Source organism: Accipiter gentilis, chromosome 18 (genome assembly GCF_929443795.1).
Source record: "Accipiter gentilis chromosome 18, bAccGen1.1, whole genome shotgun sequence".
Lineage (NCBI taxonomy): Eukaryota > Metazoa > Chordata > Aves > Accipitriformes > Accipitridae > Astur > Astur gentilis.
The window spans coordinates 12,003,739-12,064,497 of record NC_064897.1 but is presented as its reverse complement, the minus strand read 5'-3'; the positions used below and the strand labels follow the sequence as shown (position 1 = coordinate 12,064,497).

General features: G+C 38.8%; 2 protein-coding genes across 3 annotated transcripts; one reads left to right on the top strand and one right to left on the bottom strand.

Moving 5' to 3' along the window:
* Positions 1-14,015: 14,015 nt before the first annotated feature.
* LOC126047690 (solute carrier organic anion transporter family member 1A2-like) lies at positions 14,016-29,717 on the bottom strand. Its single transcript, XM_049821663.1, has 14 exons — positions 29,625-29,717; positions 28,342-28,483; positions 26,254-26,386; positions 25,248-25,354; positions 24,052-24,198; positions 23,644-23,742; positions 22,935-23,168; positions 20,613-20,777; positions 18,713-18,908; positions 17,781-17,946; positions 16,521-16,705; positions 15,903-15,967; positions 15,227-15,344; positions 14,016-14,338 (listed from the first exon to the last, which is right to left on the bottom strand). The coding sequence occupies exons 1-14, from the start codon at positions 29,682-29,684 to the stop codon at positions 14,179-14,181; spliced, it is 1,977 nt and encodes a 658-aa protein (XP_049677620.1). The 5' UTR covers positions 29,685-29,717; the 3' UTR covers positions 14,016-14,178.
* Positions 29,718-48,145: 18,428 nt separating this feature from the next.
* On the top strand, positions 48,146-51,821 carry IAPP (islet amyloid polypeptide). Of its 2 annotated transcripts, none has more exons than XM_049822116.1 (4): positions 48,146-48,243; positions 48,653-48,749; positions 48,903-49,037; positions 51,556-51,821. In XM_049822116.1, exons 2-4 carry the CDS (start codon positions 48,670-48,672, stop codon positions 51,728-51,730), a joined length of 390 nt encoding a protein of 129 aa, XP_049678073.1. In that variant the 5' UTR covers positions 48,146-48,243; positions 48,653-48,669; the 3' UTR covers positions 51,731-51,821. The 2 variants fall into 2 exon arrangements, with proteins under 2 accessions (XP_049678073.1, XP_049678072.1); XM_049822115.1 differs by lacking the exon at positions 48,146-48,243 and adding an exon at positions 48,282-48,366.
* Positions 51,822-60,759: the final 8,938 nt, after the last annotated feature.

The following is a 60,759-nucleotide window of genomic DNA, read 5'->3' as shown; positions in this document are numbered from 1 at the left end:
ACATCTAACAGGGCACAGAGCGAGCGCTAGCTCACCTAATTCCTGTCTTCTCTAGAGCGGAACTCTCCAGCGCAAGGAAAGATCCTGACCCAGAAGTCATTCCAGGCGTTATCAACAGAGTCTCAAGAAACTGGTTTTGGTCATCTGGTTGCATGTAACAGCACGGTGCTCGCTTTTGCAGAAACTTGAATTACAAAATCACATCTAATTAAAAGACCTTTCTAGTGACTTCAAAAGATAGAAAAAAGAGGTTTATGACTCAATAACTTCAGGAACCCAGGAAGGAAAAAGCATTGTCCCACCATCCCCTTTCTGTCCAGCAAAAGGTAAACTCCTGAAATGCAAACTTTGACAAAGTTTGTATGAAAAGGCTTGATTAGCTTTTTCTGTGTAAAAATCCATTAAGAGATTTGCTAAAGATTGAATTAACTCAATGACATACATGAAAGTGTATTATTTAGTCATGACAGCTAAAAGACAAAATAAACTTGCTAAGTCCATAAATATGCAAGTTCTCACTTTCCCCTGAAGCTTGGTAGTTAACTGCAGACAATCATTTTATCTGCCATATTCACATTTGCTATTGGATTTTGTTTGATAGAATTTTACAAACTTTACTGTGATTATTATATATTTATTGATTTATTATGGGTCTTTATTTAAAGTTTCAATTCTTCTATTTTGCCAGCAGGACTCTATGCTATCACCAGATACTCAGTGATCAAATCAAAACACAGCTCATTTCTACCATTTAGTAAGAATAGATGCAACACCAAAAAATGTTATTTTCTATAATGTTTTTAATTGCAACATTCCTGCATTAGTCTTTAAATGCTAACCTCTTGTTTAATTAATTTAGTTTTAACACAAGGGAATAATTTACTTATTGCAACTTTCTTTCTCTTAAAAGAATTCAGAATACAGGAAATGCAATCAGACCTATTCTTCAGATAAACTGGTCCATTCTCATACTTTTACTTAGGTGAAGAAGAGTTTTCTTTGCCTAGTTCTTAATGTCTTAATTGTTTTTTTTAAAAAAGAAATCTTTAAAATGCTTAGATCCATTCACCAGAATATCACTAGAATAAATCAGTATTTCTTTCATCTGATAATTTCAAATTTACATATATTACAACCGGCATTTGGACTGCTTTTAACTATGATGATATTGCAAAGTTTGAGGAAAACCATATATGAGCATTAGCAATGGGTCATCCCCTACTTATCATTGCTGTCAGCCTGCAACCAGGTGGAAGAACGAAATCTGTTGGAAGGGTAACTGCAAGCCCGTTGTCTGTCAGGAGAGCAGGCAGGCAGAGTTCTCGAAATGAGACACCCAGAAAAATTCCACCAGCACTTTGATAAATGTATTTTAAAGTTGAATACAAAGAAGTTTATCTATAGAAGGCATGACACTTCTAATTGTCACGCATAGATGGTAGGATGCACTTAGAAGGCAGCACTGCTTGGATTCAGTGCAGACACTTCCAGATGAGCCACTCAATCGGTTTCTCTTTACATTCAGAGGAGGAAAAAGAAGCATTTCCAAAGGTGTGTGTTGTCTAGTCTATTTTAGATACTTACTGTTAGATATGAGATGAATGAACTCCAGATATGGCTGTGAAAGAAGGCTAGACAGCAAGATCAGCTTTTGACAAAGGAAAGTTGGGAGAGATGAATCCCACCAGAAAAGACTTCAGCGCTCCCATAAAAATAGTCTTCTGTAACTTTTGCAAACTGAGGTCCGGTGTCTGTGGCAGCATTTGCCATCATGCCTGTACGTGCAACTCCGTTGTGATATGGCAGCTGCGAACGGATGAGGAAAGGGCCCTTGTGATGGAAGGGCAGTCCTGGAGAACCAAGCCACAGCTGCCGGCTCCTGGCCAGCCCACTAGCACATGCTGGCAGAGAGCAGCGTCAGCAGCACACAGCAGTGCCTCTCCATCAGCCACGGCACGGGCTATTGTGTCGGCCACCAGCCAGACAACCGGCTGTACGTCGGCCTTGCCCACTGGGAACCTGTTGTGCAAGGTCTGTGGTAGCACGAAACTCAAAAACGGGAGAAGCGGGTCACCAGCAAGGAAACGTTTGCTGTTGCTGATGAAGCGTCGCCGTTTTCTGTGTGACCCAATGCTGTCTGTCTGCGGCAGGCTGAGCGACAGCCTTCATGTCTGGTAGTGGTAGACGCTCAGAGGTGGGTGCCAGAGCCCCCTGCAAACGGCCCCAGGAACGGCTCTAGGGGAGGGAGCTGCCTCCTGAGCCGGGCCGGGCACTGCGCCACATAGCACCACCAGCCACCTCCTCACAGCAGGACACGGTGTCCCTGACGTGATGCGCCTGGCTGGCTGCACATCAACACCCTCGGTGTGTTATGAACCGCATCAAATGGGTGCAAGATATTCTGTGGCTGAGGACAAGTAAGGACGTTCAGAGGGAGCGGCTGTACGTTGCCGTGCTCAACCGGCTCCTTTCTCCAGGAGGTTATTTTGTGCGGCAGTAACTTAAGATACTGCAGAAGTTTTAGGCTTGACCTCCTGCCATGCAGAGGTAAAGCAGATGCCAGCTCCCGCTCAGGAGCCTGCCTGTTCAGAGCTGCGTCTTGTTCATCAGTGGAGGAAGCATTGTGCAAGGGGAACCCGCTTGTCACGGCTTTAGTTGCGCTCGATTGCACCGATTGAGCTTTAATGCCAAACAGAACCCCAGCCCAAAGCGGCACAATCCCAAGTGCCAAGCCAGCAGCTGAAAGATCACATGGCGATGCCGTGTCAGGGCTGACGCGGCTGCAAGACCAAGGCTCAGGGAGCTCAGTCTGCGAGTCACATTGTGGGTTTCCTCAGGAGTAAGTAGTAGCAGAGGGAGAAGGGACGGGAATTCTGATAGAAGGTACCCTACTACTGCTGAAATGTTGAAGGACAAGATGTGAAAGAAGCAGGGGGCGGGGGGGGGGGGGGGGGGGGGAGTTAATCCTCTGCCTCAAAAAGAAAAAAGCTTTTAGAAGCATGATTTGTACCTAAGGTGTTCAGTCTTTTTCTTGACACCAATTTTTCACCTCCGGAAAGGTGCACAGAGGATTTGGGGTTGTTATGCTAAGCTATCATGTGTTCTTATTTTAGTAATTCCAGCTTCCCAAAAGACAATTAATAAAAGAGTCCCAAGGAGAATTAATAAAAGACAAAGATACAAGTGGTAAAATCATTTTGGAGTGCTCTTCTATGAGAATTTTCTCCTGTAAAACTTAATTGGGCAACTGTTCACAGGCTTCCTGCAAAATTGGTGCAATCTAACTCTGCAGTAAGGGAATTTTCTCCTCAACGATGGGGCCCCACTGAGTACTCATACGTAAAACCTCAAATAATGATAGTAGCAGAGGAGGAGTGTTACTGATCTCTTCAAACTGTAAGACAGATATTACGTGTGTGCTCATATGGGAAACAATACTATTAACGTTGGAGGAATAGACATAAAAATTATTTCAAGTCATATCATTTCTTGGTAAGATAGGCTGCATGTGCCTTTGAATTTAGATATAATTTGTGCTTGAATTAATTAGTCTTCTGAAAAAAGAAAAGGGTATCTCAAAAAAATCAAGATTTTGTCAGTGTGAATGCATGACTTCCAGCCTGAATCTCCAGCACATGTTGGAACAATGTTTTAACTGGAATAAAAGAACTGTTTAGATAACACTCTACACTTACAAATAAAACATCACAGGATTTGGACAGCCCAAACAAATGTGCTGGGGATGCTTTCAAAGCTGCAAAGGAGAAGTCTAACTACCACTGACAACCTTCAGAAGATGAGTGCCCACCTTCAACGTATGCCATTGGAAATCACCTTTTACAAGTATCTTGCATGCAAGTTGTATTAAACATGAACCTAATAAACCGATGGGGAAATTTAGCTTCTAAACATCACAGCCCTTTTTTGCCACAGAAAGTTTGTATTAAAAGAAAGTAAGCAACTCTACAGTGGAATACAATGCAGAAGTAATCTTCAAATACATTACTACTGATGTATTCCTCAGGTGAAGATCTCTGCTGACCTCTCCAAGCTCCAGCCCAGAGCAGGAGCTACCTGCTGCCTGTGCCAGCTCTGTCAGAATGCACCATGCACCTGAGCCAGAGGGTGAGGAGGAGCGAGCCTCCGCACACCAGGGAGCAGGATCAAAAACTGTGGTTGTGCCTTCATGCGCAGAGTGCCAGTGGAGAGAAACCCTCCACTTGTAAATAGTTAACTCTGGGCGCTTCCAGTAATATGCCTACACGAGGAGTGCGTTTGCAATCTCATCTCCCTGTGGAGTATAACCTGAAAGCACAGGAGAGATTCTCTGCTGGCAAAACCAGTGCAAATCCCCTGGATTCCAGTAAATTTGACCAAAGTCATAGGGAGAACTCTTGCTAGCATTATGATGGACCTGCACCGCTTTTGCCTATCAGAGTGGTTGGTCTTTAAGTGCTAGCTAACTCCTGCATTCAAAAGTACAATAATAACTTAGAGTATTGCTAAGTAATTCTCAAATAGTTTCCACTCTGTCCTTGGTGGGAAACGTAGGAGGAACATCTCAATATCGATTTCTGTGTACATTAGCATGTTATAAACTTACCTTCACTTTTTTAAAATATGAAGAAACCTTAAAGTACTTTTTTATATGCAAGACTGTTGTTACTTATGCAGCTTAAGGTGGTTTTTTTACTACTAAATAATGTTTTAAAAGTCACTAAAGAAAACTTACAAACTTTGCACTTTCACTTAAAAAGTGCTAGATGTGGGAAACTTCAAGGAAAACATTTCCTAATTTCTCCCCAGATCAGTATTTCTCCTTGCAGTTCCAGGGAAGGTTGCTTTTCCAACAGCTACATTTTGAAATAATATTTTATGTAGAGTTTTATTTTTTAATGAAATGAGGCACTAAGGATTTTTCAAGCATTAGTTGCAGTAATTGGGTTTGAGGGAGCTGGGTTTTTACATGTGGAGTAACTAAGGCAAACATACTGTGAACTATCCCTAAAACTATTGTGCAGCATAATCTCAGGCAAACAGCCAATGGGAATTTCTTTCTTCTGCTTAGCAATGTAAAGATATCTTCCTCTACAATCTGTAAGAAAACTCATAGGTAGCATCGGTGATATAGCTGTAAACATTAAACAGGCAGTATACTCACTATTTGGTGTTCCACTCCAGGCAGCAGCATGGTGACCCATGTTTCCTTTTTTTCATTGTTGGCTTTGGAGGTTCTGAAAAGCAAAAATGGGAGTCCCTGAAACAAGTTTCTGACATTCAGTTACACAGGGCCAATGCCAACACAGTTTACGAAAAATGGTTCTTTGCTTCCTGTTTTGTAAATGGCACAAATTATAGAAAAATCTCAAAGGTAAGAAATCCACACAGTATCAAAATATAGGAAGACCTTTTTCAAGGCAATAAAGCAATATGCCAGTCAAGAACCGGTTTTCAGAACAAAAGGATGTTCATTAGATGAGCATCACACAAACTTCATGCATTCTTGGGACAAATCATAAGGTGCTCAGTACATGGGGAAGGTACAGGCCTATTTTAGGGAGCTTGACACAAGTAAATATCTGAAGAATGTAAAAACATCAAAGAGAAAAAAACCCCAAATATTAAATTGGATGAGAAATTCTATATTAAAAGAAAAAATGAACACCACAGGATGTCTGTGACATACTGGGAAAAGTTCCAAGACAGTAAAATTAATAGAGTATAAAACAATCTCCAGAGAAGTAACAGAAGCCATGCTGTCTATATTTTAAAATTAGACTTGACAAACGTTCGTAAATATGTGCCAAGAAATAATCTTTTATTGGTGGTAGAGAATGTAATTTATTTACTGTACTCAATTTATAAACTCGGAAGTGCTAAACCAACGCGATTAGGACTAGAATTAGAGGCCTAAATCGTTCCCATCTGTTCCTTACTGTCACTGCCTACGTTCTCTAGCATGAGCACGTTATAAACAGGCAGTAGTTTAAATCCCCTTTGATAGCCCGGGGGTTCTCATTCGCAGCTTGCGGTGCAACTGTTATACCTGAGCCAGGTACACCAGACGCTCTTCCCCCTGCCGCGGCGGCGATGCCGGGGATGTCAGCCCCAGCACCCTCTGCTTACGGCCCTCTCTTTATGGTTACCACAAGCAACACTCTCTTATCACAGAGGGTTACCTGCCAGCCCCAAACTCTTGGGAAGTAGTTTTTCCTCTCAAGCAAAGCCCAGGTCGCACTGGAGCTACGGAGGATCCCACTGGTGCTGCAGATGCAAGGGGACCGAGGCCAGCTCCTCTCGCTGCAGGACACACCGGCACCTGGCAAAGTGTCTAGTGAGGGACAGAGGTACGTACTTGATTACAAAATCAAAAGCAAGAAAAAGGTTGCCAGGCACATTATTATAATTTACATGATAGTCTAGGCTGATGCACCATTTCTTTCCATAGCGTTGTCTGGATTAAGGGATTCTTTTAGCACACATTGCACTTGCTAGATGTTATGTGCAGGTATTAATCCTTGGGTGTGTCTGGCCACCTAGGGTCTGATTCCCACAGCAGTTCCCACCTGCCTGCCATCCTATAGTACATAAACACTGAGTAAGGATCACTGTGCATCCTGGAGTTACCTGGATCCCTTTCCATGCAAACGGAGGCTAAACAGACCTTCTTGGTACCTCTTCTCCCTCCTGCTTCATTCTTTAAACTAAAGGCACATGCAGACTGCTCTTGGTGCGCTCTCTTCCTGTCACTTTATTTAAAGAAGGTAGCCTTTAGTGAGTTTGTGATAATAAACACGCAAATGAGCATTGATAGCTCAGCTGTCATTTTGGGGCATTCAGACCTTTTGAATTTCGCAGACTACTTCCCTGTTAGTCATCTCCGCATCTGGAAGACTGACTGAACTGCAGTCCAGTATAGACTCCTCTTGGTATTAATTACATACACTGTGATAAGACGCATATCAGAAAAGGGGAGAGGGGGAAAGGTACCAATCATACCAGCTACACTGAATGATTGCAATAGCTCACACTTAGCATTAAAGCCACCTAAATGTATGGCAGAAGGGTTTTCTGTGTGATAGGGATTTCTTCAGGAGTTATCGGCCTATAGTAGCGAAGCAAAACAGCTCTCCCACAGCTACCACACTCTTCATCTCTCCATACTTTTACTGAAGTCATAATTCTTTTTTAGCAGTAGCACTCTCTGCTGCCATGGAGGGGTGTAGTAGCAAGTTCACAATGTCCATACAGAAATAAGATTTGAAGAAATCTAAGCTCTTCTCTACATACTACTACATACTCTACACTACCTTTGATAATTAATACAGGAAAAAACTGAACCAGACCTAAAGCTCTCTGATTGTGAGGGAAGTTCCTAACTATATCCAACATCTGTTGCCCAGGCCTTGTCTGACCTGAAAACATAGCAATATAAATTAATAGAGAAAGCTGGAAACAATGAATAGTTTTGCGCTTGGTATATTTGAATTTAGAAATAACTTCTTTAACACCCAGGACAGGATTTCTGAAGCCAGACTCCTACATAAAAAGAATTAAAATGGAAGGAGAAGCCCCTTACTAGACCCTCTCTGTTAAATTGTAATGCCTGAAAAATAAATGAGTGCACAAACAGTACAAGTTGTCTGTCTATGTGTCTGTGTGCATGCATACATATACCTTTGATAAGAATATTCCTGCAAGCTCCTGGTCATAAGTGGAAGTAAGTCACAAAGTAGCAGCAGCACTGTTGCAAATGCTGGTATCCTATTATTCAGATTCACCAGGAGGAGTGTTGTAAGTTAAAATGCAGTATAAGGTAGAAAACTACAGTGGGGGGAGGGGGGGGGGAACCCAAAAACAAAAACAAAACAAAGAAAATAAAGCAGGGCTCCTGCCCTCTTAGAAATGTTTTGAAATTCTGGAAATTTCTGCAGAAACTTAAGCTTGTTTTATATATGTTTCTGTCTTTATACCAGAAAGTTTTCTTGAAATTGGTTTACTACCTGCAGAAGAAAGAAGAATCATCATGTGCCAGACAGCATGCAGTTGCCTTCCAGAGAGCTGCCTTGAAACAATAGTAACAGCAAAGGTACAGCATGAACTGGACCACTTCGTGTTCATTAACCTCAAATGAGAAGTCTGATTTTTTCAAAGCCTGTTCTGGAACCATTTAAATGATAACATTATAAAGCTAGGCAGCCTTTATACAAACACAGGGGGTCAAGACCTTTTAAAAAGCAAAACCTTTGTACTGAACTTCTTCTTTTACACCACCGTTTCCCACCTGTAACGGGCTTCCTGCCCTCCAAGTGAGGACCTTCCTCAAATACTGCCCAGGCTATAAGGATCCTCCAGCAAGCTGCCACCTATGGTCACATGCATGTCTGCCCTGAACAAACGGTGTTTGTATTCCCTAAGCACCTCTGCTGGAAACTAACAGGCAAATATCACACTTCTGGCATGGAGCTACCAAAGGGTCTCTTCTTGAAGGGAGATTAGGCATTGCGAAACCTAAGATTTCGCCTGCTAAAGGGATCTACTACTTTTTGTCCTGTGATTTAATTCTCCTGTGACTTAAGAGATCTGTGCTCTTGACTCCCCGAACAAAGCAAGAGAGGGGCAATTACCTGGTAATTTTCTACATTCTCAGAGAAAGTCCTAAACAATGAAAGTTCAAAATCCCAACCAGCATAACTGGGAACACTTTATGCCTTATTAAGAAAGGAAAAGACTAACAGCAATTCTGTAAAAAAAGCAGCTGTAGCCAAGAACTTGTTGCTGGATATATCCAGTTTTTATTGCATTACCACGCTTACATAAACTAAAAAGCAATTTGGCTTTTTGCATACAAAATCCCATCCCAGGTATGATTAGAGAGTTCCTCTCTCCACATCCACAGGCTGAATTAGCTCCTGGTACTATGAGGCTTGCTTGGATGAGAAGAGTCTGCAGGGAGGAGTTACCTGCTAAAACTCAACTTGAGATAGAAAGGATATAGAAACAGCCTACTGTTCACTCTAGTTGAAATGACTGAAAAAGAAAGTGAACTTGAACTGGCAATAATACTTGTCCAAAACTGTAATGCTCAGGTATTCAGAAACTATATATGCTAACATAGTATGTTTGTATCACAAACACAAAACCAGTATTCATATCATAAATCAGACAGTCATGGCCTCAGCCAAATTATTGTGTAATGATGCACCTTTGGTCCCCACACCTCCCTTATGCCCACTAATTAAAATCACCTTGCCAGGTAACATTTCTTCATCCCAAATGAGTAATTTCCTCTCAAAAAAAAAAGAAATTTAAAAAAAATCATAGTTTGAACAATATGCATAATCAGAATATTTTAATTGTGCATCCAGAATAGGTGTCGGTTCTTAAAAGTTAGAAGCAGCAGGGAGACAATGAAGTTCATACAAGACAGAATTTTTTAGGATATATTTAAAACTGTTAATAATGACTTGTAAAATACTGAGAGGCTTGGCAATAAAGTAGCTGATGAACTTAAAAGTTGATACAGAGAAAATAACATAAACAGAAAAAAAACCCCAAAACATAGCCTGCACATTCAGAGATGTGCTTTTTACAAAGCACTGCCATTTTTCAGTAAGACACTGAAGACTGTTGTTATTTCTTTGAAAATGATGGCTCAGCACCTGATCACGGTCAAAAAAACCCCAATGGAACATCAGGGATTATTACAAAAGGCATTGAGTACAAAATGCTAGATAAATACATGTGGGCACAGTTTGCATACAATGGCCTTTAAAATATCTCCAAGATGGTTGCACTGGTCACACTGCCAGAAAAACATGAAGTTTATGCTTCTCAGTGTCTGGCAGCTTCTGTATCCAGGCACCAGCACCTAGCCATCCACTTGGTAGGTTTAAGGATCAAAATTCAACTCATGGGCACCCTTTACTGAGCTGAAACTTCAGTGACAAAGAAACATGGTTGATTGTACTGTGAAAGCCATCTGCTTGGCTCTCAGGTACTCAGAAAATAAACCTACCACACATTTTTATTAATTTGATACTGGACTTAATCAACTCAGATATTCATATGCTACTGCTTTATGCAAAACTTTACACCTACTGTTACTTCTATTGGCATTATTCCCATTTGTGGCTTGCACTACGCCCAGTGCTGATGCAAGTCTCAGTGCTTGAAACATCAGACCAGGATCAGCCCGAACTTTCAAGCACAATAAATATCATCTGAGTTCTTACTGTAACCCACAGCAACTAGCCTCTGCTCGAATGAGTGTCACAACAGTGTCAGTTCGGGGCTCAGTCTTGAAATGTCCGACACCACAATAAACATGAATAAGGCCACTCATTTTTAAGCTAAGCACATGCTTAAATCCTTTGCTGAATCAATGTCAGCATGCTTGAAACTTGGAAGGATCAAGTCTAAAGTTTGGCTTTACATTTGAAGGAATAGCTCCAAGAGTATTTTTCTAACCTCTCAACCTAATCCTAGGAATGTCTGTTGTACCAGACATGGCATATTATAAAGGTTTTATGACGATGACTTTGGAGTGACCCGTACTCTCTTTTTCCTGGTTTTGCTCTGGGGAAGTGACGTTCCCACCATAGGCTTATGCCAAGAAGCATCTCTACCATGCCATCACCCAGCGAGCTCTCCAGCCAGCACCATCTAAGTTGATAAACAGTCTGAGTAGCAGGCTAATGACTTCAAAGCACCTGGTAAAGGTGACCGGTTTCACTGCTACATTCTCTAGCAGATGAACTGGAACAATTAAAAAGAATATTAATGTATCTACTAAAATGCTGAATTTAAAACTTGGAAACTTTCCTATCTTCTTCCTTCCATTTCAAAACATAGTGAGTTAGCTAGGCCTGACTCTCTGGCAGTGGTCCATTTAAATGGCACAGATTTGCTACCTAACAAAGCCCTTTTGTTTCCTGCAGCTGTGAAATTTCGGTGCACTGTAACTTTCCAGGTTTCCCAGGTTACCTTGGCACCAAACTGTGACTAAATGCCTGCAAAAGATTTTTAACTCTAGCTTTGGAGGAATATAATATCCACAAGGAAGAAGGATGGCTTTTAGTAAGTGCCTCATGGTAGCAAGAACGATGCTGAAAATCAGCTGTGTTTCAAATGTCCACAAAGCTTCTGGACGACCTGTGGCTTAACAGAGAGCTGCACTATGTTCTGCTCTCTCTGTTACAGGATGTATCACATTTCTCTTTTCTTCTGTTCCCCTTCCTCACGTTATACCTGTTCAGCTCTATCACCTGATGCAAAGAGAGGAAGGGGCTGTGACTTATCTTTTCAAAAGAATTAATTGTAAGGACCTGTATTTGAAGAAACTTTAAATTCTGGAGCTGATTTCTTGCTCTGTGGAAAGAAATGGATCTTTTGTCATTGATGATCTCTGTGCCTGGCAAGGTCATGGAGCAGACCCTGCTGGTAACTATGCTAGGGCACATGGAAAATAAGGAGGTGATTGGTGACAGCCAACATGGCTTCACTAAGGGCAAATCATGCCAGACAAATTTCGTGGCCTTCTACGACAGCGTTACAGCATTGGTGGATAAGGGAAGAGCAAATGGGAGTGACCTACCTGGACTTGTGCAAAGCATCCCACACAACATCCTTGTTTCTAAATTGGAGAGACATGGATTTGATGGATGGACCACTCAGTGGATAAGGAATTGGCTGGATGGTCACACTCAAAGAGTTGCGGTCAACAGCTTGATGTCCAAGTGGAGAGCAGTGATGAGACGTGTTCCTCAGGGGTGGGTTTTGGCACCGGCCCTGTTTAACATCTTTGTTGGCAACATGGACAGTGGGATTGAGTGCACCCTCAGCAAGTTTGCCAACAACACCAAGCTGTGTGGTGCAGTCAACATGCTGGAAGAAAAGGATGCCATCCAGAGGGACCTTGACAGGCTTGAAATGTGGGCCCATGCGAACCTCATGAACTTCAACAAGGCCAAATGCAAGGTCCTGCACATGGGTCAGGGCAAGCCCAAGCATAAATACAGGCTGGGGGATGAATGAGCAGCCCTGTGGAGAAGGACTTGGGGGTGTCAGTGGATGAAAAACTGAATGTGAGCCAGCAATGAGTGCTCACAGTCCAGAAAGCCAGTCGCATTCTGGGCTGCATCAAAAGTGTAGCTAGCAGGTCGAGGGAGGTGATTCTCCCCCTCTACTCCGCTCTGATGAGACCCCACCTGGAGTACTGCGTTCAGCTCTAGGGCCCCAGTGTAGGACAGACATGGACCTGCTCGAGGGGGTCCAGAGGAGGGCCACGAAGATCACCAGAGGACTGAAACACCTCCGCTATTAAGAACAGGCTGAGAGAGTTGAAGTTGTTTAGCCTGGAGAAGAGAAGGCTCCAGGGAGACCTTATAGCAGTCTTCCAGGACTTAAAGGGGGCTTACAGGAAAGATGGGGAGGGACTCTTTAACAGGGAGTGTAGTGATAGGATGAGGGGTAACGGTTTTAAACTGAAAGAGGGTAAATTTAGATTAGATATTAGGAAGAAATTCTTTACTGTGAGGGTGGCGAGACAGTGGAACAGGTTGCCCAGAGAGGTTGTGGATGCCCCTTTGCTGGAAGTGTTCAAGGCCAGGTTGGCTGGGGCTTTGGCCAACCTGATTTAGTAGAAGGTGTCCCTGCCCATGGCAGGGGAGGTGGAACTAGATGATCTTTAAGGTCCCTTCCAACCCAAACCATTCTATGATTCCACAAGGGTAGGAAGCAATTCCAAGCACATACACATATGGTGTTAATAAGACACCCTAAAGTAAAACAGAATATAATTTAACTAACTTAACTACTTTGGGGAAATATCCTTCCCATTTTTTGGTGGTTGTAGAAGGTCCCAGGTGGATAAAATGGGAGTAAGTCTGTGTCCTATAGATTAAATGGGTAGGAAACACTTGCAAGGGCTGGAGCATTGGCCTATGGTAAAGTTCCAGAAGCTCCCTCAATGCCTTATGCAGTAGGGAATAATAATCAGGAAGGGGGTTTTTTTATTTCCAAAAGCTGTAATAAAAGGGCCTGAGAAGTTATTGCAGGGTCACCTGCTGACAGACCTAAGGGTCCTCTGCACTGGAGCCAAATATGAGGCAGCTGAAATCTAGAAGCTAAACATGGATGCACTATACTCAACCAAAGATACACCTCGTGTGATATATACCTTATCAGCAGGTTTTTCTGTATGGTTTTTTTCTTGAGACATTCAGGGTCTTTTCCTGAGATGGTTAAGACATCCCAGAGCAACAGTTCACTGTCAGTGAACTCCAAATGGATACTACATTCATTGTAGCATCACATCTGCAAGAAATAAAAATGGGACAAAGACCAGGAAGAGCACATGGGTGACTACAGTTAGGTACCATTCAAAGAATAATTTAACAAGACATGAGAAGGCATAGGATTTAGCAGAGAGTAATATGATGGGCAAAATACTCACAAGTATCATTCTATCATGCTTAATGTGTGAGTTATTCTCCTCTAGAGTGAATGCAACTGAAGTAACAAATCCTGAGAACTTTTCCCTGTCCATGCTCTATGCAAACCTTAAAATATCACCATAACACTGCATTTTTTAAAAATGTAATTTTTTTCTTTTTTTATTTGTTAGTATTACCACGGCACCCAGATCATGTCATAAACCAGATTCCCAATATATTGACCACTTACACTATGCAGAACAACAAACAGTCCCTGCCTGAAAGGACTAACAGCATAATTAAATAAATTTATGGAAAAATCAGGCCCAAAGAAGCTGCAAATCCTGTCTATAGTCAATAAGAGAGGCTGTGGCAGAAGCTGTTGGAGAATTCCAGCATGAAATCTGGCATCACAGGAGTCAGTTGCAAAACTCTCACTATCTGCAGTAAAACCAGGACTGAAAACATATGTTTCTGCTTTATAGCCCTTTGCTCAGACAACTCAAACCTGGCATTTCATAAGTTTTCTTATTTCTACTCCTTGTTTTTTTGCACCAAACACATTTTTCCTGTAACTTCTGTTTATGAACTGATACTTTTATAATATAATTAGGATACAACTATATGTAATTCTATTAATCTCTGTCCAAGTGTTCACTAGTTAAAGTATGAAATGTTTCACAAGGATATATCCAAAATTCACACTGCAAGGTTTTTTCACTATATGTCCTGCTTTGAAATACTATTTCAATGCTTCTTGTTCTTTATCCTGCATTTCTACTGGTGCATTTAATAAGATTTGGCTTTCAGATTTAAGTTTCTTCTTTAAAATAAGGAGGATCAGTGCACTTGGGATATAGGACACTCCACGTAATATTGCTGGCAGGCCAAGATAGAGCCACCTGAAATAAAGGATGAGCTTCATTAAATATATGCATTCATGAAAAAATAACAGAACTCGTCAGCATACATTGTTTTGCAACAATTGCCCAGCCACTCTAAAGCTTGTGCCCTGATACTTCTGGATCTCGCAGAAGGTGAATCAATATGAGAACAGAGAATACGTCAGTGTCAGTGAAATGACTGTTTACATCACCCAACTTCAGGCAACTAATTTAGCCAGCAACATTAGCCACCCAGTACCCTTATGGCTTTCTCCACAGGGAAAAGAGAGACCACTGAAAAGGGCAGCTCAGACCACCTGAGTAAAACTTTTGGGTATTCATGAGCTAGCATTCTTCTTCCAAAGCAACCTTAACACAATGTTAAAAGGAATCAGTCTGAGGCCACAAGTTCAACAAGGCTTTTCTTCAAAATTCCCACAGTGCTCCTTGAAGGACTACAGAAGCATGAAGTGTAGTATCCTGGGCCAATTTCCAGTTTGGGTAGCCAAATCCTCTTTATAAATTTCTCCTCTATTTTGATTCAGGTGCTATTTCAACTATTTTCTGTTCAAAGATATTGCATAGACAGCCATTAAACATTTTTCTCACAAGGGCTTACTGCTTTTAATTTTTTTATAAGAATTCAGTGTTTTAAAGTCTGTTCTGAGGAAAGGCCATTAGTGAATGTAATTACGGCACCAGAACATTTCTGTTCAAAGGGTGTTCCAACATCTGTGGCAAAGGTTGCTCTTGACAAATAAAGCCAATGCCAAAGAAAGTGTTGCATCAAATCTCTAATACAGGAGCAGTTTGTCTACTAAGAAAAGAAAAAGAGTGTAAAATTATATCTCTATGCTTGTAATGATACAGTAAGAAGGATAAATTAAAATAAAGTAGAAAATATACCTGTATGTGACAATGTCGTAGATTCTACATGCTCCTTCTCCACCACAAGTCATAGTACCCCACTTCAAGCAAGTGGTATCTATCAAAGCTCCAAAATAAATGGGAGATGGAATTCCAGCTAAAAAGAATATTAGCAACATTTTTGTGAATACCATATTTCTTCTGATTAGCAGATACACTACAGAACCTGTGTTGTTTCTCACCTACTCCATCTGTCCTGTCCTCTTGCAGTGTGAACCATGCTCTCTGTATTTCTTATGCTCTCTCTTCTTCCTTATCCACCTACCCTCAACCAAAGATTTTCTTTCCTGTTGCCTGTTTAACAATATATACATGCTACAATATGGACTGTGATTCCTATTCAAAACTCAACATTTTCTCTCATCAGTGAGAGTGAATGTTGTGTTCAACAAACATACAACAAGAGCGAAGGAATGTAAAATGGCTTTCAGATAAGCAGCAGCTGTAGTCAGCCTATTACCCAGCATACATAAATGCAAACTGAAAGCTGTTCTAATTTGCCATGCTGCCTAGATCTGTAAAAAAACCCCAAATTCTTCCTGCTCAAAGGCACTCCATAGGAGTAGACTCCTGTGCCATGTCCATAGCCCTGATCTTTATCTAACTCTAGATCAGACCTAACTGTGCTTCTGAAGTGTGTTAGAGCTTTTCTTACCAAATACTCTTGAAGCTAGTCCATGGATACCCACTCCAAATGACTTTTCTTCAGGCTTTAGAGACCTGTATGATAATCACATCGTACACCAATCAGTAGAGGTGACATTAATAAGAAATGTTTACCTCTGGTTTTTTTTTTAATCAAACTCTTCATCACATTAGGCCAAAACCATTCTAATTAGAGCATTGGTTGAGTTTGTTATCCTCATTAGGTGATATTTACTGACGTTCCTTAACTAGGACTGCCAAATCACAAAAGGAAAAGCTATCATCCACTTGGACTGAAGCCAGCGCAAAGTGCAAGATAGTTGTGCCTTAATCAACAGCACGTTGATGTGGTCAGTAAACACATGGGTAACACACACCTCTCAATATCTCAGTGCGCTGACTCAGTGGTCCTACATTAATTCAGGATATAGCCAATAGCCAGAAGCAACAACAGGTTATATAGCTGACATGACACTAATGAAACCTCAACACAGCACAGTAATAACGTAAGATCTTTCTATTGTTCCTCCCTCCATACACATACTAACACACTTTTAATTCTTGGGGGTGTTTGACCTCAGAATAAAAAGTCCAGTAGGTTTCATAAGACAAGGACATTTTACTGTACCTTATTAAGACCATGTACCCAGGCATGGCTGCTAAGGAAAAAATGAAGCTGCAGACTAATGACAATATCAAAAAATAATGAAGCATCTTATCACAGTTTTCTTCTCCATCACACTGGCCCAGAATTGCAGAGACATTTTGAGATGAAAACGCTGAGGCTGCAACACAGGTGCAGTTTTCAAATACCTGTCAAAAGAGTATTTTAATCACGCAGACTTGTCAAAACTCACACACTGAATATGAAACTCAGACAGTTGGCACCTAGCTTACTCTCTCCTGCACTTGAGTATGTTAAACATGTGCAGCACTGCACTGCAGCCTCTCTCCCGGTCTGCCAGGCACAGGTCCAACCGTCATCTGTATTTAGTGCATGGGGTTAGAGAGCGGGAGGGAGCTATGGTCCTCTTATGCAGCTGGGACTATGCTTCCTCAAAAAATCCACAATCAAGAGAGCCCTCATATTTCGCAGCACAGCCTGGCTATGTGGTCCTTCCAGTGCCAATAGATCTGACCCTCTTTTTCATGACCTAGCAAGTGGTCTTTCATATGCCAGAAGAAACCAGAGATGTTTGACTGAGGCTGGGTTACAATATTCTCACTCAAACACTTGCTTCTGCTGAAATAATTGAGACTATTGCCAGAATAAGGATTCTCAAATGTCAGCCAAGGTGAGCAAGGGCATCAGTGTCTGGCCCTTGCTATCATCTAATACTTCTTTAAAATATTTGTGAAGTACAAAGGCTTTCTAAAACCTGTATGATTTGGGGTTTTATTGAACTCATTACTTTTGATTGTTTTCAATCTAATTAGAATTTACTATTTTTTAATGGAAAATATATTATTAATTAAGATAATAAAAGTTCTATAATTCCTGGTTACTTTTTTAAATCTACAGAGTAAAAGAGATTATTTAAAGTCCATGCCATAGAACTTCATTTTGGCTGAAATGTTCTTGGGCACTTGTGTTTCCAGCTGGCAATACCTTGAGAATAATTTCTTACTCCATTTTAAGCATTTAAGATTCCTTCAATTATTAGAAGAAATGGAGGCTTCTTCATTATATTCTTTAATTTAAACTTAAACTGATTTTTATATTAAGTTTGGAATTTCTATTGCCACTCAATGAATTTGTCCAACTCTATTTATCACCTTATATATCCAACGAAATGTACATGTATGGATATTTCCCACCCTATATTGATACGGATATTTCTCACCTACTATATTTCATATTTACAGCACAATAAAATGTAAACTTTACCACACTTTTTCCAGTTCCTCTTGAGGCTTTACACCCAGCAAGACAAGGTGACACATAAGTGATTCCATTGTTCCCACAAACAGGGTCCCATATTTTAACTGGGCAGTCACAATCCCTGTTGCAGCCAGCAAGTAGAGTATTTTCTGCATATGAAACTTGCTCTATTCTGAAATACATTTAGAAGATGAATAAATATTTCAGTAATGAAATACCTACAGTAACCCTTTGCAATGCTTAGGATTCTATTCTAGCTCAAGTGTTGATCCAGGGCACAATCCTACACGCTCCTATCCTGGAGTCATGCCTTTCTATCTTTCTATAGGATGATATGTTATGTTATATTATATTAATATTATCAATTCATAGGTAAGTATGCATACCCTACAGCATCTTTCTCATCTATGGCATGTACTTTTTTGATTGTCTACAAGAGTTATATGTATACCTACATGTGCATTTTACAGACACACAACCCTTCCCAATGATTAATGGCAGGCTTCAAATCAAGAAACTGCAGATAAAATATCCTCTGATAACTCAAAGCAATCAAAGTCCACTAAACCAGCGTAAGATAAAAAAAGGATTTTGTCCCTCTGTAATTCCGAAATTGCACTCATGTACTCCTAATTTGATCAACAACTTTTTATTGCTACCTGCAGTTACATGATTTGAATGTATAATTATATTAGTAAAAGAATTAATATGGACATGCAATTGCCTGAGTCTTGATGTGGATGTCTTTTTTAATACACTTTATTGTTTAAAACAGGGATAACAGAAGATAGACCTACTGTCTCATGCAAGTAAAAAGCTTTGAGAGTTTAGATTATGAAAAAAAGTTGCAAAACTATGGAGTCCCTGGCTGATTTTTTACAAGAAAAATCATTCCAGTGTCTTAAGACTTAAGTCCTCTTGTGTCTTGAAGAACATACCCTTCATAGGAAACTGTTAGGCCAGCAACTGGTGAAGTATCACAGACAGTCCAATAGGCAGCAAAGTAGAGAAGGTATTCCAGCAAAGATACCCAAAATGCTATGTTCGCAGCCTGATAGATATTTATCTTGAATTTCTTCATGAATAAGCCTCCAAAAAAATACCCAACGCATATAACTGGTAAGTTGTAAACACCTATTTAAACAAGTGAAACTTCCATGTTAAAATAGAGACCATCAAAGCTACTCATAAGGGAAGACTGTGTTTGGCAAAGGTTCATATAGTGCCTGTGACTGAATATTTTATCTATGGTCAGAAATGGGTTTCTACTAGTTTCCTTGCACACCCAAAACATCTGCCAAAGTCAACAGCAGTTGGGAACTGCTTGGAGAGTGAGCTAGAGGGTAGGACTGAAATGATTCATTGGAAAATTGCAATCTAGAGCTGCAATCTAGTTCTAACACACACAAACATACCAAAAAGAAAGAAAGAAAGAAACAAACAAACAAAACTAAACAGGGTTTCGATACAGCTTCCCTATCTGAGAAAGAAACTCAACAGGAAGATAAGCTAGTGGAGCGTATCTTGGTGCACACTGAGCATCACAGAAAGGAGGAACAGACTTTCAGTTTTGATATGGGATTACTGAACATGCTCTCACACTTTGCTGTTTGATATTTTAATGAAGCAAAGACTGACTGAAAGACATTTAGGAAGTAGTTTTACACAAGCATCATATGGCTTAGTTGGCTTTGCTCAAGGCAACATTAGTTCTCTAACAATACTTCAGTGTAGATGGGCGTGGAGAATGTGAGGAAAAGGGAAGGCTATTAAACCTGAATTTGGATCCTCTCAACATACTCTATATTTCAATACAGAAAACAATCTGTCTGAAAAACCTAGCAGTGCAATGCCAGCGCAACCCAGATAAGATGTATGATAGTTACATGCCTTTGGATGCACAGCTTCAAAACACTGGTAACAGAGGGCAATAGTAATACTTATAAGGTCTGGGACATTCTGTGTGGCAGGTTTTAAAGAAAATTGTGCAGATACTGTGAAAGATGAGCACTGAGTTAAGGAACAGAAGTATAGCTAGATGTATTTTTAGATGATTCTTCTATAGCGAGTAAATAAATTCTAGTCTAATTAAGTCACTGCAGTTAAACAAGGGAACACTGAAAATTTAAGACATGTAGAAGCATAGAAAGGCTCCTACAGTTTCGGATATTTGCTTTGTGCTACAACTACTTGCCATTACCATTTCACAATACATGAACACCTTGTCCTCACTCATAAAAAAAGCTTACAAATGAGAGACAAAAAACCCCAGCTATTTGGTCAGTGCTTTCCTTCCATGGAGTTCTGCATATGAAAGAGGATCTGAGCCTTTCAGAAGGCCCAAGACCAAGACCCGAGGAGTGGAGATGATGGAAAGTGTTGAAGATCACTGGCAATTTTAGCTGTGCGTAGGTTCAATGCATCTACATCTTAAGATTGCTAGTGATGTCGTTTTCATGAACATTAAATCTACCCTCTGCTTTATAGTATACTTTTTAATCAAGATAATATAAACATCGGGGCCATGGTCTCTTGATGTAAATTAACTTAACCTTTTTGAGATCAGTGGTGCAAGTTTCATATCAGCTGAATTTTCTAGGCCAATTCAAAAGATGAGAAGTAGATTATAAAATTCTGCACAGAAAATTAGGAGTTGCTTAGCAGAAAATGCATGATTATTTAGAAATGCTTTGTAGTGTGGAATCTCTCATTTGTAGAAGCATTTGACCTTAGTATGTATATGTGTACATGAACACATATATTTATGTATAAATATAGAGAATTTGCATGGAGACATCACTACTTGGTAGAACAGAGCAAAGCAAAATGCAGACATACCAATTAAAAAGATGGCATCTGATGCAGATTTTCCAAACTGTTGTTCCAGATATTTGGGCATGAAGGATATCATGCCATTGAAGGCACTGAACTGTAAGACAGTTATGCATATAAATAACATATAAACTGGGTTACGAAACAGATCCTTGAGGAAGGGGATGAAATCTGGAATGAAACAATGTAATAAGTTAGTGTGATGCTTTATGAAATGAATCACCCCTTGCTCAGTGTGGCTGAGGCAGGAAGAGGGGAACAGAAATGACTCTTAACTGGATCAGGCTAATTCTTGTGCTTTGCCAGACACCATAGGCCAAAGATTACTTGCTCAGCCCAGGCTAGCCCAATTGTCTCCTCTACACAATGATAACCTCACACACACACATGCATACCAATGCATGCTGCTGCTTATAAAAAAAATCACAGTAATAACCTTATAGTAAAAGTTCCCTGAAACTTCTTAGACATACAGTGACTGAACTTCGCACCTACAGATTTGCAGCAGCAGCTACCCCCCCACCATTCCTACTCCTTTTTCTGTCATCCCATGCCCTCAGAGCATTCACCAAAAACCCTTTCCTGCACCTGGCATGCAAAGGAAGTACAAGGGGGAAGGGGTGCAAATGCAGTATATAGCTGCAACAACCTGCCCCCAGAGACCTGATCACTCATTTTGGTTATTGCTACTCAGTGATGGTGAAGAGGCCTGAAGAAGGACATGACTGCAGTTATTACCACCATACTCTCAAAGTCTGGATCCATGAGTCTTCAGCTAAGTAAGCATCTGAGAAACTAATTTACAGAGGTATTTTATCTGTGTAATGCCTATTAAGTCAGGATCTGAACCATTAAAAAACCCCACAATTCCTCTTTGTCCAACATTCTCTATTAATTAATGTGCTGACCTGTTGTCAGGAAACTCTGCAGAAAAACACAAGCATCTGTAAAACAATGACCATGCTTCGTTGAAAGTGGGCACCACTCAGGACAGATATATATCTTTCAGAAGTAGGCAAGTATCTTACTAGAAGAGGATCTGTATGCAAGTCTTGCAAATTAAGTCAAATATCCAAAATGCTATAAATAGCCTGTATTGTTTATATACACCATGCAGTTTACAATCAGAGCTTTCTGAGGAAGAGATTAATTTCAACTATAAATACTACAATTTTCAACTTGAAATCCTTGGTGATTAAAAAGCTGTCTGAACACGTCCTGGGCAACTGGCTGTAAGTTGCCCTGTTTGAGCAGGGAGTTGGACCAGGTGACCTCCAGAGGTCCCTTCCAACCTCAACCATTCTGTGAAATTAAAAGATTCTTAATTCAGGTTATTCAGGGACAGTGGACATTCACACCAATGCAGGGAGGGAATGATGATGCAAACACAAGCTCTGAAGGGACTCGAGTACTAGGACCCACAGTCTGAGCTAGGAACCTTTCCTCACCAGAGCAGTACTTTATTCATGGATTCATTTAAGGCTACACAACAGCAGCGAAAGGCGTTATGTTTATCAAAACGAAGTTGCAAAATCAGCCAAGATCTAAGTACTCACTCTGAGTATGGTGAATTTGCAGGACTCAGCTTGAAACACCATGGAGAGATAGCTGCACTTGGCACTTACTTTCTGAAAATGAAGATCCTGTCAAGGGGCCCTGAGCTGGGTTTGCAGAATCATGAGACTACTCTGAAGATTGTAGACTTTGACATATTTTATTCACTTACGTTTCCAACTAGCACAAAAAATGGACGAAAAAAACCATCTTCCTACAGATATATAGATTTGAAAGACCACAGATGTGAAAGTTGCCAATGGTAACATGAATAAACGTAAGTCAAATAGATCCTTGTTCAACAGCCATTAAATGTTTATGAGACACTTAAGCACCTGTCAATTCCCTTTTATGGCTTTAAGTTGGACTCAAGAAATGCACAAGACTTGTGCTAGTTTTCTGCTTTTCTGCACAGTGCATGTGGGGTACAAGCAACTAATATCTGCAACTTGTCCACAGCTCACCAAGTTGTAATACTCTTAACCAGATTTCAGTGCATTAATCCTCTACCAGGAAGAAAAGATCCAGATCTACATACACCTGAAATATAGGAAGGGGAAAGGAGCGAATTCAGATCCTGGATCTATGAAATTAGCTTTCTTCCTCTGCAAGGAGCCATTCTAAATCCCTGTGCAAATCCTTTGTACTACAGAGAGCTGAAAAACAGAGTATGCATTTCATACCTTGGACCCATCTTTACTTACAAAAATACACAGACATAGTTCACATCTTAAGGACTAAATTAAGAAGGAAATAAAATATACTATAACTTGCCTTTAGCAATTTCATACATGGTCTGTTTGGCTTCATTTTTATCATTTTCTTGCAATGGTGCTACACTTTTTTCACTCATCTCCTCAGGTTCATTGATTTCTCCTTCCTTCACCAGTGACTTGGGCAAAAACCAAAAAGGTATTCCCGCAAGAAGATTCAGTGATGCACAAATCAAAATGCCCAGCCACCATGCTCCAACCCAGCGGGCATCAGTAGCTGTTATAGTTATGTCCTCTATAAAAAAAACAAACAAACAAAACACCCCCCCACATCTTATATTAGTTTAGAAACATCCTTTGCTGTCATTGTGTGTTTTCCTAGTCATCTCTGATGTGATATATTAAAAGCATTTTAAAGATTCTTAAAATGAGGCTGATAAAAGAGAATAGTCTCCAGTCTTCTTTTCTAATGTTGCTGATTTTCTGGCAAATTTCAGTGTTTTGTATTAAATTAATTCTAGTCCTTTCCTATGTCAAGCCAGATGACACAATTTTTCATCAAATAATTTATATGCAGATTCATTTGTGTATGTGTGAATTCAGGCCTTTTGTTGAATACTATACACAAATTTCCCATTCTAAAAGAAACACCAGCAAACTCAGATAAAATAAAGACATCTCATATAAGCCAATAAATATCTTTTAGTGCTGATAAATATACCATCATGCCTACCGATTTATAGGTAAGATTCTATATATTCATCCATTACCTGCATCTACTGATCCCAGATCAACAAACAGTTCTGCACAGAATGATGCCAACAAGAAACCAAGGAAGGGGCCTATTACAGTTGCTGTATGCAGACATCCTGAAGTATGAAAAGGAAAAAATATACTAAATTAGAACCCAGACATAATTATTTTCTTGGAATGGTTATCTATGGCTAGAACAGCTCTATTGAATAGAAGTTTGTGCCTAAAAGTGGCCTTATGTCAACAAGTTCATCTCTAGGTAAATTACAAGTTCTACAGTATTATTACTTTGATAAGGCAATAACGTCTGTCTTCTCTCTCCCTTTATTGGACTGAAGAGGGAGTCATAATAACCCTCTCTTTTGCTTTTGATAATGTGTGTGTTTGTTTGGGGGAGGGGAATTATCACAACAGGGTAGATTTACCCAGGTAGAAAGGTGAATTCTCTGCTTTGGCAAAATCCTCCAAATATGAAATGCCTAAAGGCATGATGGGAGTTTCACCCATTCCTCGTACTATGTTTCCAACCATCACAAATACCCACAGCAAGGACCCAGGCTCTTTTTCACACTCTGTGAACAAAATAAGAAGCCAGAATTAATGTTTTAATTCTAACTATTAATTGAATTCTAGAGACAAAGAATTGACTAACGGCTTAAACTTTGGTGCGTAGTCTGTCCTGTAAAACTGGGAAATAAGTAGTTGAGATACTTGGAAGGCTCCAGAACTGGAAGAACCTGTTGCACTTGCTGGAGTAGTGTTTAAATCTCTTCCCTCTCCATTGTCCAACCACCTGGCAGTCCAACCACTGCATAACCTCGGCCCTTCCCTTTATTCATTTCCCTCACCAAAAATGCCGTTCTCATGTCAGTGAAGAGAAGACAGCATCTGAACATCAGTGTTGAAGGGATGAAAAATCATGCCTGACTAATCTGATCACCTTCTACAACGAAGTAATACTTTCTGTCGACATGGAGAGGACAGTGGGTGGTTTTCACCTGGACTTCAGCAAAGCATTTGCCACTGTTTCCGATAGCCTCCTCCTAGACAAACTGGCAAGATACAGACTGGATGGACAGTCTGTGAGATGGGTGGGAAATTGGCTCCAAGGCCACACTCAGAGGATGGTGATCAATGGCTTCTACTCAGGCTGGCAGCCTGCTACCAGTGGGGTCCCCCAGGGGAAGTGGGATCTATGTTTTTGCTCTATTTCTCATGCTTTTATTTCTTGTGTGGTACAATGAAAAAGCATCCTGATGCCTTTTACCCATTGTCCAAATACATTTCCCACCTCCTCAAGGTATCATAGTATTTCAAGTCAAAAAGAGGAACATTTGTGAGAGCAACCTGGTATTATATTTCCCCAAAGTGAACTGGCAGGGAGGTTAACCCAGCTGTTTGGATACTGTGAAAACTGCATGAAAAAAAGCTACAGGTCTGGAGTCACAGACTAAAGAAACAAGAAGTCTAGGAAATTTTCTGACCTCTAGTTTTTATGTCTGCAAAAAGTACTGATCAAAAGCAGGACCCTGAAATAATTGCTAATAAAAATAAAATCCTATTTACTTAAACACTGTAAAAACTGAGGAAAAAGTATTAGTAGACATAGGAAGAGTCATACCTATTGATGGTTCCTCTGTAGGTAAAGAGAACAAGCTTTGATTAACAAGGCACAGAGGCATGACTGAAAAATTCTCCCGTTGTGAAATACTGCTTTCAATACGATACCTGTTTGAATCAAAGGAAAGCATGTATACATTAAGAAGAAATATATCGGAACCACCTCACAAATCTGTACTTCAGTAATGAAGCTACCTATAAGAAGAGCATGTATCTATAGGACGAAGGTAACCCACGTCAAAAGTCAGCTGAACCTCAGGAACAAATCAGACTAGGAACTGTAGCAGGGAATCAACCCAGTGTTTTATCCAGACTGTTATCTAGCCTCTAACATAATCTTGTAAAAGATGCTTCAGGAGGAGTTGATGAAATAACCGAATGAAATCCCTTGTACCATCTTCTCTCTCCTACTCTTTTTACATTCTAATCCAATTTACAGCTTAAGCAGAGGGTGCTACCAAGGCTGTCAGAGCCATACCACATTGGACATAACAAGATTAGAGGATCTTCTTTTCTCAAAAGAAATCTCACTGATTAAAATATAGACAAGCCAAGCAAAAAATAGCAAAAAACTGTTTAAAGAATCATTATAGTCTGTAAAGGCCTTGCCAACACAATGATCAGGTATGAGCTGTCATCCAGGCTCCAGACCAAAGACATCTGTAAAAATCATTTTGTATTGCCCATCCAAGCAGATAAGAGCTAGTAGTGTAATGTGACAGTATCACAGGTCACTCTTTCTTCAGAGTCCACACAAGAGGTAGCACAAGGATGAAGGCAAAGGCAAGGGAAGGTGCCCAGCACAGGAGTGACTCTCCTCAGGAAGTGATGACTGACTTCTGAAGCCATCTCAGAAGCAAAACAAAACAAGCTACTCTACAATTATCACTTCGTACTCATGCTCAGCAGTGTCTCTCTCAATAAGCAATAGTATTTCAGTGGAAGAAGTTATGGATTAAGGCAAGTAAGGATCACAGAAGCTGTTGAGAGCTAAGCAAAATACTCACCTTCCAAACAGGAAATGAGGAAGTGATATCAAAAGACATCCAAATGACAGAATTGTGCAGCCCAAAGCAATTATTCTGGGTCTGTGAAGCTTTGCTCCAAAGTAACTCACAAATGCTATCAGCAGCAAGTTGCCTGCAAAAAGAACCTGGTTCATATTTACAGACCAAGGCATACTTCTATCTTTTGAAGTGTGACACAGATTTGAGTATACCTTGTTACTTCAACATCTGTTACTTCTCTTGTCTTGTAAAAACTGTACCTAGACAGAGAACTGCCAAAATGATGCACTAATTCCCTGCTATCTGTTATCTTTTTCTAGAAGAGTTATACCATATGGACAGAACATGAGAACAGAAGGCAGAATGGAAAAGAGAACATGGTGAGAGAGATTTTTGACTGCACCTATGTGGAGACGAAATTTTTACTTTACACAGAGACCGGGCCCAGGGGCAGCAGAGTAATAGCTGTTTTAGGAAGTTATTCTCCTAGGATACCCTATTTTGTAATGTGTGGGAAAATACAGAAGTATATATCCAAGTAGTTTTGTACTGAAAATAATAAACACAAGATGACGTACAGAGAAAAAAGGAATAATGAATTAATATTAATTTCAGTAATAGTTTGGGAGGAATAAAAAAATACAGATTTGTGTACCTAGTACCATTTAGAAATACAAATGTGCTAAAAATCTTCATTCCCTTCTCCACTTTCACTTCAGAATCAGTGATTTTCTCTACTCTTCATTTATTGCTATGCAACTAAGAAAAGAATCAAGCTTCGTGTTATGAATCAGGACCCATAAAAATAGCAATTTAGTAATTGTACACCTACTAATTTTGTGATCTTTTTGTCAAAAGAACAAAACCATGTCTCTGAGTGATGAGCATCATGCTCTGAAAGAAGATAACATCTTTTTTTATGCATGATTGCTAGACAGACTGTGTTGAACCAGTGGCCTGAATGACACTTCAGGATGTACACTTATGTACACTTATGATGGTCCTAATACGTTACTTATGTCTGCTACATATACTGACTCTTAATAATTTCAAATATTACTATGATTATTCACAGTTATTGTACATCCTTGGAGATAAGAATGCCACAACTTGTTATAGAAAAGTGCATATGAGAGGATAATTTGTTTAAAATATTATGCCTTTTACGTACTACTTCATTAATTTTAGCCATTTCATATTTCTTAAAGTCTCCACCTTATCAAAGGCAAGAATATATTCTGGGTATTCCTTCTCTATCATAACTTTGAGGTACCCCACCAGACTGCTTTGCAGGCAGCAGCTCAGTGTTGCCAACAGTTTCTTCTTCTTGCACATGCAGGTATAGGAGACCAGGAAGGCGGGGAGAAGGAGCCTTGCCCTCTCTCCCCACCGGTGTATATCAGCCTGTGCAGACCATTTCCTCGGATAAGCCAGGGGTAACAAAGATCCACATTGTGACTTTAAGGGTATAAATGACATCCCCTGAGGATCTCTACTGAGATGGGTTTGAAGCTATCAAGCTTTTTGTTTGGCTTTTTTTGACAATGACAAGACATAAGCTTGTCACTGGGCAATAAAACTCACCAATAGGTAAGGTAAGGGTCACTATAAAAGTAGAACTGGAAACTTTCTTTGCAGTTGTACAGGTACAAAATCTTGAAATACTATTGAGTTTGAGTAAGGGGACAATCCACTTCAACCAACTTTGAGGTCATTGATTAAAAGAAATGTAAAATGCTAAATATGACCTTAAATTCTAACAAAGTTTATAAAATCTTTCTGTTTTGTTCAGAGATTCAATACAAAGCTCATAAACTAGTTCTATTTTATTAGTTGTTCTGTCATATCTTACGATAGTGCAGTAATTAGCTGAACCAGCTTTTAAACCTAAACTTCCTTATTTAAGTTGTCCTGTTAGTTTCCAAGGCACTAAATGTGTAAGTACCAATGGAAACGGTAGGATAGAGTTGGTCACTATTGTCAACATACAGTAATTGAGAGATTGCTATGGACATGAGAGTTGCTAATACATGCTCAGCCAATGTATTATACTTTCAAAGAATAAGAAATATTAAAATGAGCAATTACCAATTTCAAAGCTTCCACTAATGATCCCCACTAAAGAAGCTGGAATATTAAATTGTTTCTCTATCTGTGTGTACATGCTGTTCATGTAAGCACCAGACATCGTTTTACCAACAAATGCAAGTGATAGTGCCAGCAGAAATACCTAGGAAGGAAAGAGGAGAATGCATAAAGGATTCAAAATTACATATTTAGGAATATTCCATGGTTATTTTCCTCACCAAAAATGTGTTTCCAGGTAAAACAAGTGAACAGTTCTGTTCCACTGATGCATGTTTAAATCCCATCACCTATCCTTGCCCACAGAGTTATGGCTTCACTAAACCATCCCACCCACCACCACCCCCCAAAAAAGAAAGAATTTTATTCTTCACCTGTTCCCATTGACCAAGCCTGTCTTGAGAAACCTTAAGCCCCATTTCCCTAGCCAAGCCAGGCGCAGCACAGCCTCTCCCACCGTGTGTCTGCTGCAAGATTGCCATCTGCAGGACCGAATAACGTCTGCAGCCAGACCAGGATGCAAAGACCATCGCACCCTTTGCTTATCTGAGTGACAAATTACTTGCAGAACTAAGATGGTTTCCTTTGATCGAATTACTTGATTGAGTATCTGCTCTCCCTTCTCAGTAGAGGTCACGAGCCCAGAACAAGTCATTTGAAACAGAAAGAGTAAATAGTGTGTCCTTTTTATAAGAATCTAGTGGCAATTGACAGTAAGAAAATAAATATGAATATATGCAGTAGTATTCAAATTCTTTTAATGTTAGGGTTCTTAATAAACAGTATTTATGAAATTAAATCAATTGTATTTTTAAATACATCTGCTGCAAATGCTAAAAAGCTAAGTAAGGTATTTGGTCTTTGAATTACTATTAAAAACAAGCTATTTTACAACCTTTTATAGCGCTTCTTGACAACTTGAATAGTCTAGGGCACATCAACAGGCAATTTTTACTGCCATGTCACAATCGGTAAGACTCATTTCACAGGTTTAAGAAGAAATGGTAAACATGTCAGACTAGGGGGATTACACAAATTCAGAGGTGGAGCTTCAAAGGTGCAATCAACCATACCTCCAACACATCACAGAGTGCAAAGTTCAGGGACATAAAAAGCAACACATGATTGCTTACAAATTTGCTTGACCTCAGCTAAGGCATTAAGGATAACGAAAGAAACAGAGCTTATCTATTCATTTAGTCTGGACTGTAGCTTCTACTAAACCACTATGAGTGCAAGCAATTACAGTTGTGCATTCGTACAAAATTGCTCAAACATTTCTGTACCTTCAGCTTGGAAATGCAGCAGAATTTGTCCCCTGCACGTGGCTTCTCAGCTTCTTTCATGTTGCCTTTTTTAATTGATCCCAATGTCTGTTTCTGAGTCTGTCCAAGGATCCCATTACAGTGTTGAAAAAAAGGAAAGAAAAAGAAACATTTTTGTCCCATGTTTGCAAAAAATCAGATGCCTTCTAAGATGATATTTGAGCCTCTTCCTTAAATAATTGCAAATGGATTTCCACAAAACTAGATTCTAACAAAAGCTACAAGCCTATACGGTTTATTCTACTCAAGAAGATTTGACACGTGAATGTCAACAATATAACAGCTAGCTATTTCTCATCAGATACTGAATGCTGTCAGCAGCATACAACCTGTAAGCAAAGAACAGAGAAAAGAGAGGTTCTGAGGGCAAGGTAGTTTGTCTGTAATACAGCTTTACAGTCCTCTTCACAAGCATGTGGTACTAACCACTGTGGGAGACAGGACTATGAAGACCTATACATCTGACTGATGTCTCCATGGTCTTTATTTACTATGCCTGTCCTTGCTAGCCATAAAAAACACATTTAGTTCTTTCTGCATGTTCTGTTGAGCCCTCCCCTCTTCCACTGGCATCAATGTAAATCTGTTAATTTTAATAGAAACTGTATTGGAGACCAATCTCTTGACATTAAAATCAGAAGGAGAAAAAAATAAAACCAAAACCACCATACAACTTAAGTTCTAAATGGAAACAAACCAGACTCCATTCTGCTTCCACTCCCAAGATCTGCAAAAACATCCCTCTCTATTTGTCTGCCTATTTTTAGTTATTTCTATCTCAACTTCATGGTTAGAGCTTCTGGTAGTGCTAAACCACCTGTTTTCTTACACATCTTACATATTTCCCAAGAATGTGTTCAGAGAAAGAGCAATATACTCCAGGGACTGGGAATATACTTACCTGTAAAAGCTCCTACATATCTGAGGGTTAGCACAGAGTTAAACAGGGAGAACACCAGTTTAAAGATTTATCTCTGCCACAAAGGCTTCATTATATCAAGTTATTAAATACAGTTCCCTCTGCCTGATGGGGTAAGCTGAAGAAAACCAGGGCAAGTCAAAGCCTTACCTTATAGTCGGGATGGATATAGGGTAATTTCCTCTTTTTCGTCTTGGATATACTTTCTGAGTACAATCTTGCAGCACCTGCTCTTCTCTGTTTTCCACTTCATGGAGCCATGGCTGGGAAGGAAGCTGTCCTTGACAAGCCCACCAATAGGACTGATTTGCCTGTCACGTTCTTCATCCCAACACCCTCTCAGTCAATCTCTTCAAACACTAATTTCTACAACAATGTTAATCCTCTCAAATGTGTTTCTTAACTAACTTGATTCCTAGCAAATTCATGGGCATTAACTCCTTCTACAGCTACCTCCTCATTTTCAGTCTCTAAAAATGTCATGCAGTATTATAGCATTCCTGGAAATACTTACTTTACAATGAGGCGTAGGTGGTCAGCAACTCAGACAATTAACTATGATATATAAGTAGTTTGTGTTTCTGCTTTGCTTAAGGACGCTTGCACAAACTGTGTCCAATCACAGTATTACACTGTGCTTATACAGCTTTGTACTTTCTTTGCAATTTGGCATAAAATTTTATATCCCAGGGAGTTGTTTATGTCTTATCTTAATACTGCTTTATTCAGACTGTAGCCCACCAGTGATGCCAAAATGTGAGCAACAGAACAAAGATTGCAGTCTCCTATGTCTGTCCTCTTCTACTCCTAGGAGTTGGCAATGGAATTCTGTCCCTTACTATACCAACCCCTGCATTGCACTAACATACACAAGGAACATCATCTGGCGAGTTACAGGTTTTCTCTTCAGGTGCTAAAAGAAACCAGCCAGCAACCTCTGCCCAAATTTCTCTTGGGGCATCAGAAACATCACACTGCCCTTCATACAATTACAGATGGCAAAATGGCAATGTTTACCTTTACTTATTATTATGTTCCCTCAAAGCATAAATTATGGTAGAAAAAAATGCATTGCAATCCATTTTTTACTGGGAAGATTATTAATTGAATAAAAAAATAGACAGAATTATTATTTTCAGCTTTGTTCCTAAGGTTGCTTTCCCCAGCTTTAAAATATTATTGTGGTCACACTTGGTCAAATGGAACTGAAGCAAACGCAGACTAACAGTCTAGATTATCAGACAGATGTAGGTGCATAACTCACTCAGCTCAGGTGCATTTACACCACACTTTAAATCTAGGTTAGAACTCAGACTACCATTTCTGTGCCTAAAGAGGAACCAATAGTGTTTCCACTCCCTTCTCCCATCTCCCTGCTCTCCATTGTACATTCTTGTTGCTCACCTTGCTTCCACTTCTGGGCTCTCCAGACTCTTCTTCAAACCTCTTTAATTCATTAAACAGGCAGAAAATTCATTCAGGAAAAAGATTGCTTACCAGGCAGCGAGTTGATTTGGCCTGCAGAATTGTTCAACAAGTGTCAGACCCACATAAGCAAAAGAGCAGGAAAGTGGAGCCAAAACATGAGAGGAGAGGAGAAAGTGGGAGTGAAAGAAGAGTAGGAAAGGATGGAGAGTGAAACCTGCCCATCTGAGCACCAGTGATGTGTTATGTCACCTCAAATATTTGTGGAACTATGATCTCAAGCCCTAACCTAAGCTGCCCAAGGCCAGCCCTGAACACAGCTGGCCTCATAGGATCAGCACAGCCATAAGGAAATTATCTCCTTCAGTGAACATCAATCAGTATCTCTTTAGCCAACAGCAAGAGGAAAGGCAGCTTATGCTACTAGGATAGTCACATTGTGACTGTTCTGTAACCACTTGAGGAATTTGCACAGGCCAGGTGAGACTATATATTTATGCAAAAGCTTGCCCTTGGGTTCTGACTGACCTACCAGCTATCATGTAAACACCTACACTTGAATCCTTCTCAAAAGCCTGCAATGTCCACTGAAATTTCAGGGAAAAGGTCAATAAAATCCTTCCTTACTGGATCTCACTCCTTCCACTTCTGCACTGAGTTGGGAACATATTTATGGCAGGCTAAGAAGTTAGTTAGCAATAACACCATAACTGCCTCTGCCAGCCGTCTCCGCTACTGGACTAAATTTCCACAGGCAACCAGAAAGACAGACAAGTAATCAGAAGACTTGTCTCTAGAAGACACCCACTTTACATAGTGCACAAAGAACTAAAGCACACAGCACAGACAGTTTTTGGAGAGGCTACAGCTACAAAGCAGTTGTAGGAAGTACAGCATCTGATGTATCATGGGCTGAACAAGGTTGCCTTAATAACAAAGCAAACACATCCTGTGTGGATCAAAGCAGGCTTATTCAGTGTAGCTGACAACAGCAGGCAGGCTAGCATCGAGACGCGAGTTTGGACCCATTTGTCCTACACAAACCTGCAAATACATTTTATAGTTTTAAACCACGTTTCACCTTAGCTAACCAATAAAAAGAACAAAAGAACACAAATATCTGGATTTAAATGTCTATGAAGCAGTATTCTGCAAGTTGCCTTGCCTGAGTCCCAAGGGGACATCCTATTTTCACTGTAAAATGCATCTTTCGTTTGGCTCAGCTTAGTCATATGGGTAAACTGCTAAGTCCTTGTTTGGTTTACAAACAGGATTAAAAATCACGAGGTGATTTTTATAATTTTTTATAATTGCCAAGCAGAAGGCAATTATAGTGTCAAAATTTTTAACTAATTTATTTTTCCCATTGCAAAAAGCATTTTGAAATCTTGTTTTACTAGCCACACTGCAAACTGTTACTCAAATGCAATTACACTAATGTTAGACTGAGACAAAGGAAAATATTCTCATGGTGAAATAATTAGGTACTTACAGTTTTGAAAAGGTTTTCAGAAGGAATGACTGATGTACGCTTAAACTTTGACTTTTATTCTAAATTGTTGAAAATTAACCCAAGTATACTTACTGCAGAATTTGTATTTTTGCCAAATGGTTTCAGCTGTGCATTTTAGAGTACTCACTCAGATGTGAAAGACACAGGCTGAGCTCTTTGTTAGAAAAAAATTAAGCCCTTCTCTTTCTCTTCCCTGACAAAAAAGGCCAAGAGCTACAGCAGTGTCAGATCCCTGAGCATGAAGTGCTGACACTCCTGCCCACTGAAGACATCCAGAGAGTGCTCGCCAAGCAAGAAAGGAACTTTAAGATTGCACATAACTGTAGATTTACAGGCTAAGCGGTGTCCTAGGAAAACATCAGGTCAGGCTGGAAGACAGGAATGAATTTGTGTTTCTCATGTCTTGAGAGGGCATTTAAGCCCTGAGTTAGTGAATGGAAAGCAGCACAGGCATAATAATTGGCCTCTTTGTGCTGTCTTGGAATGATTTGGAAGAAAGTGTAGCCCTTTCCAAGCTGGTATAAAGCAGTTGGAGGCTCAGCTGTAGGGCAGAACTGAGTCTGAAACAAAAGTGGAGAAAATTGCCTCCGCCACTGAAGCACAGAGGCATAATATCACTCTTTTTGGCATTCCCAGCTGCTGATCTTCAGTGTTTCTTGTCAGTGTAACAGCCTTTCTGGATGTATTTTCAAAATGTCCAAGTTTAACTACCTGCTATATAACTGGTGTGTTGTTAATTCTAGAAGAGGACGAAGATCCTAATAATTAGACACTGCAACATTCACTAGGAGCACCATTTCCTCAGGGACTATTGTTGAGTGATGAGGGTTCACCATGCAAAAGTGAAAGATAAAAAAGCCACCCATAGTCACATAGCTGCTGTGGTTGTCCTACAGGCTGCATGCTGCTAGTTGCTGATTACTGGACATCACAAAATCAGATAGTAGTTTGACCAAGCGTAAATAGTTCTAGCTAAGGTAACAAGAAGAAATCATGTGACTTTGATCAAATCAGGTAGACATCACATCTAAGAATCAGTAGATTCTTCAACCACTGGTGCTGAAACAGGTTTTATCTGTGACCTTAAGTCTCTTGTTGACACTTGTGTTTATCTCCCTCACAGAAATAGCTACTAATGCACATGAAAAGCCTAAACGCAAGGTCTAAAAAGTGTGGTGAGGGTGGGATTGGGATTAGTGAATGCCTGGCTTTGAGCACAGCCTCCAGGGCAGTGTTTCTCAGCTTTCTGAGGGAGCATGCAGCCTTCCTGAAAAACCTTCATGGACTACCACATACCCTGTGTGGTTATGCTGCTGAGAGGGGGAAATAACACACCAGCAAGATACTTGGCATTTTTGTTACACAGTATGTTTTTGTCTCACAAACTTAGAACTCCACTGCTGTACTGAAAAACATTTTGTAGACCCTCTGCTAATGCCTCACAGACCACTGGTGGCTGAGGGTCCTGGCCTGCTCTGGCCTGCTCAGTGCTGCACCAGAGCATGAGGTAAGGCATTTTCCCCTGTTATTTCTTATAATAAAAGTTCACAATTGTAAATTTCTGAGAGTATACCTTCTCAGTTCTCACACACTAGAAAATTACTCAAGTAAAAATCTATTAACATGCTTCCAACATGTGAAAAGTCTTGTTCTCCCTCAGAAAATATGCATTTCATAAGAGCTATAGTGCTGCTCTCTGTTCTCACTTCATGATGGTCTCCAAATCACACCTGATGGCTATTTCTACTGGGATTTTGCTTATACAGTTTAACTAGAAATAGAAATTCTATTTCCACCTTTGATTTCCTTTAACTAATATCTGAGGTAAAGTCTTATTTCCCACTAAGATATTTTGAAGGTTTTCTTGCATTTTCTATTTTCTCCACTTACCCAGTGCCACTTTTGAAAAATTAAAAAATCCTCTGACAAAATAAGAAGAAAATATATAAACAGTGGTCCGAGTTCTGCCACATACTGCTTTGTGTTCACAGAAGACTGTACAATGAAAAAGCAATAGTGAACAGAGGTAGAAAATGGCTGAGTATAAAGCTGCCTTAAGTCCATGTGGCCACCCTTGCTTCCTTTAAAAAAAAGTTAAAGGTGATGAGGAAAGAGGATACTGCCCACCAATATGGCAGTTGTTCAACAGTGTATGTCAACAGCAAAGTAGTGTTCATTCAGGTGTAAGCCTGTACCCATACCACATGCAACAGCGCTCTGTGTATGACTAAGCATTGTTCTATGTAGGCGAGAAGTCTCGGTGTCATTAGAGCATTACACTTGCTTTTGCATTAAAAGTATCTTAACTTCAGTATTCTGATTGTAATAGTTAGCTATGGAAATCTGACTACAAGCACCTAATCAGAAGACTTGGCTAGGAGAATGCACAGGGAACTTGATACATGATATTTATCTTAACTGATTAAAAACTAGAACTGTAGATCTCAGTTTAGTTGTTTTTTCACTCTGTGTTTAGCTATTACATGGATTTACCAGTCCTTTCTTCTTTCTCTCTCACCCCATCCATTTTTTTAATATTTCATGTCATAACTATATATTCTACATATATATTTTAATCCATGCCTATTTAGGTGGAGGAGACACCATGATTTTGTCTACAGAGATCCTTATTTTCAAATCTCCTTATCCATCATAATTATTTAAAAGTGAGCTTCTGAGATGCATGCAAGTATTTTCAATATCTACATGAAATAAGCAAACCAGTGAAATAAAACCATTGTCTGGGGTTTTAATTAATTATTAAATAAATAACCATTAAATAAACTTTGATGAGATAGAAAGTCATAGTAACATCACATACAGAACTGTGTAATTCTACAGTCTCAGTAGGATTATTTTGTTCAATAATAGTTTGTGCTCAGGGTGAATAAGGTTGAAGATTCAGACCCAGCAAAGTAATTACAAAAAATGGAAAGCAATAATTCCAGTCAAATAAACAACTCCTTATAGCAGGCACTTAACAATTTGCTTTAAACACTTATGTCCATATCAGAAAAAAATAACTCAGGTGGCATCTTAAGTGATTTATAGTTTGTGCCTACTATCATGTGATTTTCTAGCTCCACTTTAAGAGAAAGTTGCTTTTAAAATTTCCCCTAGAATTCACCATCAATAATTTGCATTTTAGAAACTGAACAAATAAGTGCCCTCTTTCCTCTTCAAAAGAAAAAAATAATATAGGGGAAGAAGAAGAAGAAAAAAAAATATTAACTTTGTAAACGCTGAAGTACCTTTTCAGGATGATGAATTAAATACTGCATGCATCAACTTATCTCAACTGACTTCTGAGGTTTAAACACCTTTTTCCAAAGATTCATATTGCCCATTATAAAAGATTTACTCTTATGCATAACACTCAATTTTGGTCAATTCATATTAACATATTTGCAAAGTGCCTTAAAGTAGGAACCTATGTGCTGAACATTCAGAGAAGTCAAAAGAATTTCACTTATTGATGTGCTGGAGTATGAACTGAGTTTATCTTTAAAAGTCAAATGAAGAAATAGATGTTTCAAGGGCATGTTCCTTCAGATATATACATGAGCACACACAGACACCAACACACACACACACACACTAACGAGTTTTCCCAAGGACTGTCTGCATTCAAACACTCTCTCTGGTGTTCTATTGTTCTGTAGCACCATGAGAAAGGAAGTACTACTGGAATTATATCAATCTTTGCTTCATGGAGAAAGTCTTAGAGACTTCTGCTTACAAATGAACAAAGGCTAGTATTCATGCATTTGGCTCTACAGTCCTGGAAGAAGGAAAAAGGGATAACAAAAGAAATCGTGCCTATGAAAATAGTGTTTTCCCAGAAAAAAAGATTAGACTGAAAATATATTTATTTATTTTTCAGTTGCCTGAAAGTGCTGGTGAGCTTTACTATTTTTTCAGGCTTTTTGGAAGCTGAAGGAAGTTGGGGGAACATTTTTAGGCTAAGTGTGTGCTCTTAATCTTAAAGTAGGTAACTGTAGCCTATTTGCATGGTCTGTGTGCACAAAAAAGTGCCTGAAGGAATATACCCATAAGGCCCATACCTGGGCCCTTTAGTGACTTCTGTGAATTTTCAGTGTTTGGACATGCTTAGATGATGCTGGGAAGCACCTACTTTGCAGATCTTGACCTTTATAACCTGCTTTTGTTTCAGCACACAGCCTTCAGCAGTGGCACTGGGGTACTGAACAAAAATAAGGAGTCACTCCCAGCCATTTGCCAGTGATCAACAACACGTACAAATTAAATACCTCTCCAAAAAAATAGGAGTAGACATATGAAATGAACATATGTTCACAAATGCACAGTTTAATATTAAGTAAATTTATGAAAATTCAGTGCTTACGGAATTCAGTATTTTTCTCTATTGTGATTAATTCATGGATAATACAGAATTATAGAGAGTCTATGATGTTTTAGCATATTGAATTCCCATCTTCTTTGTGGGATTTCTCCTAAACGCCATATTTCCACCAAGTTCACCGCTTCCTGCATTACCAGCCTACCGCTTGAGAAACTGAAACTACAAGTGTTTTTTTCCTGTCTGGATAGATTTTGTTTGAGGGGGTGCTCTAATAATTCTAGTGCTTCAATAAAAGGAAAATACCTTGAGAGAGTCAAGTATTTGTATAGAATCAGGTATACCCTATTCTTAGCAAGTAGTTTTCTTGAAGATCCTCATCTAGAGTCTCACAACAGGCATTAGAGAGTGTCAGATATTTCCAGAGAGTAATTTATCCCATCTTAAGACAGCTGTCTGAAATAAGTGGGAGGAAACAGTCTCTAGGGGTGCTTCTTTCTTCCCTTTGATTTGAAAGTGTAGATAGCTAGATTAGTCTAGATAACTAACTTTTAGACAGATAAAAATCAGCTCAGATGACACCTGTCCTGGTTATCTCTCCTTAAGTCATTCTAGATCTACTCATCTTGGCCAAGGACCAAAAAAGCCTGTCAGCCAGCAGCTCCCAGCCTAAGGTCAGGGCCCCCTTACAATTGCTTATGCAAGGTCACAGGAAATTCAAATGGATAAAGGGTGGTCTTACAGAAATCAGTAGAAGTTTTCAGTAAAGTTACCTACCAAAAATACAGAAGTCACTTCTAGTCTCACTCTAAATACAATACGTGATTTTGGAAACACTGAGGACTAAGTAGCTCTCTCCCAGCACTGCAGCTGTAAACAACCACAAACGTAACTAATTCAGGAAAAGCTGGAAATATGAGCTATGTCTCCACAGAACTGAGCACTACAGCAATCATGGGTTGCACATCCCATAGGACATAGCATGGCAAAACAGATAAGGGTCTTGTGACACAGATTAGGTTCACTGTCATTTCCCCCATCAGTTCAGAGCTGGACCACAACACAAGGAATGTTTAAAACCATTTTTTTTTCTCAGTTGTATCTCCTGAGATCTGCTTATCTCCTGCAGGCTTATCAGGAGAAACAAGGGAGCTTAAAATTTCACCCCTCACTAGTACTCATCAAGGACAGTGGCAGTGCAGAGCTGTGATAGTTGAATAGCCATGCAGCTCCCACTCAAATGAAGGCTAACGGAGAGAATTTCCAACAAGGACGACATGGAATTTTCTTCTCAGGGTTGTGCCCTAGTCCGGGTACACACTCCAAAAGCTTCACTGCAAAGTTAAACCCTTGAACAGAATAACAAAACTGAGTCTGGGAACCTCACAAGACAGGCTCTTTCATAACTTTTTCTCTCCTTTCAGCTGCTCATGGAGGTCACAACTTCTGCACAAAGCAAAAAAACCCTTCTCAGGATATTTTGTGAACCTAGCGTCTAGAAGATAGAGGAAGGATGCAAAATAAAGATAGATATCCTTCTTTAATCAAAAAAGTATTTATTCTGGCAGTGGTTATACTAGACTGAGGTAAATTGTAGGGAGTCACAAGGTCGTCTTACACTGGCCAGTGAAGAGACTAATAGGTAAGAGCTTGACTTACTCAAGCCAGGTGGGGAAGCACCCATCTGCATTTAACAAAGAAAGTGGTGTGTTGTTTATCCCTGTATATGCAGAAACACAGAGAGGCACAAGAACTTCTGCCCATTTTGAGCCTGAATTCAGGTTTAGTTTGACTATCCAGTAAGATTTCCTTTCCTCTCACCTCCACAGAGTGCATGTCAGCTACAAACTAGATAAAGATTCAGATCTGTCTTCCATCCTCGACTCTGCCATTGACACTGTGCATCCCTCTTAACTCATCATTGTCTCAATTTTTTCCCGTGTAACACAAGAACAATAAATAGTCATTTATAGCAAGCATTCAGATCTGTACATTGGAGACAATATTGTCTATGTGCAAAACATTAATCTTTGTCTGGTTTTGTAACTATTTATTTCTTTAAACTAGTGAGACTGTCCATAATGGTTTCTCTATTAAGAATGTAGTTTAGCACTTTGATTTCCACTTGTATGGATTTGGGGGGGATTGCTTTTGTTTTACAAAACAGGTTCACATCTTCCAGCCTTGTGGCAAACTTTATGAAGACATAAAATTCTTTATTCTTTGCAAAATTTGCCACAAGGTTGGAAGACATTCTCTTACACAAACTTCTATTTTTAAATGTTAGAAAACATAAATGTTTCAATTGTCAAAACAGCTTTTCAGAATAAATTACCTATGTAAAAAAAAAAGTTGAAAACCTAATGATGTACTTTGGGGCAGTACTTCCTTTTTAAAGTACAAAGGGATTTGTTGTGCGCTCAGGTCGTCAGCTTTCCACTAACAAGGCATATTGTCTCATGAACATACTTTAAGAAAAGTTAAAGGAACAAATGTACTGTAGGTTGACTGGCAGTTCAAAGGCTTCGAAGTCTCTCTGGAGTCTTTTCCTCTAAAAAATGACATTAACTATGATTCATCAATCAGTGGTTTATGTAACCTGATAGCATTTCACTTTCACTATCCATCAAGTCCCCAAGTTTTTTGGTGTGTGATAATATGCTTTGTGTGCAGAGATAGCGTCAGGCTAGGTACTGGTTACTAGAAAATGCTTAAAGGTGATACCCTTCACATTTCTAGGTACACTTTACACAGGGACCTTTTCTAAGACAACTCAATCCTAAAAGGTGTGAAACATCCCGAGTGGAAGCTCCAGAAACATGGGTGAACTTGTGGGAATCTGGCACAGAGCTATGCATCTACTTGTGAGCACAGCTTTCTAGATACAAACACTTCATTTTTAAAACACAGGAAATTTTCATAGGATCCCCCAGAACGGGTATTCTTGCTCAGAAAGGTTTAAGGTTTAAGTTCCATGAAATATACATCCTCTTTTGACAATGGAAATTAAAGAACTGACTTTGAATAACAGTGTACATTTAAGACTTTCTAATAAAAAATACCTTACCTCTATGGTGACAATTTTTATGGTTCTTTTAACAGTTGTTTATTCAACTGCTACAGACTATTAAGAGTATTATAAAAGGCAACAGGATGATATATGACCTAGAGCAGTGGGCTGTAATGATCCATAAAACCATGGAGAAGATTATGACTGTTTATGACAACTGTTTATAAAATAATTTAAGAATGTCTTAAACCTTCATTGACATGAAATTATATGAAATGCTATGTTGATGTGTAATTATATATGATATTGCCAACATTCTTCATTTGTTAACACAATACCAATAAGTAGGAACAGTGTGGCAATGTGACAGTTCTCTAAAACAAAACTAGCCATTTACAGCCTGTGGGAATGCATCAGGAAGGGGTACAGGGCCTCTGTGAAGAGTAACAAAATCAAGCCTACAGTCACTAGAATCGTAGCCACTAGCCAGATGTCTACCCCTCCAGCTGGAAACGCGTAGGATTCCTGTAAATCAAGGAGAGAAAAAAAAAAAAAAGAAAAAAAAAAAAGACCACCAATCTAGACAATAGTTTATGCAGTAGAAAAGACTCTGAACCTGAAAGCAGAGCTCAAGATACCCATTCTAAATAAACAGTACCTACTCAACACCCACAGAATTTAAAGACAGTTGTCCTGAAGTATGTTCTCTGCTGCTCTGCACAAGGTTCTTTTCAGAATCAAATGCTATGGTAAGATGAGTTTTCAGCTTTGTCCCATTGAAACTGTAGCATTCATTGGCACAATATTTGTTAATATGAAATTATTTTAATATGTTAATGATTGAAAGTTTCCAGAGCCTCAGGGTTTTTTTGCTTTGCAATACTACAGTGCCTTCAATTTTCCACTTGGTATTTGGTTCACTAACAGTTTATTGCAAAAAACATCATCTTTTGAATCAGCCATGTCACTTGTAGCTCCTAAAGTATTTGTGAGACCTCACAATTTAAATACTGACTTTTCCATACCATTCATGTTTTCTGTTAGCAGGCACTATCCCAGCCAAAAGTGGAGTGGTTGTTAAACAGATAGAAACCACAATATTTGGTGCAAAAGACACTAACTACCATAACAAAGCAAAAATCCACTCAATTTTTCCAGATATATATGCTGAAGTCCTAATGAATTTTTAATGACTTCTTACAGTAGAGAGACAATTTCATGTACTGATTCACACTCCCTGTGCTTATCAAAATCTTTTTTCATCTCCAAGTAGAATGAAAAGGTCAGGTCTTGCACTCACACATACAATAATCCAAGCATACAGTAAATGCAGCCCTACTGCACTTCTCTTTGAAGAAGGGCTATCTTATTTTGCAGCCGCATGTGCCGACATACCATAAGTAAGTTAATTTATGTTTCATGGTATTGTCAACATAAATCCTCCTACGTAAGCTAGTACACTGCATTTGCCCTTAGTGAAAAATTATTACTAACATGACTGATTCTCAGTTCAGCGCAATTCTCCTTTTTAAACAGCAGAGAAAATGCCACTATTAATAGCAGAGCTGTCAAGACAGCATAATCTAAAAGACTTGGAGTGTTACAAGACAAAGCCAGATTGTCATCCTCTTGCTGCAGTTTACAGAGAGAAAAAAAAGAAAAAGTCTGATTATTGAAAGTGAGATAGTTTAAAAGAAAACTTAGTTAAAACTTATGCACTGGATTAGGTAGGAAGGGCTGACATGATTCTGTGTAGATTTATTTTGAAACCCAGCAGTTTCTCTTACTGGTGAATGGTTCCATTTGCTCTGTACTTACTAGCGATTTGCCTCCCCTTACATAAGTCTGGGGAGCATGGAGGGTGGTTCCTGGCCTCACTGTATCTTCTACAGATGTCTGTGCTCTTTATAAGATGCTGGGGTGGGGAAAAGGGGGTGGAGAGTTCTCACTGTTACACTTAGTAAATCAGATGCAGCACTTCTACACATACCTAAATCCTTAATCTCTTTTTTTCCTTACAGGAGCATTCAGGGAGACCTCTCCACATTCAGTAGCAATACAGTCACTCTGGACTCTTCTGTAAAGAGAGACCTGTGTAGTCAGCCAGGATACAAATTTAAAACGCACTGACTCTGTAAGGAGATACTCCAAGTAAGCACCATAGCCTTCCTTTTAGCAAAATTATTTGTTCCACTTTGAAGTATACATATGAGTCCACATGTTATAGGACTCCATATACTATTTAGTAGTGGTATGTATACATTACAGCAATATATTTGAAAGCTGAATACCTTTTTATAGGTGAGTTCTTATAGACAGTGACTTCAGAGAATGATCATAGCAGGAAGCAATGGATAGCTTAGGTTACCAGAAAGGAAGAATAGTAGTACTATTTCATACTACTTATTTACCATTGGCACTGTCTAGACCCCTTGTAAGTGACATTGATAACCAAAGGAGAGATATGCTTTTGCTTATACTTTTGGAAGCAGGTTGCAGAAGAGACAGGGGAAAAGAAAATCAAGAATTTAAACCTGTTGTATTCAAAGTTAAATTGTTGGATGCAAGTCAGCAGAAGCCATGCAATTAACACTCTATAAACTGTAGGTAGGAATGGCATTAGGAACTATAACTCATCAATCACTGTGCTGTCAGTTCTGACTTTTCTGATCTAAACATGGGGTTTATTCCTCTTGCTTGGGAGTTTCCCAGCTACAGGAACTGATTCAGCACAAACTCTGCTCATTCTCAGAACGATCATTAGCAATAGCCCTTTGAGGCTACACTATTGTTCTGTCAATGTTGTGAGCTGACTAGCATAAAACATCATAAAAGTCAGATTTAAGATATTGTTAACTATCCAAATGACTTCTTTCCATTTGCTAGTCAATTCCATGGATGGCCACCCTTCATTTCTGAATCACCTGGTTTTTCCACTGGGGGAGAAATGATTAACTTTGCTCCTATTACCTCTTCCGCTTCTTCGTCCACATTTCTTCCACAGGTTTAACATCAGTTTGGGGATTAACAAAAGCAGCTCTTTGAGTTTTTATCAGTGTTGAAATGGCCCACACCAAATAGGAGTAACAAGGAAAGTTGTGCTAGCACAAGCATATTTGATAAAACAATATTTGAACAAAGCAGATACACACAGCTTAAGTGCTAACAGTAGCAAATTACAACTCCACACACCAGAAAATACAAACGTTGTAGTACTCATCAATATAGTAACAAGCAAGAAATACTGGGAAGAGAGTAAAAATTTTCAGACTTTTGCATCCAAATGTAAAAATTTAGGGAACAATCCGGGTTCCTAATCATACCTGTCTAGTGTAATTTTAGATTCCCTCTGATATTCCCCCTAGTCTGCAGTTGCTACAACAGTGTCCTACTAGCCAGGTTCATGCATGTCAGTCCTCGATATCCTAGGACATCTAAAATGATAGCAGAAAACTATGTTTAGGCACCTGATTTACTCCTCTAATTTCAGATTTGGCCATTTGAACACAAGGCACTTAGACTTTTTCAGAGGTGCTGACACTATCAACAAAACCTTATTTTGATACTTTACTTTGGGTTTGAAGCTTGATTCAGACTTATTTAACAGGAATCAAAGGCTAATAAAATTGTTATAAAAATGAAACAATTTTGTCAGATCACATGGAACATTCTGCTCAACTCGTCTAACAGTTACAAGCAGTGACACATGCATCATTCTGTTTCATTAGTGGTAATATTTACACTGATGCATATTAATGCTGTTGCTATTATGATTTCTGGTTTATTCAAAAAATTGAAATATGCTTATTTCAGGTTAATGCCTAAAGCTTTTCCTTTTCTTTTTTGATACAACAGGAAAACTAAAAAGTGAGTTATTCACACACTTATAGTTCCTGGTAACTGAGCAACGATGTAATTTACTGGAGACATTTACCTTACACAGCAGAACAGCATCTGGTAAAGTGCATGCAACAGGTAATATGGCTTTTTGTCACTCTCACAAATGGGAAAGAGACATCCATTCCCAAAAGTCTTAATGCCTGTTATTAATGTTATTAAGCAAATGTGGAACTCAGAAATTGAAAAGCAGCCATTAAAAGTGGGAAACAGCTGTCCACCAGGTGTCAAGAATAGGCTAAGAAACAGATAAATATGAGAAAGAGAGGGAGACAACCTTAAATGTTAGGAACTGAGCACATAAGAGAGTTAATGCACTCCTGGAATTCATTTCACATACATTTAGACACCTGCAGTGTAAACATCTCCACCTAAGCGAGTCACCCAAGCCTGTTTTTATAGTCAAAAAGGAAAAAGAGGCACAAATCGTCTAAGCTATTTTAGACTTGTGCATTAGAAACAGGCACTAGAATGGTCTCTCTATTCATCTCACTTTTAGTCAAATAAATCCCACTCCCCAGTATATAAAAGCAGCAGTCACTTGAGACGAGGCTAGTTTCCTGTTCCTCTGCTGCCAGTACATTACAGTGCAGAGCATGTTCACCATCTTGCAACTCTAGACATTTATGCATGCAGTTTCCAGAAGGAACAGGGGCATTGGCGTACCATATCTTCTACATTCTTTGTAAACCTCAGCTCTGGTGTCCCCTAACACTCATACAGGCACAATACTTTAGACAAATCTTTTCATACAGACTTAAACACCAGTATAAATATGTAAAATTACCATGTAACTACTCAGGATGGAATTGGTCATGGGTTTCTTTATTGAGAATACTTGATTTTTTCCTTAGGCTCATAACATTTGTTATGCACAGTAATAAAGGGTTTTTTCTAAAATCAAAGTTAAGAAACTTTGTCAGTGATAAAAATAGTTTTCTAACCACTTCATTGAATAGTACTAACTGCACAGTACTTAGTGCCAGGTTCTTGAAATTTGAGTTATGAATAGTTCTGCTGTCAAAGAGATTCCACAATTTCATATTCTAATCTTGTTTGTGTGGGAAAACACTATTCCCACCTAAGAGAACTTGTAAGAGAAGCCATAATACCTTAATTTTGTTAATATTACATCTGACTAATAGCTTGATAGACTTCTTGCTGACTCTGCCAAAATGCTATGTGGCCCAGGAGGCAAGCAATGGTCCTGGGACATCATGACCCCAGTTTCATTTCTACAATACACTCAAGAATCAGCCTTTCTGTTCTTCCCTCAAAGCATAAGAGGGTCCCCAAGGCCACTTGCAGGACAGCTGAAATTAGGATTTGGGACCAATATTTCTTTGAAAAGCCTGTTTCACTTTTCTTATGTTAACCCATAGCTTGATGCAAGTTTGACAGAACCACCATTCACTTAGATGCCTTAAAACATAAGAGATTCTGAATATTCAGTCCAGTCTTTTAAAACCTTAGATGCAAACTGCATCTGATCTATCCATTGCTTTTCAGGAGTTGAAACAACATGAGCTTACCTTTTCACAAGAGCTGAGCATACACACCACTACTGAGTGTCAGTGGGACCCAGATCTCTTCTCACCTCAGAAGAAGCGCACCAAGGCATTTTCAAGTTCAATATTCAAGCAGTCAATATTGGCTGGTGTCTATCACCAGCCAGATTATTTGCATAATTGTTTTTTTAGCACAATTCTATCTCTGTAAAATGGGTCTACTCATGCCTTCATTTCAGAGGAATGAAATTGCTACAGTGAAAATAACACCAGAATGTTACTTTGTTGTAGTCAAATGCTACAGTGAAAATAACAGCTGAAGACTCTTTGAGAGATAAACTTGTTTCAGATATTGCACAGAACATATTGTGATGGTGAAGATAAAACAACAGTATACTTACATCTCTTACAGAGGGACTGCGCATCCAGGATGACAGGAACCTGTGGGGGGCGGGGGGGAAAGTACACAATCGTATTGTTAAAAACAGAGAGTAAAATATCCAGAAGCAGCATCCCTTTTTTTTTTAAAAAAAAAAAAAAAAAAAAAGAACAAAAAAACCCCAAACATTTTGTCACTTGCTAGAACCTTATTTGCAGACTAGCTATTGTATCACATTAAGAGGCTACTATCCCAGCTAAATATTCCTTCTGTATTCAACTCGAGTAGCACAAATGCCCGAAGAGAGCCAACACTGGAACTTTAGCCATTTCGGTGAAAATCTAGTGTTACAGACTAAACCAACAAAACAGGGGGCTTCCAGTTAAGGCAATGTACCTGGCATTGAAGCAGTTATGAATTAATTTATGTTCTCTGGGGATATGGAAGATGTGTACAATAACTTCCTATCACAGAAAACTTTGCCTGAGCTTTTGTGCCAGCATCTTAACATCCATAAATAATTGAAAGACCTGTTTTCCGAAGGCATTTGGGCACATAAAGGCAACTAATAAGACGGGGGGGGGGGGGGGGGGGGGGAGGAGAAAAAAAGAAAAAAGTAATTTGCCTAATTCCCACTGAAACTGGGAAAAAATGGTTCTAATCTGTATCCTTGGAAATCTGCAGTCAGGTAATTTATTGACACTGGATTTAGTCTATTAAAAGCTGTATATTTTTCCCTGAACCATGCTCTGTGCACACTAGAGAAATAAATGTGCACAGGCAGCCTTTATTTTGACATTTCCTAGCTTTTTAATCCTAGTCTTTGCTGCCTTAAGAATATTAATTGACACAATTTTCAAAGAATCTACCAGTGTTAGTAAAACATAAGATTTTACATTAATAATGAGAATTTTCATTCATATATATACTTTACTGAAAAATGTACATGATTTCTACCTTGTTACTCTGAATGATCACCCTATCTGTCAATTTCAATAATTTTCACTCTTTTCTTATTCCTCATACAGCTTTTACCCCTTCAAATATTTTTTCTGTTTTGATCATTACATACCTCTACAACAAACCTCCACAACTTTAACTATTCTACCTTTTCTAAGATAACTGTTTTCTTATATTTCAATTATCAGTGATCTGTCATTTCATCTACTCTAGCTTTCTTTATAACTTTTGTTACCTTATTTAGCCCTTGAAAACACCCACAGGGAATATTACCTCAGCATCTTATCAGAACTGTAAAGCTGAGGCTACGGTTCTGATGTGCAATATGCTATTACAGTATCTTCACGAGGACATCCTGCATATACCAGGTTAATATTTACTGATGTGCTAATGTAATAATGACCTTTCTGCCTCTCCTCCTCTCTGGGGTACTTTCTATCTATAGGGCTGGGAATTAATGACAGTCTCTCTGTGCTGCCTGATGTCAGAGCTGAGAAAGGTGTGAAGGATATATAAGAGCCGTATTATTTGTCGGAAGGAAGGGAGAAAAGGGGTACTCCAGAGCTAGATGCAAGTGTGGAATTGTTGCGTGCAGCCTTCTTGCTAACACAGGCGTGCTGCTTCACTTAGCTCCCTGACCACTAAAAGGTAAACAATTTCCCTTTTTTTCTTACTTAGGATGCAGAGCAACAGATGTGCTTTCAGGAAAGCACAATATTTCTCATTATTCATCAACAGCATTTTTCAGGAAAAGTCTAAGATAACTTCAAGGTAAATTGCACTTGGGACCAGAATTTCAGACTGAGACTTGTCAGGAAATCCAAACTGCAGATAAGGGAAAGAGGATTGAATCTACTAGATGGAAAATGAACATTTGCTGTTGAGAGCTATCTGTCTGAAACTGCGCTGTGTCACTAAACTTAGGGGGATCATTTTTTTACTCTAGCCTGTGAAAATGACTAGCTGCTGTTGATTTAGGACAGAATGGGCACCAGTAATACAATATGCTGAAGATTATTTGGGTTTGCTTTCAGTTTTGAATCATTATTCTTTTCAGAAAGTTTGGAAGCAAAGATGTGCAACCTAAAGCTGTCGGTTTTCTTCATTGCACTTTCTGTCACTCTGAGCTGTTTGGAATCTACACCTATTGAGAAGTGAGTAATAAATAATCATATTCATTTCTTTTTAGGGGAAAACACGTTCAGATTGTTGCATGAAATTTTTTTTTTTTTTGCTTTCATGTCTCAAATAATACAAGCAAAAATAGAGGTATTCAATTTCACAGGGTATTTTATTGTTGTTTAAAGATTACTATCTGTGGCTGATGATCTATCTGATGGTAATTCCAAGAGACAAGGATGGATATTGCCAGTAATGTCACAGAATACACTCTCAGGACTTAGTGAGGAAATGCCAGAACAACCAGCAGCAAAGACAAAAAGGTATTGATTTTCCTTGTTTCTCCTAGTCATATCAGCTAGGATTAAACTATGAAGTAAACTTCGTGCCAGTGATATTGTTACTTGACTCTTTGCGTCTGATGTTTATTCTCAAAAAGAGCTTAAAATACCCGTCTTCTTGTAAATACAGCCATGCTGTAAGCCTAAAGATCAAAGCATTCAGGGTAGAAAGTGAAACCCAGAGACAAAAATTGCAGATCATTTAATAACTTTACATAAATTAGAAAGGCTACAAATACTACATTGCCTTTAGAAGAAAGGTGTATTTTAAAAGGGACTTTTCTTAAATTTGTCACATTTCCAAGCCTGAAAGGGGGGGCGGGGGAGGGAGGGGGAATATATATATACCCTTCTTAGTAACACTAATGCTTTGCTAGAATGGAATTATTTTATAATATAACTGTTTCCTGTAAGTAAGTATTATTTCATTACAGAGTTAAATATCAATTTAATCATGGAAAGAAGGAAAATAAGCAATCACCTCTGACAGAATTTAACTTGTCTGAAATGCATTCATGTTTATAAATCCATAAATCCAATTTTGGGTAACTTCTTTATGAATAAAATAGCATTTCAAAAAGTGTTTGCAGTTGTACTAAAAGATAAACAGCACTGAACTATTCTATGTTCGTCAGGCTTCTTTCAATGACAATTCTGTTATGGATAGATTCAGTAAATACACATGTCTGTATAGTTGCCTGTTTCTTTCTCTTTGAATTTATAAATTTATTATATATGACAATTTGGTTATCTTCCAAAATATTTTGATAATGGAGACTAAGTTCCCACATTTTTACAGCTATTACTTTAAAGAAAATAATAACAATTGTAATACTCAAACACAAGACATCACCTTTATGAGTGTGGTATGCCTTATCTGCTTTTCTATACAATGGTATACAATGGCCTTGGTATACAATGTCTTACTGGGTGAACTGTCTCATTGAAGCACATATTCAATTAATGGTGACAGATCAGAGACCTAACAGGTATAATGGGTTCAGTCAGGCTAGACGTCAGCTAGAAATCTAGTAGCTTCCTGTAAGGACTGGAGTTTTAAACTTGGAGTGTCAGGGCCTGATTTTGTACCTCTAACGAGAAAGAGAATTCTGCCTCCACAAATAAATCAGGATCTCCATGAGAACTAGCTGCTCTTTGAACTTCATATGTTAAGGGCTTGATTAAACTCTTTTAAAATCAATAGAAATAACCCACGGAAATCTCAGAGAGTCTATATCAAGCCTTATCCAACTATTTCCTTTAATACAATTACATATTTAAAATATTAATTGCTTAGAAATTTGCCAATGAAGAATCAGTGTAATACAGACATTTCTCTCACAATTGCTATTCCATTTGGATTCTTAGATCAATACAAATAACTCTAAAAGAACAGATGACATTTTAGATAACAGATTCAATCAATCAATAGGAAAAGGAACTCATTGGTAATTGCTCAGAGTTTGAAACTGGGAAATTGTCACTCTTCACAGTAAATTTTTGCTGCAAACTGTTGTCTACCTCATGACCCATCAACATGAATAAGCCCAAGAAGATTAACAATAACTCAAAAAGCAATTTTAGCAAGCAAGTATTTCTGTCTGAAGGAACAACATAGTGGCCTGAGAAACAAACCTGAAAACCCAAGCTCTCCCAAGCTAACAGTTTTACTTTGATTAAAAAAAAAAATAAAAATCCCATACTACATAAGTTCTATCTGGAGTCCTGTAAATGGTCTGCTGGTTCAAACAATAAAATATTATTTTTAGATATGGACTCTTCCATGGACACTCTTTAAAGTCTCATAAAGCAAATTATTATCAACGCCTACCACAACAGCATTTTCAAGTTCCTGGTGTTTCAACAGCTTTTCAGTAGTGAAGAAATCTCTGTTTAAACAGAGCTAAATCTTAAGTGGTACTGAAGTTGGCAGAAGCTGGCAATGCCTGCCACCTCTCATAATATGTGGTGCAGTTGGGAGAAAGAGTCTTTGGGCTCAATCCACTTGATGTGGAGTGGAAGATTGCTGTTCACTTCAGTGAGAGCAGTATATGATTCTGTGGGAACAAGAGAACTAAATAAATGTTAGTGATTGTCATTATGTTAGTAATCCTTATGATATCAGCAAGAGCTCTAAATAGATTTAGAAGTTGAGCTTAAAGCTAAACATTTATTCATTGTTTTCACTTACTGCCTTAACTATACTATCATTACAGGTTTTCTAGATGGCATAAGCTGCTATGCAGAATATCAATAAAAATTACATATGACTGTTAAGGTCTTTGCATTTAAATAACCCCCATCATTAAAACTGATAATAGCATACAGCACAAGATTTTTTTTCAGGCACAAAGTAGGTGGTAGGAAGATTGTAATGTTCCTGTATTTGTGCACATATTAAAAGAACTCCCACATTAGCACAGCTCAAATGCCTGTTAGAGGTGGCACACTTGATTGCTCATCATTTGACTTAATCTTGGCTCTTTTTGTTTCATCTTAGTAGTCACCATCTGGAGAAACGGAAATGCAACACCGCTACATGCGTGACACAACGCTTGGCTGACTTTTTAGTTCGTTCCGGCAACAACATCGGAGCAATTTATTCACCTACGAATGTGGGGTCCAATACATATGGAAAGAGGGACACAGCTGGGCTTTTAAGGAGAGACCCCTAAAACAATGCACAGCTTCAGGGTGTTAAAATGACTACTGATACAGTTTTCATTAGGAGCTCAGTTTTTAATGTATCAATAACTTCTTGGTCATTTATTACTTGTACAGTCTTAACAGTGCCTTGTTTTCTGTGTGTGCGTGTGTATGGGTATGTGATTTATGTTCACCATTTCACTGTGCATGTACAATGACATGCATAGGGTACTGTTTCAACTCCATTAAGAACTCCAGAAATCTGCTTGTCAAATTTCTTTGTAAAAAATATATATATATATATCACAATAATAAATGGAAAAGTAATTGCAACAGGTTTTATTTTTATTATTATTATTATTAAAAGGATGAAAAAGATAACCATGATGTATATGTCTTTATAGTCACAGTTTGGTAAGAGAAAGAAATCATCTTAATTAAGACCAACAAAAATCAGAATGCTAACAGAAGTTATGTCCTAATGAAAGTAAAACATAAGAATCTTCTGGTTTTGAAACATCTACAGTGTCTTGTTTTGCACAATTGAAGGAACAACTAGATGAGACAAGATGGCTGCATTGTGCATCTGATTATACCAGTTAACTGACTGGTCTCTTTCCACCTTAACATGCATTAAGCAAGTAGAAGTGGTCTTGCAGCACAGATTTCCATACATACTGAGCATGGGATTTTAAGAACTTACAGTTCTTACTTTAAGATGGTATTGGTAAAATGTAAGCATAATGAGCATAAGTGTTTTTAAATATAAATAAAAGAAAACTCAGTTAACGAGCTAGCAGAAACACCTGTCCTTAGGTATTCCTTTCCTTGAACTAGAGTAACAAAGGGAAGAGACAAAACCAAGCATCAAAACATTTCATAGAAACAGGGTATCTGTCCACTGGCATATTTACATTGCTACCAAAATCCAAGAAAACAATTTTGGAGATGGGCAGACCTTAATGGAAATTTGACAGTGTTATTTACTCCTACCTCAGCCCAGTATCAGTGCAGGCTTAATAAACATGTTTGTTCCTTTAAATTGTTAAGCAAACTTTCATAGAGATGGTATCCTATATCACAGCAATTGTTGTTTTGTCCATCATTTTATCAGTGAAGAGTTCACTGTCATCTGAAAAACATTGTTGTCCAATTATGAAAAACATTCAGCAGAAGCCTAGTTCTGGAGAAGCAAATGAAATCTTAATAATTGCCTTTGGTTTATTTGTTTCTGTTATAAAGTATGCCTCAAAATATAAACATTTTTGCTAAGTTTAATGTTAAATGGCATATTCCCTTCATTTCACAATTAACACACAGGAACAAAAATTACTGCACAGAATTTCTGCTGTAAAAGTGTTACTGATTATTCCATTCAGAAAAGTTTCAACCTTCATTAATGTTCTAATGGATATGTATTCTGAATTTTATTGAGAAAACCATTCATATGGTATTAAACTTCTCTAATATTTCTGCAAGCTTGAAATGCTTTCCATTCAAGTTACTTTTGAGATATATTATACACCCATCGTGTACTTAATTTGTTTTTCAGCTAGAATATTTACTTTTCAGAAAAGAAACGAGAAAGTGACAGGATAGCTCTGAAGTGTCACTGTGATGTTGTTTGTACAGAGGAGTAACCAAGTGGAGTCTTCACTTTGGGTGGATGCTGATTTCTAGGCTCAGCCCAACCTGAAATACATACAATGCTTTACCCATCAGCTTTTGCTCTTCAAGCTACCATTTGACAAATCAAAACAAAGCACAGACTGTCTATGCATGGGTTCAGTGGAACTGTATACATTATTTTCTGCCTTATATACTCCTGAACTTAGTGGATTTGATACTAACATCTATTTAACAAATTCGCCCTGTTTGGCAAATCCTGAAAAATGTTACTCATCTCTCAAATCAGTGAAACAACAGAGAGGGAGGGATAAGAGATATATCAATAGCTCAGAGAGACCATCTCGCCATCTTTAGCTGCTTTTTTCTAACCAGTTGTCAGTGCTCTCCTGCTGTTTGGTAGAGAAAGACAGCTACTTCCAATTCATCCCAGCTTAGACATCTATTTTAGGATGGGATGAATCACGCTCTTGAAGTGCCTCTATTTCTTCATTGACGATAGAGTGTTGTCCTGGTTTCAGCTGGGATAGAGTTAACTGTCTTCCTAGTAGCTGGTACGGTGCTATGCTTTCAGTTCAGTATGCAAAGAATGTTGATAACACACTGATGTTTTCAGTTGTTGCTAAGTAGTGTTTAGACTCATGTCAAGGATTTTTCAGCTTCTTATGCCCAGCCAGCGAGAAAGCTGGAGGGGCACAAGAAGTTGGCACAGGACACAGCCAGGGCAGCTGACCCAAACTGGCCAACAGTGTATTCCATACCATGGGACGTCCCACCCAATATAGGAACGGGGAAGTGGGGGCAGGGAATGGCCGCTCGGGGACTGGCTGGGTGTTGGTTGGCCGGTGGTGAGCAATTGCACTGCGCATCATCTGTACATTCCAGTCCTTTTATTATTGCTCATGTCATTTTATTAGTGTTATCAACATTATTAGTTTCTTCTTTTCTATTCTATTAAACCGTTTTTCTCTCAACCCATGAGTTTTACTTCTTTTTCCCGATTTTCTCCCCCATCCCACTGAGGGGGGTGGGGGGGAGTGAGTGAGCAGCTGCGTGATGCTTAGTTTCTGGCTGGGGTTAAACCACAACAAGTGTCTAGACAGTTAGCTAAAGAAGGGCACTTAACTTTAAGATAACTAGAGTTAGGTGACATGAGTCCCACCTGCAGTTGGTATGAACTGTTCAACCCCCCAAAAAAAAAAGTTTGTACAAAAAAAACCAAAAACACTTCAGGCTCCAAATTATCAGAGCAATCAACTCTCGTATTCTGAACTATATTAGTTAATTCATCAGTCAGAGCATCTTGAGAAACTGCCTACACTGAGACTTTTTTCCCCATATATACCCTTGAGAACACAACTGTGCTACCCTTCCTCCTTCTGTGTAGTTACCACTGGACTGCACTTAGACCTCTTAGAGAAGAAGGACCTAGTCATGGTAAGCCTGGATACAAGCACAATCCTGAAAGAATAAGCTGGGAAGAGAGAGGGGAGAGAGAGGGGAGAGAGAGGGGAGAGAGAGGAGCATTTAAATATTAATTCATCAGAACCCCAAACAGCATAACTTCAGACATTTCAGAATATGAAGATTGGTAGGTGAAGCTTACTTAAATAACAAAAAGTAAGTACCTCTATGCATTTTTAAAAATCCCAATATGTATTTATCTGCATCCTTAGAGATGTACATTTTTTTTAAGAATCAAGACGTACATAGCTTTAGTTCTTTTTCAATTCATCTGGATGCCCTACATCTTTCAGAGAATATGCAAGAAAACAAAAAATATAAAGAGGAAAATCAAGAATGTCAACAAAGTAATAAACATGGCTATACTCCCTTTAAAAATAAAAATACAAAATCTCTGCTTTTTAGTGTCTTCTATTAAGTTGTCTTTAAAAGGAGCAGAATAGGGACATAATATTGAATTTCACTAAATGAGAGGGGGAAGAATAAAAGTCATCAAACAAGCAAAAGGAATGTTAAAAAAAAGATTATATGAGCATGAAGAGTGTTTTAAATGGAGTAGTGGGCCCTAGGGTCTAATAGTTCTCAGGAACTATGACAGCTTCATAAAAGACAGAATTTGTATTTTTTCATGAATAATAGAACTGAGGTAAGAAATTGATTTCCCTTAAAAACTTGGGCTAAAACTAAGAAAGCACACAATATTCACGGAACATAAAATGTACTTTTATTAAAGAATGAATAGTTTCAATTCATATTAAGAAAATATAAATATTTTTCAAATAAATAAGATACTTGGTGAGAGTTTTAAACACTAGGTTGGCAAAGCTTCCATTCACTTTCAACAGGATAATGTTATTAGCAAGTCTGGATTTTGCTGAATGGCTTTCTAAAACTATTTGAAAGTTAATACACTGATACTATAATGCACTATTGAATATCTTCAGTAGCTGCCATCTTTGCTTTCTAGAATTATGCTCGGTTTGAGTCAATTAGCTCACTTACAAATATAGTTTGACAGGTAAGGTAGACTCTTTTTGTTCAGAGTTACAAGGTTAAGTAATTTTGTTGTCTAGCTTCATTATCATATAGAAAAGGGACTGCTCTACATTGCTTTTGCAATGCAACTAGCAAAAAGCTGTGGTTGGGTATGACACATCTCCTTGCTGTATACAGAATATAAAAATAATGGTTGAAGTAACATGAAATAGAATCTTTCTATGGGATGTGACAACTTCTGTTTCAACCATCTTACAGTTATCTCTAGTTTTCCTACACTGAAAAATAAAACATTTTTGTGGAGCTGTGTAAGGTTCAGTAACCAGACTCAAACTCAGACCCGAAACCTACCATTTAAACTAAGCTTCAATTTCGGAACAAAGGCCCCCAAAATCTGGTTTCTCTACTGATCAGTTTTTCTGAAAACTTAGGCAAATTGGTTTCTAGCTTCAATTGCTATGAAAACTATACATCCTTAATCAGATCCAGTTAAGAAGCGTTTCTCTAACTAAAACCTATCTTCATATCAAAATGTTAAAAAAATTCTCAAGCTAGGAATCATATATGCCATCAAAAGTTGAAAGTCATGACATCAGAGGCTAGATAAAGAATGAGACAATGGTGATAATACAATAGTTAAAAGTGCTGTTCAATATGCAACAAATTTTCTCCTTGAATGCTAAAACATCTGAACAAAAAGAACATATTCATATGCATTTTAATCCTAACAATAGGGCTGATTTGAGTAACAATCATGCCATAAAGTCACTATTTCCTAGAAATGCTTTTATAAATACAAAATAAGTTTAATTATTCAAATTAAGACTCTTAGACCTGCCCCTACTTTAATAACATTTTTCCTCTACATTAAAAGACTGGGTTTGATCCTGGATTAGAGATAGTGAAACTGTTTTTTATAGGCTATTTTACAATAGCCTTCATATAAATGATTACTGCACAGGTAGCCTGAGATCTGGTGCAGAACAACTGCTGACACCAAGGATGATAGAAACTGAATCAAATTTCTTTAGTCCCAAGTTTTGATTAGTGCATCATCTGTGTGGTGGGTTGGGGGTTTTTGTTTTGTTTTTTCAAAAGGAATTCCAATACTGGGATGTATTAAAATAATTGGAGTTGTATTAAGTAGATCATTACACGTGTGAACTGAAATAGTTAGAATCATTCTGAAATTAAATGCTACTCAATATGATTAAAATCTGACTAACACCAGAACCTGGTTATTGTTTACACTGTCAACAGAGGCAGATGACTTTATTCAAACAGAATCAGTCCTTATTTATTAAGCAGTCCCTTTGGAAGGGGTCAAAGTGGGACTTGCCTCTGCTAAGTGCAAAAATTGTGTAAAAATTTAATCAGCCTGTGATTGTCAGTCCAGCACTGAAGAAGCTGAGCTAGTTAACTCTCAGAATATAGGTCATTTTTAAACATCAGTCTTGGACAAGCTCATTACTTATGTTGCATATGGAACTGGGCACATAACAGAGGATTTTTTTTATTTTATCTTTTTAAGTTTTTAACAATTTAAAAGGGGTCATAAAAACTGTAGGAGAAGAAAAATAACGTCAACCTGCAAAATACTTCAACCCCTTTTCCAGGATCAATGAGCAACTGGTAGCCATTTTTTATTTCTAAACTCTGCTGTGCTACAATACAGGAATGAGAGAGGAAAAACTAAGATTGTGAGTGAGATATTCTTTCCTTCAGAGCAAACACAGATTTGAAGCAGCCTGAGAGAGTCGGAGATCATCAAATGGATCTTAGAAGGAAAGATTGCCTCACTGCTCCAGGCACTGCTTTAGATTTCGGGATGACCACATAGTGCTATTAGAGAGATCAGAAGTTGCTACCTGCACTGTAACAAGGATTTTCACACCCAGAGCAAGTTAGCAGGACCAGCACTTTCTGGTCCTGTAGATGTCTTGAATAAAGGCACAAGAAGGAAAATTTCACTATATCTCTGTAGTGATTAACTTTTCCTTGCTTGAGCAACTTTGAAACTTTGGTATGTACAAACAAGATAAGAAAACCTTGAGCCTTGTCAATGGTATGCGCCAACTGACAAGAGGCCTTGAGCCCTGATGATAAGCCTTGGGTCCTGCTGAGTTTTTGTAATTAAAACCTGCCAAGGCCCGCTAACTAGGAAGAAGACCTGGGATGATCTGCACTGCACATGCCCAGAAGGGTGGACACTATGTAAATTATTTCTGGGAAATAACATGAATATGTATGAGAATTTTGAGAAATGTAATGAATATGTATATGATTACAACAATATAGGCTTTGCTTGCTGTAGGTAATGGTATGCATACTAGAAGAAACTCTCCTGTGCATCCAGCACTGCAATAAAGAATGCCTGCTTTCTAAAACTCCAAAACTTGAGTCTTAGAGAGTTTCTTCAACCTGCTTTTTCGATAACCCTGTGCTGGGTGCAGTGCCTTGAAAGGTGCTGCTGGAGCAAGTGGCTGTCTCCTGCACTTCTTGGGAGATGCTGACTTCTTAACCAATCTCAAAAATCAGGCTGGCTCCCCAGCACCTGGTGCTTCAGGCATCTGCATGCAGCACTTTCCCTCAGTCTGTTTTTGTTAAACTGACATCCTGCAAATTTCCAGGAGGAGGCATCGATGCTGCTCACAACTGCAGGAGGTGGTGTTAAGTGTGGACAACGGGGCTAGTGGAGCCTGAGGTTGGGGGAAGCCACAGCACAAGTCATCGGTCCGTTTCCTAGCTTCTCCTTTGTTTTTATGAGGTTGTTGCTGCACATCCTTCCTTCTTGAGGAAGACTTACTGAGCAAGGACTTTCTAAAAACATTATTCTTGAGTCCATAGTTAACTTGTTGTTAACTAACTTTTTTTTTTTTTTAATCTTTTTCCCAAATCAAAAAGCATATGTTGTCACTAATTCTTCCTACAATTTTTTTCTTACTACTACAGTAGGGCTTTCCCAAGACCCTTTGCACACACTCCACCTACTAACATGCAGCTTACACACTGAGGACAAAGCCAGACCAGATATCAGCATGTTTGGAAAAGACCTAATAAAAGTGTCATTAGATGAACCCAGAGAGTGTAAACAGTAAAGAAACCTAGCATGGTGCTGCAATTTATTTCTGGAAGAGAAAAAGGTTGTCGTTTTCTCATTACTCATTCAGTGTTTTCCTAGCTGAAATCCAGGCAAATGAAGCACAGCACTGATGCCATCAATACCAGTTCTGTAAGCATGAACACACCAACTGATTGTAATGTAGCATAAAGCAGCTAGACCATGATATCTGGAATTGAACGACTGCGGGAGAAGTCTGCTTCGTCCTAGTATTCTTCCTCTTCATTCCATACCTTAGCAATATAACTTCTGTGAATTACCACTTACAGCTGTGAGCAAAAGTAATTAAAAACCCAACACTTTCCACATTTTTTACATTAAACAACTGGCACTGGAGACTAATGACTCTGCAGAATAATTTCCATCACCATCACCCTCAGTATCGCTTTCAGGTAGATCAGCCTTAATGTCTGAAAGGAAGCTACCCACACAACTAGCCATTGCCCAGTTCAAGAGTAATGGGGAAGATAGTTAAGACAGTGGGTTTTTTCATATGCTGCAAAACTGATTCCATAAAATCAAGAGAGAAATCACTCTGTCCCTAGAAGGGTATGCATGTGTTCAGGTCTCATTCCAGCAGACACAATAATTTTACTATATTTTTCCTGTTCCTTATGGGATGTTGAACTAAATGCAGGGGCCCACCTGTCGTCATCTTGCACTTCCCTAATTTCACCACTTTTTTGCACCCCCAGAATCCTCAGCAAAGATACTGCCTCACAAATAACCATAACTAGGGTTTGTGCTACAGAAATTCCCAACAGTTTTTCTAGCAAGATCACTCCCACCAGAAGGGATTTCCCCCCCCTTACTCCAAAGAACAACACAGGAGAACCTGGACAGCAAATGTCTTCCTCTGTCCTGTTGGAGGTTACAGGATGAGACTCTACAAATTGCTGCTTGGACTGGCAGTCCTATCATAAGCAAACCCCCTCCTTTTTTAGGCCCTTGTACCTTCCAGCCTGGCTTTTGTTCTACCCGCCGCCCCCCCCCCCCCCGCCTCTTGTCTTGGGAAAGTTTGAAGGGGGGAAGGAAGGAAGGAGGAAAAAAAAAATATCAGTGAATAACTAACCATTGTTTTGAGAACAGTACAGCACAGTCAGCTTAACCAGCCAGAGGAAAAGATACCTGAATGTTTTTCAAGGCTGCCGACAGACACAGCTTCAAACAAACTGTCTCAGTCACAAGGACAGGCTGACTTGAATGTACAACCCAAGCAGCTATGCAGAAACAACATGGATTCATTTAAATGACCACACAAAGCAACATGGGACAGGAGAAGAATTTTCCAACACTAAAGTAAAAAACAAAACCTTGAATCAAAATGGTGGATACATTTTTGTTGCTTAAAAATTATTTTTGCCCAAAAGTGACAGAGACTTTCAGAGACCTGTATCAAAGTCTTCAACCTTAACAAATCTGTATTCTCCTTCAAAAATATTCCACCACATATTCAGGTAGCTATTTCATAATACATTTAGCCAACTAGAGGGCACATCTCATTTCTGATGTGACTTTTCAGAAAAGTAACGTTTATGTTATCACCACTATCAAGTCGGGCAGTAAAAAACCTGGATAGAATAAGAAACTAGTAAACTAGGAAATAACTTCTCAGTCAACTTCAAAACCCCAGAACAGTGGTGTTTCAGATCTCTTAAATTATTAATAAGAGCAAAACTGATACTTTGTGAAAGTTCTGTAGCAAGGCAGCAGCAGCCAGACTTGCCCTACAGACCATTTCATTGACACTGTATATGTGTGTATGCGTGTATGTGCGCACACAGCACAGGACAAAATTCTGCAGCTTTAAGTAAATAGGAACTTCCTCTTTAGTTTTCATTTGTGGGATAA

Excerpts from the sequence above, each read along its gene's own strand:
- LOC126047690 (XM_049821663.1), bottom strand. The coding sequence starts at position 29,684 with ATGAAAGAAGCTGAGAAGCCACGTGCAGGGGACAAATTCTGCTGCATT. Across the intron at positions 23,743-24,051 it reads GAATTCACCTTTCTACCTGG|GATGTCTGCATACAGCAACT; the intron begins GTAAATCTACCC and ends TTCATACTTCAG. Across the intron at positions 18,909-20,612 it reads AGATGCCATCTTTTTAATTG|GTGTTTACAACTTACCAGTT; the intron begins GTATGTCTGCAT and ends TTGTTTAAATAG.
- IAPP (XM_049822116.1), top strand. The coding sequence starts at position 48,670 with ATGTGCAACCTAAAGCTGTCGGTTTTCTTCATTGCACTTTCTGTCACT. Across the intron at positions 48,750-48,902 it reads GAATCTACACCTATTGAGAA|ATTACTATCTGTGGCTGATG; the intron begins GTGAGTAATAAA and ends TGTTGTTTAAAG. Across the intron at positions 49,038-51,555 it reads CCAGCAGCAAAGACAAAAAG|TAGTCACCATCTGGAGAAAC; the intron begins GTATTGATTTTC and ends GTTTCATCTTAG.